Source organism: Procambarus clarkii, chromosome 54, assembly GCF_040958095.1.
Source record: "Procambarus clarkii isolate CNS0578487 chromosome 54, FALCON_Pclarkii_2.0, whole genome shotgun sequence".
Classification (NCBI taxonomy): Eukaryota; Metazoa; Arthropoda; class Malacostraca; order Decapoda; family Cambaridae; genus Procambarus; species Procambarus clarkii.
In genome coordinates, this window is record NC_091203.1 from 17,084,124 (window position 1) to 17,155,494 (window position 71,371).

General features: G+C 46.1%; 3 protein-coding genes across 6 annotated transcripts in view; 2 read left to right on the forward strand and 1 right to left on the reverse strand.

The window, feature by feature from the left end:
* The first annotated feature begins 9,630 nt into the window (after positions 1-9,630).
* Positions 9,631-16,173, forward strand: LOC123771384 (uncharacterized). The gene is made up of 5 exons (XM_045763892.2): positions 9,631-9,758; positions 13,088-13,165; positions 15,132-15,596; positions 15,674-15,864; positions 15,956-16,173. The coding sequence occupies exons 2-5, from the start codon at positions 13,088-13,090 to the stop codon at positions 16,080-16,082; spliced, it is 861 nt and encodes a 286-aa protein (XP_045619848.2). The 5' UTR covers positions 9,631-9,758; the 3' UTR covers positions 16,083-16,173.
* A 19,775-nt stretch (positions 16,174-35,948) lies between these two features.
* On the forward strand, positions 35,949-49,334 carry LOC138352552 (uncharacterized). Of its 2 annotated transcripts, XM_069305042.1 has the most exons (5): positions 35,977-36,073; positions 48,521-48,562; positions 48,641-48,724; positions 48,805-49,098; positions 49,177-49,334. In XM_069305042.1, the coding sequence occupies exons 2-5, from the start codon at positions 48,521-48,523 to the stop codon at positions 49,288-49,290; spliced, it is 534 nt and encodes a 177-aa protein (XP_069161143.1). In that variant the 5' UTR covers positions 35,977-36,073; the 3' UTR covers positions 49,291-49,334. The 2 variants fall into 2 exon arrangements, with proteins under 2 accessions (XP_069161144.1, XP_069161143.1); XM_069305043.1 differs by lacking the exon at positions 48,641-48,724 and having other exon boundaries at positions 35,949-36,073.
* A 20,156-nt stretch (positions 49,335-69,490) lies between these two features.
* Positions 69,491-71,371, reverse strand: part of LOC138352633 (uncharacterized) — a 6,530-nt gene continuing 4,649 nt past the window's right edge. Inside the window, exons 3-4 of one of the 3 annotated variants that reach the window (XM_069305140.1) lie at positions 69,800-69,990; positions 69,491-69,708 (exon numbers count right to left, since the gene is read on the reverse strand). In XM_069305140.1, coding sequence (XP_069161241.1) covers positions 69,582-69,708; positions 69,800-69,990 — 318 coding nt within the window. In that variant the 3' untranslated portion in view covers positions 69,491-69,581. Of the gene's footprint in view, positions 69,709-69,799; positions 69,991-70,067; positions 70,594-71,371 lie in introns of those variants that run through there. The other 2 variants (XR_011222847.1, XR_011222848.1) reach the window with 2 other exon arrangements.

Genomic DNA, 71,371 nt, shown 5'->3' on the forward strand with positions numbered 1-71,371 from the left:
TATACTGAATTCTTTGAGGCTTACAGTCCCCAAGTGGGCATTTGAAGGCATAGACGACGTTGGTCTATTTTTAAAGCGTTCTGCTTTGTGTCTGGAGAGTTTCTCATGAGTAGGTTATCCGTTTTCTTGGTTTTATAGTAAATCGTCAATTGTATCTTCTGATTTTTGTCTGTAGGGATAACGTTTCTATTAACAATTTCTTTCATGACCCTTTCCTCCGTTTTATGAGCTGTGGAAAAGAAGTTCCTGTAAAATAGTCTAATAGGGGGTACAGGTGTTGTGTTAGTTGTCTCTTAAGAGGTTGCATGGCGTTTCACCTTCCTTCTTATGATGTCTTCAACGAAACCATTGGAGAAGCCGTTGTTGACTAGGACCTGCCTTACCCTACAGAGTTCTTCATCGACTTGCTTCCATCCTGAACTGTGGCTGAGAGCACGGTCGACATAAGCGTTAACGACACTCCTCTTGTACCTGTCTGGGCAGTCACTGTTGGCATTGAGGCACATTCCTATGTTTGTTTCCTTAGTGTAGACTGCAGTGTGGAAACCTCCGCTCCTTTCCATGACTGATACATCTAGAAAGGGCAGCTTCCCATCCTTCTCCATCTCGTAAGTGAAACGCAACACAGAATTCCGCTCAAATGCCACTTTTAGCTCCTGCAGATGTCTGACATCATGTACCTGTGTAAAAATGTCGTCAACATACCTGCAGTATATGGCCGGTTTCAAGTTCATGTCGACATGAACTTGAAACTTGGCGGCAGCTTTACAGTCATGTGGATGCATTACATACAGTAAGCAAATTTTGGATTCTTTGATAAGATTCCAGGTAGTATATCATTATGAATGAAATACATACACATTTCTTGGACTCCATTGTTGGTGTTATCTCTGAATTCCAAGATTTTTCACATTCCATTGTATAGTGAAACAAAGTGCTATCATTGGTCTGCTTGATATAATCTACAATCGATGCAATATAATCCACTAACGATGCAATCATTAGTCTGCTTGATATAATCTATGCATCCCTTGACAAAAATGAGTTTCAGATTGGACTCTTCATTGACTTGTGAAAGGTCTTTGATACTGTTAACCATAACTACTTCTTACTTAAACTTCACCATTATGAAATCCGAAGCCTTGCCCTAAACTATTATCGATCCCATCTTAGTGACATACACCAATATGTAGCCATCAATGATATAACATCTCCCACTCTACCATTAACTGTAGGAGTGCCTCAAGGCAGCATCCTAGGATCTCTCCTATTTCTTATATACAGCGATGATCTACCTAATGGCTCTAACATTCTTAAACCTATATTATTTGCTGAAGATTCTACCCTCATCTTCTAAGACCCCAACCCCTACTCATTAAATAATGTTGTATATAATGAATTAAAAAAAAGTCCACTTATGGTTGTATACCAGCAAACTCACACTTAACATAAAAAGGACCTACTACATCTTATTTGGAAGCAAATCAACAAATGCAATTCAGCTCCAGACAGACTATGTTAATAACAGCATTAAAAATTATGGAAAGTTCCTTGACCTATACTTAGACAAGAGATTCACTTCAGCACCCACATACAACATAGAGACCAGTAGGCTCAGAGGGAGCCCAGTAGGCTCAGAGGGAGCCCAGTAGGCTCAGAAATCTGTACACCAGTTGATTGACAGTCGAGAGGCGAGACCAAAAAGACAAAGCTCAACTCCCCGCAAGCACAATTAGGTGAGTACAACACATTACCAAGAAACTTTCCAAAACAGTTTGTATACTCTCTAAAATCAGATATTATGTTCCAAACTCTGCTCTCCTCTCACTATACTACCCGCTAATCTATCCCTACCTTACATATGGTATCTGTGCATGGCGTTCAACCACTGAAAATTACCTCAAGCCCATCATCACCCGGCAAAAATCTGTTATCAGAACATTATTATTATTTTCATCTTTATTTGCAAAATTAATTACAATTTTGCCTAATCTGAGGATTTCAATTAAGTCCTATTAAGTGAGGATAATGCTGGCATTCACTGTCACGCAAGACAGAGGGTCATACACAAGACAATAGGTCTAAACTGGCACATATATATATCATGGTTACAATCATTGCTTTAATGTATGAATATGTAAAAACAACTTTCTATTGTGTACTGCCACACAAGGGCAGGAATGGGATCATAAGTGATGCAGCTTGGAAGTAATTTAAATAAAATTGTTCTTCATTCTTTAAAATGGACAAGCAAATTTTGGATAAATTGTTAGGATGTCGTCCAGAACACCAGAGTTAATGAAATAGTTACACAGTTGGTGATACAATAGGCCAGGTCTAAAATCTTTTATGGTTTCATATTCAACAATATAGTGTTCTAGTGAATGCATTAGAGATTTATCACAGCGTTTACAATCTGAATATTCTGGTAGTGGCTCAGCTTCACTAACCTGCCAGATGTGTCTATAGCCAAGGCGAATTCGCGCAATGACAACACCACATTGCCTGGTCCGGTTACTGTGCTGACCATACAAATACCTATTATTACAAAACTTGTCATAGCTTTTAATACTGCAGCTTTCAGGTCTCTGGGCATTTCTTAGTTCTTCTAAATCTGAATTAATTTCTTTAATTTGTATGTTTCTAATAATTGCATTAGAACCTGTCGGAAGGTGCTGCTGTGGTGAGTGATACTTCCCAGTCGACTGGTGCCCCGTTGCCGGTCTCTGATGCCAGCCTGGATGTGGGTGTCGGGGTGGTAGTTAGTGCATCCCCAGCTCCCGCACCTCAGCTATCTCTGCCTACCTCGTCTCCAGTCGAATCTCCATTGTGTCTCCTGTGGAGTGTGGTCTCGCGCCCCAGGACGTCAAGGCTGCGCCCCGGCCTGTATGGTCTCCGGCAGCTGTGTCTTCGGCCCGTGTCGACGTGCACGCTGTGATGTCTCCTGCGGTGAGTGGTCCTGTTCCCTTTGATGACGAGGATGCAATGTTGTGTGATCGTGCACTTTGTGGAGTTGTCCGGCCAACCAGAGATTCTGTTGCGGTGACTCCTGGCGGGGATAATAGTTCCGACGACCTGCGACCTGTGCCCAAGTATTCGCGACGATCTTTGAGTCTGTCTTCGCCTCGTGGTGAGGCCTGGGCCGACGTCCGGGATTTTTGGGACTCCGGAAGTTCGTCTTCTGTGGATGATGATGTGGGCGACGTTGTTGGAGTGCCTGCGGCTCCTGTGGGCCGTGTTGCAGCGGTGTTGGGTCCTGTGTTGGGATTGTCGCCTGGCCATGGTCCTGTATCTTCTCTGGCTGCCTCTGCATCCCCGCGTTGGGAGGTTGTGGCACAGGACGAGGTTGCGGTAGAGGGTGGGGTCTTGGTGCTCGTTCTTAAGAAAGATTCTGTTCCGGCAACCCCCGTGCCTCTAGCGTCCATGTCTGTGCCTTCCGCGCATCTGCTCCTGGTGGTGCCGACTGCTGCGTGGCTTCCTTCTGCTCAGCTGTTCTTTGTTACTCCGCCCCCTGTGGTGTCGGCCCCTGCACCATCGCCCTCTGTGATTGTGTCCCCTGCACCATCGCCCTCTGTGATTGTGTCCCCTGCGACTCTGCCCACTATGTTGCCGCCCTGTGTATCTCCGGTTCCTTTGCTTCAGTCCATCACGTAGTCACGTTTACACATCTACGGAATTGAGGGCTCGGGGGATGCCTATAGGAAAAAGTAACCGCGGCATCTATATCCGGATAAATATGAGAATGATTAAATGCGTGTTGTTCTTGTTTTGTGTTGCTTTATTTCTTTATTTGTTTTGATGTGCTGTGAGCTAGGGGTTATTTTTTCATTTGTTTTTTTGCCTGTTTCTTGTTGGGTTATAGTGCTCTGGTGTTTTTTCTTTACTGACTGTATTTCATTGTTACCTATATGCATGTTACCAATTTGTGTTTTGTACGACTTTTGTTTGTGTGTTTTCCTCTTCTAACGTTTGTTCCTGTGTTTCTTGCCTTGACAATGTGATTGATGATGTTGATGTTTTTCTATTGTTGTATTTGTTTCCCAAATAAAAAGAAAGAAAGTGGCAGCTCATGGTGTTCCCTTTGAGTTCCCTGACTCCCTTCTCCAGTGTCACTTTACCCAGTATGGGCGGGGCTTGAGTGTCCGGATGAATGCTGAATGAATTAGAGAGAATGGATATAGGTGGGCAATTATTACAATGGATACAGGGCTATCTTACCAACCGGAAGTCCTCTGCACTGTTGCAAGGCTACAAAAGTAAAACCAAATTAATGCATCTAGGCACCCCATAAGGAGGAGTACTAAGTCCTACCTTGTTTAATGTTCTAATGAATGCCTTACTAAAATCAATCTCAATCAGGCCGGCAAACATCAGTATCAGGTATGCAGATGACATCCTCGTACATACTAAAACACACCGCGAAATGCAAGCATTCTTAAATTGTATCATACAGCTTGTGAGAGCCTTGGTCTTGTAATCAACGCTGCTAAAACTAAGGTATTTAACAGACAAATTGGCAACGGCAAAAGTGGACCACGAAAACTTAAGATAGATAACATACCATTAGCAAATGTCACTTTTTTCAAATACCTTGATGTCTCTGTCCCTTGAACCTCAACTGCAGTCAATAAGTTACATCTACAATGTGGAGACAGACTCAGGGCTCTCAGAACTGTAGTGGGGTATTGCCCTAAATACGGTGTTAATATTAGAATTGCAAAAATGATGTACTTAGCATATATAAGGTCTCTGATAGACTATCATGCACCAGCTTTGGTCCTGCAAACTGGCAAAAGAATTGGTAGACTGGAAAAAATGCAAAATGAAGCACTCAGAATTATACTTGGCTGTCCTATAACTACCAAAGTTCTCAATATGCGGAAAGAATTAAATATACTTAGCATTCGAGATAGAATATTTTAAATCAATCTTATGATGGGACTAAAGCTTCTGCGTGATAGCAAAAACAATATTGTGTCAGTTGAACTGTTAGAACACATACGAAATGGAACCAGCGAGTCTAAATGGATTCAAAGAACATCCACTCATATTCAAATGATGGGACTGCACGATGTATGTACAGATGAAAATGAACAGCACTTCCTTCCACCCTGGCAGATAGTACCTTTTGACATCCTGACGCCTGCATACCCCACCAAGAAACACAATAAAATGTGTTTCACACAAAAAAAATCACAAACAACCCTCATGCTCAGCTTGCTGCTAAATTAAGCACCATAGAACACATTCACAATATACAAACTGAAAACAAGATAATACAGACTATATACACTGACGAATCACTCAATATAGCTACAGGGCGGGCAGGAAGTGCTGTTTTTGTTCATCAACCCGATGGCAGCACAATTCAAAGGAATATACGAATTAGTAACTGGGCATCCACAATGCAAGCTGAGTTGGTAGCACTCGAAATCATTGACACCACTGAAGTAGACAGCTTAATTCTTTCAGACTCCTTTTCCTCACTACTAGCAATAAACAGTTTGCAATCAAGTACTAACGTGCTTGTCTCAGAAGCCAGACATAGATATATAAGCATACCTAGCATGAGGGTAAATATACAAATGTTGTGGACTCCTTCTCACATTGGCCTGTAGGAACATGATAAAATTGACGTCCTCGCTAAGGCTGCAGTAAATAAAGACAGTATTGAACGAAATCTTGAGTTATCAAATAGGTCCCTTAAAAGTGTTATTAGACGAGAACTCCTGGACGGATTTGAAGAAAGTAGGACAGTGCAAACTGGAATCAGCAGGTCAACTGTTTATCACAATGAAATGTGTGAAGTAAAACATGTGTCTGGGGCAAGTAACAAAGTCAGTAGACTAACAGATGTTATCACAGCTCGAATAAGACTTGGCTACAAGTATCTCTGGTAGTTCGGCTTGTATAGGGATCTAGATGAAGTAAGTGTTAAGTGTGTGGATGAAGTCAGGGACACACACTGGAACACTATATCTCGGATGGTAGTAAAATTGAGCCATTAAGAGATAAATCAAACCTTACAATGTATGATATGGCAATCTATTTTATTACCAAGGATAAATTACTTGAAATCCTTGCGCTGTGTCCATATTTGGCTCCCAGTAGATAAATGACATGAGATTAAGAAACTCAGCATTGTGAAGACGAATAATAAACAGCAGATCCCCTATGACTGTAATATCTCCATTGATCAAACAATTATGTATTAGCAATATGATTAACTATAACATTAACGTATAATGACTTACTGTAAATATATAGCTCTTGAAATAAAACATTCTCTGTAACTAGATGACATGTAACTGAAAGGTGTGAAGGATAGATGACATTTTTTATGTAATAATCTAAGATGAGGTCTGAAAAAGAACTTTTGTGCCCTCTGTAATGCTTTTGTGCTACCGCTCACAGGATGAGTATGGGGTGCACAATAAACTAGCCGCCTCCGGAGGCAACAATAAAAATCAAAATCCTCCGGGCGGTGGAAGGGTATCCCAAATAAGACCCGCACTGTGGCGATGCGATTGAAGGACCCCCATCCTTTCGTCTCTCCTGTTTCTGGGCTTCATGGTACGAGTATTCCATGCGGGTCAGACCTGGACTCTTTTCCGGTGAGGACTATTGGGCCACCAGGCTGCGGGTTGTGGTGCAAGCCGGGTTGGCCCTCTGAACCTCTTCCGGAAGGAGGAATTTCCCCCGTTTGCAGTGCCCGTCTAGATGTGGTTGGGGGTGTGAGTATCGGGGTGGTAGTTAGTGCGACCCCAGCACCCCCCATTTCAGCCACACCTGCCTGCCCCGTCTCCAGTCAAGTCTCCAGCTGTGTCTCGTGTGGTGTGTGGTGTAGTGCCTCCAGTCATCGAATCTGTGCCCCGGCCTGCACTGTCTCCGGAAGATGTGTCTTCGGTCCGTGTTGACGTGCACGTGGTGTTGTCTCCTGCGGTGTGTGGTCCTGTTACCCGGGTTGCTGAGGCTGTGATGTTGAATGATAGCGCAAAGCGTGGAGTTGTGCGGCCAACAGGAGGTTCTGATGCGGTGCCTCTTAGCGGGGGTGAGAGTTCTGACAACCTACGACCTGTGTCCAAGCGATCGAGGCTAGCTTCGAGTCTGTCTCTGCCTCGTGGTGAGGCCTGGGCCAACGCCAGGGATTTTGAGGACTCCGGGAGATCGTGTTCTGTGGATGATGATTTGGGCTACGATGTTGGGGTGCCTGTGGCTCCTGTGGGCCGTATTGTGGCGATGATGGGACCTGTGGTGAGATTGTCAAAAGGGTCCTGTGTCTTCTCCGGCTGCCTCTGCATCCCCGGTTGCTGGTTTCCTGGGTTGAATGGTTGTGGCACCGGCCGCGGTTGCGGGAGAGGGGACTTGGTGATTGTTCTTAAGAAAGATTCGGTTCCGGCGGCCTCCATGCCTCTGGATTCCATGTCTGCGTCCTACCTGCGTCTGCCCTCGGTGATGCCGACCACTGTGCGGCTGTCCTCTGCTCAGCCGCCTTGTGTTACTCAGGCCCTGTAGTGTCGGCCCCTGCGCCATCGCCCTCTGCGATTTTGTCCCCTACGGCTCTCCCCGTTGTGCTGCCGCCCTGTGTCCGGCCAGCTCCTGTGCTCCAGCCCTTTGTAGTTGCGCCGCCGAGCTCTGTGCGGCCTCTTCCAGTGACTTACGCCCCAATGGTAGTGATCGCCGAGCTGGATGTTCCTGACTTCATGTATCGAGCGCGGGGATCGCGTTGTCACGTTAACTCGTCTGCGGAGGTGTGTGCTCGGTGGGATGCCTACAGGAAGAAGTACCCTCCTCGTCTATGTCCGGATTAATATAAGATGATTAACTGTGTGTGTGGTTCTTGCTCTGTGTTGCTTATGTTTTGATGTGCTGTGAGACACGGTTATTTTTTCATGTGTTTCGTGCCTGGTTCTTGTTGGTTTATAGTGCTCTGGTGCTTTTTCTTTTCCGACTGTTTAAAAGTTTACCTATGTTTATGTTTCCATTTTGTGTATTATACGACTTTTGTTTGTGTGTTTGTTTTACTGTTCTTGAGTTTTGTTCATGTGTTTCTTGCCTTGTTAATGGGAATAATGATGTTGATGTTTTTCTGTTACGTTGTATTTGTGTTTACCAAATAAAATGAAAAAATCTTTGTCAGATTTTCTTACAATGTACCTGTTAACATTTTTTGAAATTTGTGCAAGAAATTATCTTCTGTAATTAGATGGCTTTAAAAGAATGTAATAACATCAATACTATGTTTGTTCATAAACCCAATGTACCTTCTTGTATATATTTAAATTAAAATAAAATAAATGTATGCGAATAGTTATGCTTCCAGATTTTACATTTAGACAAATCCAAATAAGCAGATATTACAAACTCCCAGAGGTACTTGTAGACGAGACTAAACCTAGTAGTACTAACATCTAGAAGTCTGCTAACCTTATTGGATGACCCATAGACGTACTGTTCTTCCTACGTAATAGAATGATGAAAGATGGAGTAACTGGTGTGAATTTCACTTTGCTTCAAATCTACGAGATTTTGTTGATGCTCCCGGAATATTTCTGCCCTCAGGCTGATAAAAGTCAGTCCAAGACGGTAATCAATTCTCTCTTTACGAGCAAAGGTTTTGGCTAATTCATCAGTTTAATCATTCATTCGGAGACCAATATTGGGAAGGAATCCACAGCAGACAAACTCTGACTCATTCATTGATTATTTAATTATATATGTGTCTAGCTTCAGACACAAGCAGGTCACAGTTATGCCGTGGGGAGCTGAGGGCATTCATGGATGACAAGGAGTCACCTACAACTAGCATATCAGCTTTGGATTCATATACGCTTTCGAGTGCAAGGATTATAGCGACCAATTCTGTTTGAAGAGTGGAGGCCCAGTTATTTACACGCCAGGTGTGAGAGTGGGTTTGGTGACTCGATGAGATCACTTTACTCAGAGAACGGGATGACCTAATTACAAATTTCTCCCTTACTTTGCTTGCAACATCTTTTCTAAGAATTCATATCTTACAGGTTAAAATTCAGTCAGACTTCACCAAAATGCACAGGTGAGCATTTTATGTATGAATATATGCACGTACGTATCATATGGTTAAGAAAATAACATATGTTACATACCTGTTCACGCAAGACGGTGCGCCAGTACTTTATATTTGTGCATGATATGTGTCGGTGGGTTATTGCATAACATTAAACTAGGTCACGAACGAAAAAGTTTGAAGAAGCGCCGTCCAGAAGGACTGAGGTCAGTCTCGCGAGACTGGTTATTTGATTTGTCTCACCTCATTATGGACTAATATATGTTTAATATTTGTATTTATATAGGAGGTTAAACTCAGTAAAATCACTGGAAACATTGTGATTATTGAAGTACAGTGAAGTACAAACTGCAAACTATATAATATAGACGGACAACTAAATTAATATTTATTATAATTAAAAACAGATAATCTTAACAATTACTCAAGATGGTCAATGATTTAATGTAATTGAGAACGGTATGAAATAGTATCACATTCTCCTGTAGTAGCCGCGCCCGTCAATAGATGGCGCTAATAGGTTGGCAGAGCGTTGGGTTGGGTGATACATGAACATACATTTTATAGGGAGCTTTCCTATCCTTGTTTCAGAGTCTGTCGTTAGTGTGTCTGTTTGTAGTGAGTGGGGAAGGCAACAAGGCGGGCAGCGTTCTTGTGCTTGACATTCTAGTCATTGCTTCTTTTATTGGCAACACTCTTTCTATATTATAAGGTTTGTGCGTGTTGTAGTAATAAGTTCATGTATTTATTTATATACTAGAAGGTACATTGGGTTAGAGAGAATACATAGCCTAGTATTTACAGTTTTGTAAAGCCACTAGGACGCGCAGCGTTTCGGGCAGGTCCTCAATCTAACGTATAATTTTAAATAAATTCTAGCAGAATTAATAAAATTACAGATACATTGCAAGAAAAAAGAGATGAGAATAGTAAGTATATTTAAAGCACATTGGTATATTAAAGCTCTGGTTGACTACATTGACATCTTGAATGGTAATTTAAACAAGATTAACAGACACCGTACAGCAGATTGATAGCACATACAAGACAGCAATGATCACAATGGTAAAGATGTTTGGATTGTGTATATAAAGATCGGGAGATTGGGTAGCAATAGATACAGTGCAATTTTAAAGCAACAAGGTAAAAAAAAAACTATGCAGTTGAGACAAGGTACTTTTTAGTTTTGTTTTTGAATGACGCAGAGATTGGACGGCTTCTAAATTCATTAGGTTGAGTTCCATCGACTGGGTCACATTATTTGCATAGTGTTTACGCAGATTAAGTTTGACTCTGGGGATATTAAAGAAATTTTTTTCTGGTGTGGAAATGTGTTATTACATCTGTCCAGGGAGAGTTTTAGAGCAGGATTTGCGTTTAAGAACAGGGTTTTGTAAATGTAATTGGCACAAGAAAATTTGTAGAGTGAGATTGTTTAGCATGTTAAGGGAGCTAAACAAGGGGGTTGAGTGTTGTCTAAAAGCAGAATTTATTATTCTGATGGCAGATTTTTGTTGGGTGATGATGGACTTGAGGTGGTGTGCGCAGTGGTTGAACCCCATGCACAGATACCATAATTAAGATAGGGATAGATTAGTGCATAATATAGAGATGAGAGCAAAGTTAGGTACATATCTGATTTTGGAGAGTATCCCAACTGTTTTAGACTCTTAATTATGTGTTGTATGTGGGTGTTGAAGTAGTCTCTTGTCTAGGAATAGGCCAAGACACTTTGCATCATTTTTATTGCTAATGCTTACATTATCTATCTGAAGCTGAATTGCATTCGTAGATTTGCATCCAAATAAAATGTAGTGGGGTCTTTTCTTTAAGTGTTAGTTTATTGGTTGACATCCATAAGTAGACTTTTTATTAGTTCATTATTATCATTTAGTGTCTGGGTTGGGGTTAGAGTACATGAGGGTAGTATCATCAGCAAACGAAATAGGTTTCAGAATGCTAGAGACATTAGGCAGATCATTGATGTATATAAGAAATAGGGGAGGTCCCAAGATGCTGCCCTGTGGCACTCCAACGGTTATTGGTAGAGTGGCAGAAGTTTTATTATTGATGGTTACACATTGAAGACTGTCACTAAGATAGGATTGGATATAGTCCAGTGCATGGCCTCGGATTCCATGATGGCATTTACGTAAGAGGTAACTGTGATAGAGTCAAAGGCCTTTATCAGGTCAATGATTAGTCCAATCGGAAACTCATTTTTGTCAAGGGCTGAGTAAATTATATTCAGACTAATAATTGCATCCTTGGTACTTTTTTTTGGGGGGGGGGGGAGCGGAAGCCAAACTGACAAGGGCTAAGAGTGTCAAATTTTAAGAGATAGGAGTAGAGCTGTTTGTAGATCATTTTTTTCAAATATTTTTGATAGGATGGGTAGGTTTGATATTGGTCTATAATTGTTTGTCTGCCGGATTACATCCTTTATGAACTGGCGTTACTCTTGCTTCTTTAAGGATATCAGGGAAGGTATGGCACTCGAAGGATTTGTTGAACAGCAGAGCTATAAGTGTCAGAAGGATTTGGGAGGCTCTTGTATACAATGGATGGGATTTCACTGATGTTCCCAGCTGTGGTTTTTAATGTGTATGATGGACACGTCTGTCGGGCTGACTGGTGAAAGAGGAGAGTTTGGATAGCTGCCCGAGATGTATTGATATGTCTGTGGGATCTTGATGGCAAGGTTAGCACCAACCAATGAAAAGAAGCTATTAAATTAATTTGCCACTTCTAAATCGGTTGACGGTGTAAAGCTATCCTTAGTGTTATCTGGTTGGGGGAGCGTTTGTTCCTAGGATATTAGAGATGGTATAATATGTGCTTTTCCTAATGCCTTTTGCTTTTTTTTCAATCTAGTCTCATAATATGAAAGTTTGGCTTTTCATATGATACTGATAAGCACTGATGAATACCTTTTAACTACTTCCTTTTGTAACTAGGCCAATACTGAAATTTTTCATATGTATTTAGACTTGATTATGCCACTTGTGAGCCACGGATTGTTTTTTCTTTTGTCGGTTACCTCTTTGGAAAGGAGGGGACAGGGAGTGTTGTAGAGGCTTAGTTTTGGAGAGAAAGAGGTTAGTTAATAAGTTCATATCCTGTTTATTACTGAAATCAGATTCCCAGTTAATATTGTGAATAACATTACAGAGATTGCCTAAAGCTGATTCACTGTGTAGCCTGAATGAGTTTCTTGCTTTCTGGAGGTATTGTATCCCTGTTTGCTATGAGGAAGGTAGGATAGTTGTCGGTTGTTCTTTCATAATTACCCCAGATGTAAGGGGAGCTGTTAAATTAGTCCATAAGTGATCAAAGGTAGTGGCAGATATGAGTGACTCGAGTGGGCTTGGCAATTGTGGAGATTAGCATACAAGAGTGCATGCTGTTACAGAAATAGTCGACGAGTGTTATTTTGAAGACCTAGGTCAATATTGAAATCGCCTCCTAGAATGATGTGATTTTTGTTGAGATTGTCATTTATAAGATTCCTTACGTTGTCTGAGAATGAAGCTATGTTGGTATTAGGAAATCTATAGATGGCACAGATAGTCATGGAGGTTTTAGGGGATTTACTAGAGAACTTGGCAAAGGTATATTCAAAATAGTGGTCTCTTTTCACCAATGACACTATTGCAGATGAAGGTATCTTTGTAAAATATTGCTGTGCCACCTCCTTTTTTATTAGGCCTGCAGTTATGAATGGCTTTATAACCAGCTAAGTTGAAGTTGGGTATAGGCTTTACTTAGCAAAGTTTCTGTTAAAATGATGAATAATAATTTATTACCTAGTGCTGTGAATAGTGCATTTGTGTTGATTTAGTGTTTCAGTAAAGTTAATGTTTATTACTAGCTTGCGTATTTCACTTTTTCCGAAACAAATTTGTGTAGCTAGTTAATCTTGTGAAGGTAGAAGTAAATACATATGCATATTTTTTCATAGTTTTCCTGTAAATTTCAGTCAGTACATGTAACACTGGTCTCCCACCTCTGATTTTGAATAGTAACGGTTATTAATTTCAGATGTGTTCGTATTCCTTGGTATTGCTGCTATGGACGACCCTGGTGTCCCGGGTGTTGGTTGGTGCACAAATTTCCACAGTAAGTAAATATTGGGTTAGATAAATGTTCCAGAAAGTGTTGGCAAAAATTGTACCTTTCTAATCGCTTATAAATCTCGAGGAATGTTAACAATTTAAACACTTCTCGACTACTTCTGAAATTGCGTGCCTTAATTTCGGCTTGCCAAGACTAGTTATGCTAAAGGTTTGCCTTGAATTAAAATGGTAAGAATTTTTGTTTAGGAATCTGGCAATTTCAGATCTCGCTAAGCCATAACCCTGAACGATCAAAATTTCGATCGTTGGTATAACTAGTGTCGCAAAGATACCTGGTGGTAGTATCCACACACTACTCGATCGCGAATACTGATCATTCATGAGGTTTTACAAAAGTGCCTGTTAATAAGCCTAGGTATTCGGCTACTTTGACTTTCCTCCATGTATGTGTCAATTATTTGGTGAGGCATCCCCCTAGAGGCCAGAGCTTGTCTTAGACTTCTGTACATTAAAGTCTTTAGTTTGAATAGTGTTGAAACTATTGAAAATATAAAATGTAAATATATTCATATATATATATATATGAGCGCTAATATTAATCTTCAACGTCGATAATATTGGGTGTTCAAATTTCATCGCTGAACTCTAAATTACTGCCTGAAATTGGCCCTGCTCTATACTTCCGGGGAACGTTAATTTTGCAGTAATTTGCAGCTAACAAAGCAGAAGGAAAAAAATTCACCGATCCTAACTTCCGAATGTACAAAGCTAATTTTCTCCCTAGTTAACATTAAAATATAAACTCTCCTAAGCACACCACGCCCCCTCCCTTCCTTAGGAACTTCTTTTTTTTTTTTTTTTTTTTTTTGGGGGGGGGGGGGGGGGGGGTTACAATTTCAATTGGTTGACAACCATTAAGGGACCCCCACGATGTAAAATAGGATCGGCATCTCTTAAAACTTGGTCGCATATTGTTTTCAGAGGACCCTACCATGGCACACAGTTAACGTGGTTAGGTAAAGAAAATTGGTGAAATGGTATGGTTTAGACACCTGGGCACAACTACATACCTAATCTCTATAAAAATGGAAATGTTCGTTTGTTCAAAATCGCTGATCTCTGAAAGCTCTGCACCGATTGCTTTGAAATTTTGACAACGTTGCATTCGAATAGGAGCGTGGTTTTATATACCTTCTATATAGATGGCACTCCTGTGACAGGTAAAAACATGCGTTTTTGAAGAACGGCGCCATCTGTTGCACATAATGGCAACATACATGCTATACTGAATGTCAAATTCCACATCAATATTTCAGATTGCATTGATAAATATTATTTTCATAGATTTCGATTTTTATTTTATTGAATTATTTTGTGATATTGTTTTGGAATTGAGATGTTTACCATACCGTTCATTTCATGAGTAGTTTTTTTTTCATTTTCCTTTCATTTTTTTTAACTTTTTCTTATTTCAGTGATGAACATAGTGATCTGATGTTCCCATCAGAGAATTGGGAACATCAGACCGTTTGGTAAGGCAAAGGACAAGGGAGTGGGGAATAATGGTAGGGATGATGAGGGGACGGAGGAGTTTGGTATGGTGAGTACGAGGGGATGGGGGAAAAGAGAATGGTGGGAAGGACAATGGGACTGGGGTGTGGGGCATAGTGGGGAGGACGAGGGGATGGTGGAGTGGGGAATGGTTGGGAGGCCGAAGGGATGGGTGAGGTGAAAATGGTGTGGAAGACTGGGAAGGTTGCTGTCGCTCGGCAATGCACAAGTTTGAGCCACAGCAACGCGTGGCCGGCTACTGCTAGTATTCAATAAATGTGAAACCTAGTAAAATAATTCTTATAAATTTAGAAAAGACTGCATAATTTTTTTTTCCCTAGAAAGTGCCTCGTAAATTTTATTATTTGGCTTATAAATTTTACGAATTTATAGGAAACTTGCTCCAGCTCACTCCTATGCATCATCTGGACTACTATATCCATTCCCCAACCCAACAGCCTGGCTCTGGTTATGGCAGTCAGACCCGAGGACAGGGAGGTGCCAGCTCTCAGGGGTCATCGGGTCAACAGGTCAGCGGTTCAGTTGTAGGTGGCGGCCCGGGCGTCGGCAGCGGTCCACTTCTTGGTGCTGGATTAGGTCTTGGCAGCGGTCAAGGAATAGGGATTAACCTCGGCCAAGCCAATCAAGCTGGCAGTTCTAGTCAGAGAGTCGGCAGCGGTGACAGGGCTGCACAGGTCAGCAGCGGACCTCGAGCTACTTCTGGCAGCAGCGGTCCGGCCTCTTACGCTGGTGCAAGGTATGGCAGTCCTCAAGTGAGCAGAGTGGATGCACTATTTAACCCCACTGTCACCCAGCTCATCACCATCGACCGCTTCGTCACCCTCACTGATCAGGCTTTCCAGAGTGTGGCTGTCACCCTCACTTCTCTCACCGTCCAGACTGTCACCACTGGAACACGCGCGGTGAGTACTTGGTATGTATTGTGATAAACGATGGTCTGGACGCTGAGCTTAGACTAGTTAAGTGTTGTCTTGCACAGGTGGCACAGACGCCGGTGGATGACCGCGTGGCCCTCCAGACAACGGTGGTTGTCAGACCTTCAACACTAACGGTCACGTACGTGCAGTCAGACTTCAGGATTGTGATTGAAAGGTCTCTAGACTACGTGACCATCGCCCACACCTCTTACGTCATCATTCAGACTACCTACACTACTACTGCTACCCAAGTGTAAGTTCGATTCTAAGATTACAGTATTGTAGTGGAACTGTCAGCCTCCTGATTACTTGTAATGGCTAATTAATAAATTTACTCCCCACAGGCTGTCGTACACGACAACGTTGGTGAGAACAAACATCAATACTAAGAGCACAGTGTTCACGGACTACCGCACAGTCACCGACACAGTCCTCGTCCCCGGAGCCCGCTACGGTTATAGACAGCTCTAGCACCTTCATCCATGCTGAGATTTTAAAGAAAGTAATATTAAACGTTTAACATCATCGGTCTGTATAAGCTATTAAACTTGACATAAGCATTGGGTGTTGTTTTAATAGCCGACTTGGAGTACATAATAAATAATTGCATGCACATTTACTTATTGAGAAATCTAAGCGGTTGTGAAGATAGAGTAATCCTTAATATCTGTATTCTTGAGGTTGCGAGAGTGCGGTGTTACACTAAAGATGACATTCTGGGAGGAATGTCTAGTAAACCAGCTACTGACTATCTGGTGCCTTAGAGATAGTCAGTGTTCCAACGGAGCACATCTCCTGAGACTTAAAAACGTAACGGCATAGGAAAATGCCAAAGGAGAACATAGGCTGCTGTTAGTGTGACTTATACAACGTTTCTTTTATTTTTGTATTTTTATTAAAGTAACCTTATGACGTACTTGTTGGCCTAGCCACGGTCTCTTAAGAAAAGTAGGTTGACTGTCCCTGGTATGCAAATCTAAGAGGATACCTTCATGACTAACTCTGTAACTGGTAAATAGAAAAACAACTTGATCAGCAAGGAAAACTATAATGGTAATTAAATCTCTTAATATTTATCTACAAACGTGTTCTACTTTCTGCTGTTCTTTGGCTGCATACCTCTGCACTTAATCCATACAGTCACAAGATCTACATTTGGGGACAACTTAACATTGTGAGTGGCTCGGGTGTACCGAACAGGGAGTGGCTGCGTCACTTCCTACTGTCACGGTGCACTATTTAAATGCAACACAGGTTCAATAACATTGCAGGGAGACCCGTGCATTCCCATTGGGTACATGCATCTGGGAGTTGACCCTTCCCTGCAGAAGTGGAACCCTGGGAAATACTAAATTTGCTGGAATGTAACAAAAACAAATAAATTTCTGTGTAGGTAAAAATTAAATATTTGGGGATTCACATCGCTATTGGTCCCTGGTATAGGTTTAGGCAGAGATCGACCATCCCTCGCGATCACTTGTACCCTAGATAGAATTCTTGGTGAATCGGATACTTTTGATGTTGTTCCCCGCTCAGCTCGTTGATGCCGTGAGGGGAGGCTTAGTGGGCGGCTGCCGGAGTGTGATGCTCCTTGGGACAGTCCTGTCCTTTTCAAGCCTTGTGCTCCTGCTGCCGTCCTCTCCAATTATGCTGAGCACCTTTTCCATTTCCTTCTGTTTCGTTTTTCTCTCCCCTCTTCTCCTATCTGCTTGCCGTTTACTGCCGACCTTTTGCTTGTTCTGGTTCTTCCCTTGGACTACTACTATTTTGATGCCCGGGTGCTTGAGGAGGCATACTCTTGCACCCGTAGAACTGTAGTACCCGACATAGAGAGAGAGGGGAACCTTTTATTGTCAATCCCCCTTTCGTCACTGAACCCGATCTCGACGGACTGTCGGTTCTTAAGGTGGCGTTTGTGGGGCGTATACTCACGACACACCCCTAGGAGGCCCCGGCATGATCGGCGATAGCTTCTTGTTAGGTGTCCTGCCTCTAATTGTGGCTCCATGGTGGGTGTGGGGGCACAATCGTGAATGAATATTCTTTTTCGTAGCGATGATAACCCCTGTTTCGACCGTTTCTGCTTTACCTTCTCAGGCTCGTGGGGTGGGCGACCTAGCCCCCGAGTCGGTCCATGTTGGAAGACCGGGTTCTGTAGCCTCTGCTGCATTGGGCCCCGATCTTGCTTCTCCTTTGGCCTCTCTGACTCCTTCCCTTGGCTCACCTCCCTCCTCTGTGGATGGGTCGAGCCCCGAGACCCCAGTGGTGACTACCTCGTCCTCTGGCGCGGCTCCATCTCTAGTTGTAACTACTGTGCCTTGTAACCCCTCTCTCTCTCTCTCTGGGGGTTCTCACTGCCGTCCTCGTCACGGACGCCCTCGCTCGATTCCTTCCCGTTCTGCTATCTATCAAGCCTTGTTTGGTCCTGCTTCGTGAACCAAATATTTTCATCTCCTCCCTCTTGATTCTGCGCCTCCTGACGATTTCTCCCTCCATCGACATCTCGTTGATTCCGTGGATGCCTCGGTTACTTTCAACCCCACTCGTCTCGGTACACGTGTCATTGCTGCTCCTTCTCAGCATGCTGCTTCCCGCTTGGCTTCCTTATCCTTCCTTGGCGAGACTCCTGTTCGGGTCTTGAAGAACGCTCAGTTGAATGCCAGTGTTGGCACTATTCTGCTCCCGCGCCATTTTGCGACCGGTGTTCGGGACCTGCGTGACTACCACGACGATATTCGACATATACTTGCTGCCCAGGGCCATTCTATTCTCCAGGTGGACACGTTTACTCGTCCCCCCTCGTGGTAGTCGCCGTCAACCCCTCCGGGTTGTGAAGAATTACCTTTGATGGTCGGACCCTTCCACCCTCTGTCATTCTTGCTGGTGCCAGGTGCTCTGTCCAGGAGTGCATTCCCTCTCCTCGGCTCTGTAACAAGTGCTGGAGGTTTGGGCATGGTGCCCTCTGCTGCTCCGGGACTGTCTCTGTCCTTTGTGTGGTGGCGAAGGTCACTCTAAGTCGGAGTGCACTTCTCCCCAGGCTCGTCGCCTCAACTGCGGTGAGGCCCATCCTACCTTCTCACGTGCATGTGTCAATTACAAGCTTGAGGCTGCCGTCCTCGACTTGAAGCACCGGGAGCGTTTATCTTTCACTGAGGCGAGACGCCAGGTTCGCCGGCTCCTGCCTTATAATATCTCTTATGCTCGTGTGTTGCGCTCTTCCTCTCCTTGTCCTTCCCACCTTCCTCAGACTCTCAACCGTTTCCGGGCCTTGGACCGTGATACGCCCACTGCCCCCTCTGTTCCTTTGGGTTCTCTCCCGAAGGATCCCCCTCCTGGTCCTCTGTCTGGGGTTCCCCTTCTTTCTACCCGGTCTGTCGTGTCTCCTGTGTCTTCTTCCTCGTCTCCCTCCGTTCCTCCTTCCCATCCTTCCCCTCCGTCTCTTAACTCTCCCTGCCACCTGTCGGTGCGGGCTGATGTCCATCGCTCTCCAACCGGCCGTCATGTGTGCTCTCGTTCAGCTTCTGTTGAGACGCTAGAATCCATTGCCCAGTACGTGGTTGCTGGGACACCTGTCTCTTTAAGTCAGAAGCGTAAGCCTGGCTCCATTCCTTCCTCCTCCCCGGCGGGTAAGAAGGTTTCGCTTTCTTCCTCGGCCCCTACTTCTGCCTCTCTCGCTCCTTCCCCTCCCATTTCGGTGGTTGCGCCCCCTGTTCCTGCTATGGAGGTTTTTTTAGCCCCCGCTTCCCTGTCGGTTGCTGCCCTTGCTGAGGTGCGCTCCCCTCTTTCTACCCCCCCCCCTCATACTGCTGCTGTCCTTGACTGCTCCTCTCCATTGTCTCCTCTTCCTCCTCCTCTCCATTGTCTCCTCCTCTTCCTCCGGACCCCGCCCGCCCACCTCTGATCTGTTCTCCCGTTTCCTTCCCTCCGTCTTTGTTCAGTTTACCCATGCCCCCTAACCCTGACTTTGATGACCCTGATCCCGACCTTGATATTCTTTAACGTGCTCTGTTGCTTTTTCGCCTTTGTTTCTTCCTTGTTCTCTGTTTTTGTTCTTTCTCTTCTCGTCGTTGTCCATTCTTTAATGGAACGTTCGAGGTTATTACGCCAATTTCCTTGAACTCCAACTTCTGATTTCGCGGTTTTTGCCCTTTTGTGTCCGTCTCCAGGAGCCAATGCTTGGTGCTCGTCCTGGTCGTTTTCGTGGCTATTCCTTAATCTCTCTTCCCCCCCCCCCCAGCCGTTGCTGGGGCTTCTAATTCTTCTGCTCTCTTGATTCGTGCTGATGTTCCCTTTGTTCATTTACTTTTTCCTTCGCCTCTCCATTGTTCTGCTGCTCGTATCTTTGTGGGAAATGGTACACAGTTTGTTCCATTTATCTCCCCCCGAGTGTCCCGCTTTCTCTTCCTGAATTGAAACACCACCTCGACTTCTTGCCGGAGCCTGTGCTCCTGCTGGGTGATTTCAATTGTTGTCATTGTCTTTGGGGTGACGCCCTGACGAATACCCGGGGTCGCCTTCTTGAGCCGTTTCTCCTCTCTTCTTCCCTGTCTCTTCTGAATTCTGGTGAGCCCACTCATTTGGACTCTCGGACTCGCACCCTTTCTTGTATTGATCTTCCTCTCTGCTCTTCTTCTCTTTACTTAGATTTCTCGTGGCAGGTTCTTGATGACCTCCATGGAAGAGATCATTTCCCCATCCTTGTTTCCTTTTTCTCTTTTCGCCCTTCCCACTCTTTCCCTAGGTGGCAGTTTGCTAAGGCGGACTGGACCCTATTTACCCTCAGTGTTGCTCTCTCTGACCTCTGCCTTCTGCCTCTCTCTCGCGCTCTCCTCCTTTTTCATGACACTATCTTCAACGCTGCCCTCCGCTCTATCCCTCGCTCTTCCTCTCGGGGTCCACGGAAGTGCGTTCCCTGGTGGAATGCAGACTGTGATCGGGCTGTCCGCTGTAAGCGTGCAGCCTGGAAGAGGCACCGCCGTAGGCAGACGACCGATTGCTTTCTTTTCTTTCGGAAAGCGAGTGCGGTGGCCCGTAGGGCCAACCGTACAGCTAAACGTGAATGTTGGGCATCTTATGTCTCAACAATTACGTCCAAAACTCCTCTGGCCCAGATCTGGAAGTGTATCCGCAAGATAGCGGGTAAATTCGTTCCCGATGTTTCACCGGTCCATCACCTCCATGATACTCTTGTGGCGGACCCATTGCAGGTCGCTTCCGTGCTGGGTTCCCACTTTTCTTCTGTTAGCTCTGGTCTTCATCTTCCCCAATCTTTCCTTCTTCGTAATTCTGTCCGTGAGTCTCGTCCTTTAGATTTCTGCACTCGTCTTCAGCTTCCCTATAATGATCCCTTCACTCTCTCTGAACTTCGTTCTGCCCTGGCCCTCTGCGGTTCTACGGCGGCGGGATCCGATGGTATTCATTATGAGATGCTTCGCCATCTCCCTCCGTGCACGTCTCAGTATTTACCGAGTCTGTATAATCGGATCTGGGAGTCGTCGTCAGTCTTTGAGGACTGGCTCGATGCCGTTGTCCTCCCTGTTCGCAAACCGGGGTCTCTGGGTACTTCCCCTAAGGACTTTCGCCCTATTGCACTCACAAGTTGTGTCTGCAAACTCTTTGAACGTATGGTTAACGTTCGTCTGATGTGGTGCCTGGAACACCATCACCTCCTCTCCCCTTCTCAATTTGGTTTCCGCAAGTGCCGCAGCACGACAGATGTCCTGGTGAACTTGGAAGTCTATATTCGTACTGCGTTTGCTGCGAAGACCTCCGTTGTTGCCGTCCTTTCTGACCTGGAAATTGCTTACGACACCTCTTGGCTATATCATATTCTAACTCAACTTCATTCTTTTGGCCTTCGTGGTCATCTCCCTCTCTTTCTCCGAAGCTTCCTCTCTCGTCGTTCCTTTCGGGTGCGCCTTGGTACCGCTCTCTCTGCCTCTTTTTAGCAATACGAAGGTGTGCCCCAGGGTAGTGTTCTGAGCACTACTCTTTTTCTAGTTGCCCTCAATGGTCTTCTTTCCTCTCTTCCTTCTGGTGTCTTCTCCGCTCTCTGTCGATGATCTTACCCTTTGCTGTCAGGGTGATGATTCGCCTCTCCTTCAACTTGCAATTGATGCCGTGTCGTCTTGGCCCACCAATCATGGTTTCAAGTTCTCTACTTCTAAGACTTGTGCCATGACTTTTACGCGTAAACGGGTCGTTCTTCGTCCCTCTTTGTCACTTTATGGTCATTCCCTTGAATACAAAGATTCTGCGAAGCTTTTGGGGTTATTCCTTGACACTCGTTTGTCTTGGTCTCCCCATATCTCTTACCTCCGTGTTGAGTGCTCTAAGGCCCTTACCCTCCTTCGGGTCTTGTCCCATACTTCTTGGGGGGCAGATAGGCGCACTCTCCTTGCTTTACATTCCTCTCTCGTCCTGTCTAAGCTCGATTATGGTTGCCCTGCTTACTCGTCTGCTTCTCCTTCTACTCTTCGCCGTCATGATGCTTTGCACCATATTGGGTTGCGCCTCAGTTCTGGTGCCTTTCGTTCGACTCCCATCCTTAGCTTGTATGTTGTGACTGGCTTCCTGTCTCTCCAGGACCGCCGTGATCGCTACTGTCTTCGCTATCTTGCGCGGTCCTTGCAACATCCTTCCTCTCGCCTCTGTCGTGCTTTAACTTTTACCCCTCCTGCGGTTCCTGTTCCTCTTCACCACCTCCCTCTTTCTGTCCGGTTATCTCGCCTACAGGATTCTCTTTCCGTTCGTATTTCTGATGTTTCTCCTCGTGTTGTTCCTTCTTTGCCCCCGTGGAAAGTCCCTCTTCCGCGGTTTTGTACATCCTTGACATGTATCACTAAAGCTTTTACCCCTCTTACTGTTCTAAAACGCCTTTTCCTCGAGCACTTTTCTTCTCACTCCCGCTCCGTTTCTGTCTTTTTTCGATGGGTCTAAGTCTGCGGATGGTGTTGGCTACTCTGTTGTTTTTCCTGATCGCACTTATATGTGTCGCTTACCTCCAGAGACCAGCATCTTTACAGCGGAGCTTTATGCTATTCCCTATGCTCTTCGTCTCCTGCTTTCTCGTTGTCAGTCTTCCTTTGTAGTTGTTGTTGACTCTCGTAGTGCCTTCATGGCTCTCGGGTCCTTTAATCCGGTTCATCCAGTAGTTGTCGAGATCCAGCATTGGCTGTTTCTTGGTCACAGTCAATTTAAGTCGGTTGAGTTTTGTTGGGTTCCCAGCCATATTGGTGTGTCTTTAAATGAGCGTGCGGATGCTGCAGCCAAGGAAGCTGTCCGCTCTTGTCCCATCTCTCGTAAAGGTATTCCGTATTCCGACTTTTACCCGGTTATCCATTCCTCCGTCCTTACCCGTTGGCAGGCTTCTTGGTTGTCTGTTATTGGTAACAAACTACGTACTCTTAAATGTTGTGTTTCCTCCTGGCCGTCCTCCTATCACCGTAACCGGCGATGGGAAACAGCTCTGGCGAGGTTGCATATTGGCCAAACTCGCTTAACCCATGGTCACTTGATGGAGCGCCTGCCTGCTCCTTATTGTCCTAGTTGCATTGTCCCTCTTACGGTCGTGCATGTCCTTCTTGAATGTCCTGACTGCCAGGACAAGCGTGAGTCTTGCTTTCCAGTCGCCCCTCGCGGTCACCTCTCTGTCACTAGAATTCTTGGTTACTTGGATACTTTTGATATCGTTCGCCTTATGCGTTTTTGTTCTCGTATTGGCATCCTTGGTGATATTTAGCGCCCTCTGATTATTTTGCGTATTTGATGGTGCTACATAGCCTTCCCGGTTTGGTGCCTTCTTTTGATAATTACTTACTTACTTACTCATTCCATCATCCTTGCCCAGGGCTGTTGGTCTTCTGTTGTTGGTAACAAATTGCGTACTCTTAAGTGTTGTCCCTCCCCCCCCCCCCCCATGGCCTTCCTCCTGCCCCTGTAACCGGCGGTGCGAAATTTCTCCAGTGTGGTTGCGTCTTGGTGATATTCGCTTAACTCTCGATCATTTAATGGAGTGCCGCCCAGCTCCTTATTGTCCAAATTGCGTTGTCCCTCTTAGCATCGTGCATATCCTTGTTGAATGTCCCGATTTCCAAGAGGAGCGTAAGTCTTTCTTTCTGACCGCCCCTCGTGGTCACCTGTTCTTCAATAGAATTCTTGATGAATCGGATACTTTTGATATCGTTCGCTTTGTGCGTTTCTGTTCTCGTATTGGCATCCTTGGTGATATTTAGCGCCCCTGATTATTCTGCACATTTGATGGTGCTACATAGCCTTCCCGGTTTGGTGCCTTCTTTTTGATAATTACTTGGATACAGAGAATGGCTTCAGCTCATGTTTGGTGTTACATAGCTTTCCTGGCCCGGTGCCTTTAATAATTACTTCCCCTCATGGTTTATTTGAGTGGTTTAAAAAGGGGCTTGTATCGTGCTGCTACTTTATTTCGTCAGAGAAGTCTTGTATGATTATAGATTTCGTAAGTCTTATAAATTCAGTGTCTCCCACTGCTGGGAATCTGAACCGGAATCAAAGTAATGCTCTGCCAGGTGTAGGACTCCTAGCGGCAGGGGGAAGTTTTAGACCTCCATAAAGAGCGGCAGGGACGCCTCCCAACCGCTCATCATTGATTCCCAGACGTTTTTTTTTTTTTTTTATTTCCCTAATCGTGAACAGACACACTCGATATTTAACAAGCTATGGTATACAACTTTGGCGGAAAATTCAGCACAAGTGCCGCTCTGAATTACAAAGGAGGCTAGATACGACTGTTAGCCGGAGCACTAGGCCTATGACATTATTCAGTACCTAAGAGTATTTTGGGTATTGTTAAGTTACTTTGATTATTGTACCAGACAAAATGATGTATTGGTGACAATGTGATCGACTGCTTAGTTTGTAAGCAGTTGCTTCCTGGTTTGGTGCCTTTTGATAATTACTTGTTAGCAATCGACCACAGATACATTAAATATGTCGGTATTAAGCGTGTTTTTAAAATTACCTAGATTAGCATGGAAGAAAATAAGTTGTATCGGCATATTGAATAGGCTTCGAATGTTAAATGGCATTTAGGTCTTTGATGTAAATGAATGGACCAAGTACGTTAGCGTTCCACAGGTTAATGTCAATTAGCAAAGTGGGAGAAGTAGCATCGTTCGAACATAGTGCTGCCTGTCCGAGGTTAGATTGCAAATACAGAAGGGTGTGACCCTACTCCATAGTGTTGGAGTGTGACAAAAAGTGTGCTGGTCAGGAGCCTTGCATAGGTTAACTAAGTTGACTTTGTTAACGAATTGACTTAGTTACTGTAACGCTTGATAGTCGCACCCCACCCATCTAATGTAATTCTTGTGGTGGCAGAAGCTCTAGTGAGGAATAAAGTCCGTTTCTTCACCTATACAATTGGTGCTGGAAATTATGGCATTGAGCCAAGAAATGTGGTATTCTGTTGCCTCTTATTTGGTTACTCAGATCATTCTGGGAAAGAATGTTGGTGTGTTCAATGCATCAACTGTGGTGATGCCCAATTTGTTGTTTTTGTCTCCATTAAAAGTGAAGATGCCATCCTTCATCTTTGACATTACCATGCCATAGACCCCAACGCGTTAACAAGCTTCTCTTATTTCCCCCATATCATCCTACAGTCCGTGTGACCCCCCCTTTGTCTTTCCTTACTCATTGATTTCATTTCGCCAGTCTACTCTGGAGTTGACCACTAGGAGTGGGGGAAATTGGAGGTTCAGAGCAGCCCACCTGAACCAATCGGCTCTAATTAGCCGATTGGCAGATTCACCAGTGTGCGCTCACTGCGCCAAGGCACCGTCCATCGAGGGGGAGCCAAAGACTAAGCATGGAGAAAACTAACCAAAAAAAAGCAAAGACTAACCATTGCCGGAGATATGGAACCCGATATTTTGTCTGTACGACTCTGGAGACTAGTCGCCCTCTCAGATCCTAAAATAGATAAGTATTAAGAAGCACGTAACTAGAAATTGAACTTCACAGCAATGCACCCGTTCCCACCATTGAGCCCAACAAGGGTAGGCATAAGCTCACAAGGATCTTCGGGGCTAACGGATAGTATACGTGGGCGATTATATAAGGGCCTTAAGAGTAGCCCAAGGACCGATTGGAATAACAACCCTACAATGCTAGGTTTATGCTATGTCTGAACTAGACGACTGATTCTTGAGGGCCACGCAACCTCCCATTTTACCTATCCCCCACCCAGGTGCTGCAACCACTGAGTAGGCTTAACCAAATAAAGGGACTGAAGTGAATACATGGGTCTGTGCACAGCAAACACACGGTAGGCACTTCGCTTGTGTACCGCCACAGCAGGCACATTAGAGGACAGTAAGAGCCACTCACCTACCCAGGCGGAACACAAACCCCCCGCCCCCTCCCTCAATATCAAGGAGTAACCGAGAAGTAGTGTAAATGTGAAGTCTTTGTATTTACGTCTTCAGTTAGGAGATTGTATTGTTTTATCTGTAGCTATGGGAGATTATTTTCTGTCCAAAATTGTAGGCCAGTCGCTTGAGGCCTAGTGTCACCTAATTTGACACTCAGGTGACAGTCCGGGATGAACATAGGCTGGTCATGGTCGCCAGAATTCAATCGGTACCGGTGTGCTGGGGTCACATTCAGACGCCACACGATTTCTTGCACTGTCCGTCCCAATACCTATGTAAATATTGAAAAAAGGATTAAAGCATCTTATAAAAAAACACCAATATTCATTTGTCTCTGGAGGATTAACTGAAACACCCTGCCTTTTAAACTACGACCATAATCCCATGAAACATTCTGAACTTCTCCCTCTCATAAGTATGAGGGTGGAGGAGATTCAATTCAAGTGTTTATTATATTCTGTGTGAATATCATTTATAGTAATTGAATGAGGACATTATAATTATTACTAATAATATATATTTTAGTGATATGGAGAGAAACGGGGATGGAGAGGGTGAAGGAATAGGTAGAGGGAGTAGGACCAAGTTGAGTGGGTGAAGTGAGGGCCAGGCAAAGGTAGTGGGAAATGGTGAGGAAAGGAGAAAGAGGAGTACGGGTGGGGAGGGACCAAGGAGATGGGGATGAAGGGGAAGAAGTAAGTAATTATAATAAGAAGGCGCCAAGTCGGGGAGACTATGTAAGACCATGAATGGTGCAGGATATTCAAAAGTCGCTTTATATCACTAAGGATGCCAATACTAGAACAAAAGTTCATAAGGCGATCGATATCATGGATATGTAATTCTCCAAGGATTTTATCGAGGGAAAAATGACCCCGAGGGACAGTCGGGAAGCAAGACACTTGCACATCCTTCAAGTCTGGATATTCAACAAGGATATGGACGACCGTAAGACGGACAATGCTGTTCGAACAATAAGGAGCAGGGCGGCACTCCAGTAAGCACCCGTGAGTTAAACGGGAATGGTCAATAGGTAACCTCGCCAGAGCTGTTTCCCATCGCCGGTTATGGTGGTAGGAGGAAGGCCAAGTGGGCACGGTAACCTTAAGAGCACGCAGTTTGTTACCAGTAACAGACGACCAACGACCCTGCGAATGTGCATGGATTGAGGAATGAAAGACTGGGAAGAAGCCGGAATAAAGAACGCCTTTGCTGAAAATAGGACAAGTGTGGGTAGCCTCCTTAGCGGCAGCATCTGCACGCTTTTTTAAAGAAACATCTATATGGCTGAGAGCCCTGCAAAACTCGACTGCCTTAAATCTGCTGGAGATGAGAAACAACCAATGTTGAATTTCGACTTCCACAAGATCGATAGGATTAAATTACTCCAGAGCCATGAGGGAACTGCGATAGTCACCTACGACGACCATGATCATACAAAATTGCATAAAGTTCTGTCGTGAAGATACTAGTCTCCAGGAGTCTCATATAGGTCTGTTCAGGAAATACAACAGAATAGCCTACACCGTTATCTTCCTTCTTGAAGTTATCTTGAGATGATTTTGGGGCTTTTAGTGTCCCCGCGGCCCGGTCCTCGACCAGGCCTCCACCCCCAGGAAGCAGCCCATGACAGCTGACTAACACCCAGGTACCTATTTTGCTGCTAGGTAACAGGAGCGTAGGGTGAAAGAAACTCTGCCCATTGTTTCTCGCCAGCGCCTGGGATCGACCCCGGGACCACGGGATCACAAGTACAGCGTGCTGTCCGCTCGGCCGACCGGCTCCCGAGTCAGTCGGCCGGTTTACCGTCGGTAAACTTAGTGGGAGTGTGAAGAAAATGTTCAAGAATAAGGAGTTTCAGAACAGTAGGAAGAGTAGAATCCTTTGCTATATAGATCAAGGTTTAGCAAAACTCTCAAAGTAGGACCCTCCATGGGGGGCAAGGAAGTAACGACACGAAGAGAAATATTGGCAATAGGAACAGAGAAAGAATCTTGTATGTATAACGTAAAAATATATGTTTTCAAGTCGTATGGAAAATAGAAACAAGAACAAAATAACGTTTTAAGTAAGTAATGTGAGACAATAAAAGGAGCTAACCATTACTGACTCAGGGCTTGATCTCCGGACTGTGAGGTCGCAGAGAACGCTCCCACAGCTGGGCTTCTGCGGCTCCTAGCTATACTTTCCTACTCACTGATCTTATATTGTATACACACTAAGGGTCTGATTAACAGAAGAAAAACACATGTGTTTTGTTTGTTTTGTGTGTGTGTATTTACTATTTGTGCCTGCAGAAATATTGCAGTTAGGTTCGGTTGGGCAAGCGAGACAACCGGGCAAGAAAAGGAAGTTAGTGAAAGTGAACAGCTCTACAGGAGGGTTATCGATCAAAGCACGACGTAAGCGAGAGTGAGGGTGTTGTAGGGACCACTCAATGTAGCGAAGACAATAGCGAACACGACGATCCTGTAGAGACAGGACAAAAGCCTCAGGGTAGAGGACGAACAAAAGGAACCAGAGCTGAGGCGTAACCCAGTATGGTGCAGAGCATCAAGACAACGATGAGTGGAAGGTGAGGCAGACGAGTAAGTGGAACAGACAATCGAGTTTCGACAGCACGAGAGAGGAATATAAAGAGAGGAGTGTGCGTCCATCAGCGCCACCATTTGGTCACCACTTGGTCAGGGAGACATCTCCCGTCACGCAGGGTGCAGTTGCGCCTCCATAGATCTCCAGTATCATCTTTTGATACTGGTAATGGCTCGAAAGGGCCACCACTTACGGGCTATTCATGCCCGTGCCACCTCTTGGGTGGCTTAATCTTCATCATCATCAACCATCAGCGCCCCAGGAAGTATGAAACAATACCTTAAGTAAATTTATGGCCTTAATGCATTGAACTCGGAGGTAAGAAATATGGGACGACTAAGACAAACAAGTGTTGAAGATTAATCCCAAAAGTTTAGCAGAATCTTTATACCGAAGAGGAATGCCATAGAGCGACAAAGGGGGACGAAGGCCTGTTTCTGAGTAAAAGTCATAGAACAAATCTTAGTTGTATAAAACTTGAAGCCATGATTGATGGCCCAGGACGACACGGCATCAATTGCAAATTGAAGTTGTCGTTGTAGGAAAAGTGAGTCTTCACCGCGACAGCAGAGGGTAAGATCGTCAACATAAAGCTGAGAAAACTCCAGAAGGAAGGGAAGCAAGAAGACCACTGAGTGCTACCAGGAATAAGAGTAATGCTAAGAACACTACCATGGGGTACACCTTAGTATTCCCGAAAAAGGCAGAGAGTGGTACTAAGCCTCAGTCTAAAGGAACGGCTAGAGAGGAAGCTTTGTAGGAAGAGAGGGAGATTACCACGAAGGCAAACAGGACGGAGTTAGGACAGAAAATGGTATCTCCAGGTGGTGTCATATGCCTTTTCCAGGTCAAAAAGGGCAGCAGCAACAACAGAGGTTTTAGCAGCAAAGGCAGTAGGAATAGACCTTCAAGTTTACGAGGACATCAGTCGTGCTTCAACTAGAGAACCTGGTTTCCAAACAGGAAGAACTACCTCAAGCCAGTGCGTGGGGACTGACGACGACTCATATATACGGTTATAAATATTGTGTAAATAGTAAAATGTGCATAGAGAAAGATGGCGAAGCATCCCATAAGTAATGTCATCTGAGCCCGCTGCCGTAGAACCGCATATGGCAAAGACAGACTGGAGTCATGTGTTACTCCGAGAGAGTGAAAAAAGTCATTTTAGGAGAGCTGGAGATGCGTGCGAAAATCTAAGGACAAGATTCAAGAAGGGGCTTGCGAGCAAGAAAAGAGGGAGGAAAATGAGAACCGGAGCTAACAGTCGATAAGTATGAACCCAGTTCGAATGCAACCGACACCGGATCAGACACAACAGGACCACGGAAGTGAAGGACTGGCGTGATATCTGGAACAAACGTACCCCCTACAAACGGATTTTCTTCCAGATCTGAGGGAGAGGAGTGTCAACTGTAATAGTGCAGACAAGTAGGCATACGGCTGTAAATATAGGCTTTGAGGCCTACAATGCTCTTTCTCAAAATGTGAGTGTAGACCTAGTGTGGTGAATATGTGAATTTAAGCCCACGGTGTTATTTCTCAATATGTGAGTGGGGGCCTCGATCGGAACGAACTGCAGCAGCATGCAGGTTTTATAGAAATAATATTTGCACAAAGACTGTCAGTGTCAGGTTAAACAACTGGATGACCTCCACACAAGCAGAACTAGCAGCATCATAACTAGCTACCAGTACATTAAAAAAACATTGGAGGAGAAATAATATTTTGTGATTCAAAGTCTGCTCTTCAAGCAATCGAAAATTTCTCCTGGAAGATCGACAGCAAGAACCTCATACTACCAATTATAAATGATCTAATTGCTGCACAGAGTAAAGGGTCTCGAATCTCTTTTATATGGATACCTTCACACATAAATATAACCCATCATAATGAGACAGACATTGCAGCCAAATTAGCGTGCAACAACGATGAAGTTGAATTAGATCTAGGTATCCCCATCTCTACTGTCAAAATTGTATTGGTTCAAACACTCAGGTCTGATAGGAAAGAAATTACTGACTCCCAACGACCTGAAAGTACTAGTATTAAAAGCTATGATTTGTTCAGATCAGAAACCTATATCTATGGGCAGTACAAAATATCCACCAGATTGTGCGATACAGTGGTTGCAAGGATCAGATTGGGTTACTGTTACCTGTGGCAGGTGGCTATAGGTGATGGATCTCCCAATTCTGAGCACTCCAGGTGCAAACTCTGTGAGCAGGAACTGCGGCTTGATATCCCACACTACATCACCGAATGCCCAGTTATTAGACCTTTCAGACCAGTTGGTATGAGGTACCTGGAGCTTTGCAATTACTTTATTCACTCTCGTATTCTTGAGGATATCCTCATATTGCACCCAAAATTTGCCAGTGCAGGCTACTAAACATATGACCCTGTATGACTAACCATCCTGCAATATGGGGACTTTTTTACCACTGCTACCTTATTCACTCTTGTGCTGATGATATCCTCAAAATACATCCACAGTCTGCCAGTGCAGACTGCCTATCACATGCCTCGGAATGACTAACCATCCTGTGTGATGGGGATTTTTTAGCATCACGTAGTTAGCTTTTTTGACACACTGTACACCACTTCATATAGTCTAGGGTACCTGCACAAATGCAGATGTACCTCATGTATTAATAAAAAAAAAGATGGCAAATATATACATTTTGCGCTACGGTATTACAATTACTCATAATTAAATATTGTAAGACTTAAGGTAAAATTCAAAGCAAAACTAATATTTTGCTATTAATCAGTAAAGCGATAAAAAGGCTGCAAAAAATAATATTTTAATATAATTATTAAATAATAATAATAATAATAATAATTTTTATTTAGGCAAAGGTACATACATAAAGAGATTTTACAAAGTTTGTTGGCTTTATAGATAGAGCTAGTACATACAATGCCTAAAGCCACTATTACGCAAAGCGTTTCGGGCAGGAAAAAAAACACTACTGACTAAAGCTTAAAACTAATGGGTAAAAAGAAAAAAATGCGTTGAGTACAAATAAAAATAGAGGTAAAAGAGGGGGGAACATTGTTGAAAAAAACAGCACAAATACAATTACAAATTATTACAGAAAATTACATTAAAACAGCGTTGATTTGAAAAAAAAAATAAAAAAAAAACATACATGGGTTGACAATAGAAGGGTAAGGTAGGTTACAGGGAATTTATTAGGTATAGCTTCGTTTTTAACTTAAACTGGTTGGGAGAGGTACTGTCTTTAACTTGGTTGGGAAGGTCATTCCACATTCTGGGCCCCTTGATTTGTAGAGCATTTCTGGTTTGATTAAGTCGTACTCTAGGAATATCAAAACTGTATTTATTTCTGGTGTGGTGCTCATGGGTTCTGTTACAACCTTCTATGAAGCTTTTGAGATCAGGATTGGCATTACAGTTTAGCGTTTTGTATATGTATAATACACATGAGAGAATGTGCAGTGACTTAATGTCTAACATATTCAGGGATTTGAGTAGGGGTACCGAGTGATGTCTGGGGCCGGAATTGGATATTGTCCTAATAGCAGCTTTGTGTTGAGTAATTAGAGGACGTAAGTGATTTTGGGTAGTAGAGCCCCAAGCACAAATACCATAGTTGAGATATGGATAGATAAGGGAGTAATAGAGAGTCACCAGGGCAGGGCGTGGTACATAATATCTGATCTTAGAAAGAATGCCCACCGTTTTTGAAACTTTTTTTGATATGTTTAGAATGTGTCCCTGGAAATTCAGCTTGTGGTCAATGAGAATGCCAAGGAATTTGCCATCTAATTTGTTACAAATTTGGGTATTGTTTATTTTGAGATTTATTTGATTAGAGGATTTATTGCCAAACAGAATATAGAAAGTTTTGTTAATGTTAAGGGTGAGTTTGTTGGCAGTTAGCCACAGATGGACTTTATTTAGCTCAGTATTTACTGTGGCATTTAGAGCAAGGGGATCAGGACTGGAGTAAATGAAGGTTGTGTCGTCAGCAAATAGGATTGGTTTGAGGTGTTGGGAGGCATTTGGAAGGTCATTAATGTAGATGAGAAAGAGGAGAGGGCCAAGTATGCTGCCCTGGGGAACACCAATGTTGATGGGTAGGGTGGGAGAAATTGTATTATTCACAGAAACACATTGGAGCCTGTCAGTAAGGTAGGATTTGAGGTATTGTAGGGAGTGTCCTCTGACACCATAATGATGTAATTTAAGAAGAAGGTTTTGGTGGTTGACAGTATCGAAAGCTTTACGCAGGTCCACAAATAACCCAACAGGGAACTCATTTTTATCAAGAGCTGTATGAATCGAGTTAAGCATACTAATAAGTGCATCGTTAGTGCTTTTTTTGGGCCTGAAGCCATATTGGCAAGGGCTAAGTATATTGAGTTTGGCTAGATATGAGTAAAGCTGCTTATAGATTAGTTTTTCAAAATTTTTTGACAAGTTTGGCAGGATTGATATAGGTCTGTAGTTGTTAACATCTGTGAGATCACCACATTTGTGGACAGGCGTTACTTTCGCTTTTTTTAGAATATCTGGAAAGGTTTGGAGTTCAAGTGACTTGTTGAAGAGCAAAGCAATAGCAGGGGCTAAAGATCTGGAGGCTTTTTTGTAGATTAAAGTTGGTATCTCCTCAAGGGCACCAGACTTGGTTTTAAGGGAAAGGATTATCTCATTGACGTCAATGGAATTAATAGGCTTTAGGTACAGAGACTGGGGATAGTTCCCTGTAAGATAGTCCTTAATGTCAGTACTGGAAGATGGAATATCATTAGCAAGGGATGAACCAATGGAAGAGAAGAACCTATTGAACTCAATAGCAGAATCAGAGGCTGAAAGCTGACCATCGTTATTAGACAGGAGAGTCGGTTTGTTATTTAAAGACTTCTTTGATCCCAATATTTGTGAAATTGTTCTCCATGTTTGTTTAATGTTGTTCTTTATTTGGGTAAATTTATCTTCGTAGTATTTAGTTTTGGCTCGTCTAATTATCTTAGATAGCAATAATGAGTAATTCTTTGAGAATTCTTTGGAGACAATTCCTAACCTATACTTTTTCTCAAGGTCATGTTTTTTATTAATAGATTTAAGTATTCCCTTTGTAAGCCAGGGCTTGTTAAGCCTTTTGGTTGTGACTTGTTTTGTAAGCATAGGACAGTGGGTATTATAAAGGCTAAGAGTTTTTTGAAGAAAAGATTGAACTGCTAGGTTGATGTCCTCTATGTTACCTAACTCGGACTCCCAGTTGACATTATCAGTAGCAGTTATAAAATTGTCTATAGCAGTTTCATTGTGTAGTCTAAAACGTATCTCTCTTGACTCAAGAGGTGGTTTGCTGATGTTAGTTAAGAGAAATGTGGGGTAATGGTCTGTAGTGCTATCGGTGATTATACCTGAAGTAAGCGGAGAGGTTATATTTGTCCAGATGTGATCTAGAGTCGTGGCAGTGCTATCAGTGATTCTAGTAGGTCTAGTGATAAAGGGTATGAGGAAGCAGGAATTCATACAGTTGAGGAAGCTAACAGCAGTAGGGTGTTCTGGCTCGCAGAGGTCAATATTAAAGTCCCCTGCGATAATTAGGTGGTTTTTGTTCAGTCTGTTATCAAGTATTAGATTTCTAAGGTTTGAGTTGAATTCGGACACATCAGTGTTAGGAATTCTATAAACTGCACCCACAGACAGGATAGACTCGGCACCCTTGACTCTGAAGCTGGCGAAGATATACTCCCCATAGCAGTCTCTAGTTCTAATTTCTTTTAAGCATGTTAGTTCTTGGTGGTAGTAAAGAGCAGTGCCACCACCTCTCTGAAGTTGACGACAGTTGTGGATTGCTGAGTAGTTAGGCATGTTAAAGAGTTGAGTAGTATCATCTTTCAACGATGTTTCAGTAAGTATAATAAAAGAGAATTTGTTGTCAATAGCTTCAATCAAGGCACTAACATCATCGAAGTGTTTACCTAGGGATCTAACGTTCAAATTGATTACAGAGATATTGTGATTATGAGTTAATACATTGTTTACATCATGTGCTGCAAAATATCTGCAATTTAGATCATTAAAGTGATTATTGTCATAGATAGTGGATAAGAGGTTAAGTTCTGGGTCTATACTTGACTGCATAAAAAAAGCTGATTGCAGGAAAAACAAGAAAAACAAAAAGAAAAAATGTACACAATACTGTACCAAACAAACACAAAAGGGGCTTACAGGGGTACAATGGAGTAAGGGAGTATGGCTAGGCTAGGAAACCTAGGGAATGAATGAGATTAAAGAAAAAAACATATAAACATGGACTATACAAAACACAAGATATAGATATACAAAACAAAAAAATAAACAAGACTAAGCAATACAAAAAAATTTGAGCAAAAATGAAAAATGAGGTAGATTGCTTACAGGTACTCTCAGGTACACTGTAAGTAACAAATAGACAGAAAATATATATCAATATAGAAAAGAATGTCACAATACAATAAGATAAGCAATTACATGAACAGATGAAAAACAAATCTGCTGTAAAATAGGAATTATAGCAAAACACAATATAATAATATAACAATACAATAAGAGCTTACAAAGTATTGAGTCTGCTAAATTAGAGAATAATTATGGCAAGACACAACAATAAATGCAAGTAAACAAAGAATTGAAACAATTAGAGGTAGAATTAAGGTCACTAGATAGCCATGGAGGATTCACAAGTTAGGCGGAGAGAACAAAAAATCAGTAGAGACTGTCAAGATGAATATATAAAAAAATTTGACAAATGATAATTGTAAAGTAAAATAATCTTAAAGATAATAAATTTTATTAAGCTTAGTTTTAACTTATAATTAGTATGAACTTAATTAAAAGAACAAAAATGAGATCAATAATTGATTTCAATAAATGACATAGATCAATACAAATAAATTTAAAATATAAATGGAATAGGGTAAGATTAGATTTAAGAGTAAAATTTTACAATGAAACTGAGGTAGATGCTTGCATAAGTGCATGGAGACTTGATGGATTATTTAGGAAATTATATGAATAAGAGAACATCAGGTAAATGGTAAGGCAGAGACAGCACCTTAGACAAAGTTAGATTAAGTTAGGTTAGGCTCAGGCACTGAAAGAGTTATTTTAAGTACTGGCATTGGTCGGGTTCAGGTTTTCAGATATACCACAATCACTTAAGAATTGTAAGGAATTATTGGACATGATAAAAATAAATAAATATTGAGTCTCCGTGAGTCTTCACACCATTTTGTTCCACTGGGAGCGTAGCTGACGGTTCAGTCAATAGATGGCGCTGTCATGGTGGTCTTGGCAGCTTTTGTGGGGAACTGTGTACCTTTCCCCTAAAGTGTTTGGTGTTGAGTCAACGAGGTGCCCGGCCCGCCTTCAACCACAGTCAGTCCACTGTTGTCTGTGTGGTACCTTCTCTCATATTTTAAGTGTTGTTAAAGGTTAGTTTTAAATCAATTGTACATCTGGCCAATTATTTAAGTATATTGTTTACTGAAATAGAAATCCTACTTGGAATTAATTGCTGATTCTATGATGTTAAGTTAGTAATATTTTATTAATGTACTTATTAAGGTAATATAGTAGATTGTTATAAGTATTTTCTTGGTGATTCTAATCTATAGTAAAAATTAAAGTGCTTAAAATGTAATGCATTTTTTAAAATGTAAATTTCTTGAACAGTTAAAAGCCTAGGTCTAGCAAATGTTTATTTTGTAACTTACTTTAACCCTAGTAACATGCTTTCTTTTCACAAATTCCTAAAATTCAATCACTTGTGCAAAACGTAGAACTATGGATTTAAAATGCTTTGCATCGCAGTTAGTTATTAGAGAAATGTAACCTTAAACTTTAATGCAAAGTCTCTACTCCAATAGCAGACTAAATATTCATAATTTCTACAGAGATATTCTGCATTCTTTACTAAATTACTGCCTATATACTTAAATTATCCTTAGTCTTAAGAAAATAATTTGATTAGATTTGCTGAAATTCATTTTGGTTGCCTATAACCTCCAATGAGGACCTAATAAGACGGGCATCTTAATGTCTATTAAACAGATTTTAATTGGCAGTTTCTCTTAACTATATTACTGCACGTTCATAATTTGAGCAATATTTGCAGATCATAGAGTATAATATAAACGCCCTGAAGCACATAGTATTCGACTTGACTAATTTTTAACTATTTGTCTCGCTTTATATTAACTATTAACTAACTTTCTACCATTTGAATAATTTAATTAAAACGATTAAAGGCTGAAGCTGATTACTCTTTTAACATTGCTATTTGATTTAAATATCCCAAATATTTACTATTATGAATAGACTTCTGACGAAACTGCCAGAAATAGTAAGTTGAACTTCCTACTCTATCGGTTAATATCAAATCTAATTTTTAAACTTTGATAATCTTCACTTTAAGGACTCCTATACTTCCTCCTTCCCAACAATCTTTTAATATATTGACAGGCTTCATAAACCTTAAGTTTCCCATAAAATTTTCACAAATTCTTAGTCTTGCATTGTTTGAACTAGTGAGGAAATATTCGGTGCAGTAACTTCAGTTCTGTTTAGATTTCAGAGTATATCTGAATGCTCTGATCATGGTACCCCCTCCCCATCCTGCCTGTTGTCGAGAGGGGGCTTGGTAGGCGGCTGCCGGAGGGTAATGCTCCATGGGTCGGTCCCATCCTTTTGAAGCCTTGTGCTCCTGCTGCTGTCTTCTCCAATTGTGTCGAATCTTTTACTTTTCCTACCCCCGCTCAGCTCGTTGCGGCCGTGAGGAAAGGGGGGGGGGCTTAGTGGTCGCCTGCTGGAGTGTGATACTCCTTGGGACAGTCCTCTGTCCTTTTGTAGCCTTGTGCTCCTGCTGCTGTCCTCTCCAATTGTGCTGAACACCTTTTCCTTTTGTTTCGTTTTTTTCCCCCCTTTTCTCCTATCTGCTTGCCGTTTCCTGCCGACCTTTTGTTTTTGTTATTCCTTTGGACTTTTATTTTGACATCCGGGTGCTTGGGGAGGCTTACTCTTGCACCCGTAGAACTGTAGTACCCAACGTCGAGAGCGAGGGGAATTTTTTATTGTCGCTCCCCCTTTCGTCACTGAACCTGATCTCGACGGACTGTCGGTTCTTAAGGTGGCGTTTGTGGGGCGCATACTCACGACGCACCCCTGGGAGGCCCCAGCATGATCGGCGATAGCTTCTTGTTGGGTGTCTGCATCTAATTGTGGCTCCATGATGGGTGTGGGGGCACATTCGTGAATGAATATTACTTTTCGTAGCGATGAAAAATCCAGTTTCAACTGTTTCTGCTCTACCTTCTCAGGCTCGTGCGGTGGGCGACAAAGCCCCAGAGTCCGTCCGTGTTGGAAGACCGGGCTCTATACCTCCACTGCATTAGGCCCCAACCTTGCTCCTCCTTTAACCTCTGACTCCTCCCCTCCCTTCTCTGTGGTTGGGTCGAGTCCCAGGCCCCCAGTGGTGACTACCTCGTCCCCTGGCGCAGCTTCGTCTGTCATTGTGACTACTGCGCTTTTTACCCCCGTGACCTCTGGGGGTTCTCGCCGCCGATCCCACCACGGCTGCACTCGCACGATCCCTTCCCGTAATGGTACTTTCGACGTCTTGTTTGGTCCTGCTACGCGAGCTAAATACTTTGATCTCCACCATCTGGATTCTACTCCTCCTGACGACTTCTCCCTCCATAAACACCTTGTTGATTCAGTAGATGCCTTTTACTTTTAACTCTACCAGTTACAGTACGTGTGTCGTCGCTGCAACTTCTCGGGATGCAGCTACTCGCTTAGCAGCTTTGTCCTGCATTGGCGAGACCCCTGTCTGGGTCTCCAAGAACGTTCGGTTAAATGCCAGTGTTGGCACTGTTGTCGTCCCACACTATGTATCAACTGGTGTTCGGGACCTCAAAGATTGCCAGGAGGATATTAAACATATCCTAAACGCCCAAGGCCATTCTGTCCTCTAGGTGGACACGTTTACTCGACCCCCTCGTGGTCATCGCCGTCAGCCCCTTCGAGTTATAAAAATCATCTTTGATAGTAGGGCCCTTCCACCCTCTGTTATTCTTGCTGGTGCCAGATGCTCCGTTCAAGAGTACATTCCCTCTCTTAGACTATGCAATAAGTGTTGGAAGTTCGGGCACGGTGTCCTCAAATGCACCAGTACTGTGTATCTGTGCCCCTTGTGTGGGGACGATAGTCATTCTAAGTCAGAGTGCGCTTCTCTCCAGGCTCGCTGCCTCAATTGCGGTAAAGGGCCCCCCCTACTTTCTCACGTTCGTGTATGCACTACAAACTCGAGGAAGCCGTCCTGAACTTGAAGCACCGTGATCGTCTGTCTTTTTCCTGAAGCGAGACGCAAAGTTCGTCGTCTCGCCCCTTTCGCGGGCGCCTCGACCTACGCTCGCGTGTTGCGTTCGACCTTTCTTCGTCCTTCCCGTCTTCCTCAGTCTCGCAACCATTTCCAGGCCTTAAACCCGGCCACACCCACCACCGCCTCCCCTATTCCTTTACCTCCTGTCCCAGATGGTCTCCCTCCCGGTTCTCCATCTGGGATTTCCCCCCCTTCCAACCCAGTCCGCCATGTCTCCTTTGTCTTCCCCATCTCCCCCACTTTCTTCCCGACCCTCCCCCCCCCCTCCTCCAGTCTCTTGATCCGCCACGCCACCTGTCGGTCCAGGCTGATATCCATCATCCTCCCAGCGACCTTCGTGTTTGCTCTCGTTCCTCTTCTCCTGCTGAGACCATTGAGTCTGTCGCCCGGTACGTTGTTACTGGAACGCCTGTCTCAGTCAGAAACGTAAGCCTGGATCTTCTCCTTCTTCCTCTCCGGCAGGTAAGATGGTTTCGCTTTCTTCCTCACCCCCTCCCTCTGACTGTCACTACATCCCCCTCCCATTTCCGTAGTTGAACCCCCTGTCTCTGATATGGAGGTTTCTTCCGCCCCCGATTCCCTCTGTTGCTGCCCTTCGTGAGGTGCACTCCCTGCTTTCTGCCCCCCCCCCCTCCTCAAACTGTCCTTGCCTGCCCCTCTGTTGTCTCCTCATCCTCTGGACCTCGTCAGTCCGCCTCTGGTCTGTTCTCTCGCTCCCTTCCCTCTCTCCTTACTAAGCTTACCCATGGCCCCCTAACCCTGATTTTTGCGACCCTGCTCCTGATCCAGACCCTGCTCCTGAGGTTTTTTAATACTGTTCCTCTTTACCTTTATTTCTAGTTCTCTGTTGGTGTCCCTTCTCTTTGATAATGTCTATTCCTCGGTGGAATATTCGTAGATTTTATGCCAACTTCCATGAACTCCAACTTCTCATTACACAGTTTACACCACTTTGTGTTTGTCTCCAGGAACCCATGCTTGGTGCTCGTCCTCGTCACTTTCGTGGTTATTCCTTTCATTCTGCCCCCCCCCCCTCAGCTCTTGCTGGGGCCCATAACTCTTGCTCTCTTAATTCGTTCTGATATTCCCTTCGTCCCCCTACTTCTTCCGTCCCCTATCCATTGCTCTGCTGCTCGTGTTTTTGTAAGTAAATGGTATACAGTTTGTTCCATTTATCTCTCTCCAAATGTCCCTCTTTCCCTTCCTGATCTTAAGCACCTCCTGGACTCCTTGCCAGAGCCGGTGCTCCTTTTGGGTGATTTAAACTGTCTACATCCCTCTAGGGTGATGTTCTGACAAACACCCGAGGCTGTCTTCTCGAACCGTTCGTCCTCGCTTCATCTCTATCTCTTCTGAATTCTGGTGAGCCCACTCGTGGAGACTCTCTAACTCGCACCCTTTCCTGTCTTGATCTTTCTCTGCTCGTCGTCCCTCTACTTAGATTTCGGGTGGCTGGTTCTTGATGACCTCCACAAGTGATCATTTTCCCATCCTCGTTTCCTTTTTCTCTTTACACCCTTCCCCTTTCCTTCCCTCGGTGGCAGTTTGCCAAGGATGACTGGTGTCTATTCACCCTCCGTGCTACTCTCTGACCTCTCCTCTTCCTCGCGCCCTCCTCCTTTTTTGACACTGTCTTCAACGCTGCCCTCAGCTCTATCCCTCGCTCTTCCTCCCGGGTCACACTGAAGTGTGTTCCCTAGTGGAATGCGGACTGTGCTGGGGCTGTCGGCTGTAAGCGTGCAGCCTGGAAACAAACCCACCGCCGGCAGACAGCCGTTTCTTTCATTCTGTTTCGGAAGGAAACTGCGGTGGCCCGTAGGACCATCCGTACTGCTAAATGAGAGAGTTGGAAATCTTGTGTCTCCACCATTACGTCCGCTACTCCTCTACCGCAGATTTGGAAGAAGATCCGCAAGATTGCGGGCAAGTTCGTTCCAGATGTCTCGCCGGTTCTCCACCTCTGTTAGACTCTTGTGGGGGGGATCCAGTGCAGGTCGCTGCCGAACTGGGTTCCCACTTTTCTTCTGCTAGCTCTGGTTCTCGTCTTCCTCAATCCTTCCTTTTCCGTAAGCCTGTTCTTGAATCTTCTTCTCTAGATTTCCACACTCGTCTCTGCCTTCCCTATAACGATCCTTTCTCTTTCTGAACTTCAGTCTGCCCTGACCCTCTGCGGATCTACGGCAGCGGGCTCGGATGACGTTCATTATGAGAAGCTTCGCCATCTCCCTCAGTGCATGTTTCAGTATTTACTGATTCTGTGTAACCAGGTCTGGCAGTCGTTGTCCATCCCTGAGGACTGGCTCTATGCCATTGTACTCCCTATTCGGAAACCAGGGTCTCTCGGTACGTCCCTTAAGGACTTCTGCTCTATTGCTCTAAAGAGTTGTGTTTGCAAGCTGTTTGAGCGTATGGTAAATGTCCGTCTGATGTGGTTCTTGGAACACCATCACCACTTTTCTCCTTCTCAATTTGATTTTCGCAAGTGCCGCAGCACGACTAATGTCCTGGTGAACTTGGAGGTCTATATTCGTACCGCTTTTACTGCGAAGACCTCCGTTGTTGCTGTCCTTTTTGACCTGGAAAAGGCTTATGACACGACTTGGAGATGCCATATTCTGTCGCAACTTCGTTCTGTTGGCCTTCGTGGTAATGTCCCTCTCTTCCTTCAAATCTTTCTCTCTCCTCGTACCTTTCGAGTCAGGCTTGATGCCACTCTCTCTGCCTCTTTTCGGCAATACGAAGGTGTGCCCCAGGCTAGTGTTCTGAACACTACTTTTTCTGGTTGCCCTCAATGGTCTTCTTTCCTCTCTTCCTTCAGGTGTCTTCTCCGCTCTCTATGTTGATGATCTTACCCTTTGCTGTCGAGGTGATGATTCGCCTCTCCTTCAATGGCGGTTTAACTTGCGATTGATGCCGTGTCATCTTGGGACACCAATCGTGGCTTAAAGTTCTCTACTACTAAGACTTGTGCCATGATTTTTACTCGGAAGCGGATCGTTCTTCGTCCCTCTGTGACTTTATGGTCATCCCCTTGAGTACAAAGATTCCGCGAAGCTTTTGGGGTTATTCTTTGACACTCGTTTGTCTCGGTCGCCCCATGTCTCTTGCCTCCGCGTGGAATGCTCTATGGCCCTTAACCTCTTAAGGCTATTTACCTACTTAAGCCTACTTAAAGGTTTTGTCCCATACTTCTTGGGGAGCGGATAGGCGCACGCTCCTCTATTTGCGTTCCTCTCTCGTCCTGTCTAAGCTTGATTATGGTTGCCCTGCATACTCTTCTGCTTCTCCTTCTACTCTTCGCCATCTTGATCCTTTGCACCATACTGGGTTGCGCCTCGGCTCTGGTGCTTCTCGTTCCACTCCTACCCTCAGTTTGTACGCTGACACTGACTTTGTCTCTCCAGGATCGCCGCTATTGCTACGGTCTTCGCTATCTAGTGCGATCCTTACAGCATCCTCACACTCGCCTCTATTGTGCTTTGATTTTTACCCCTCCTATAGTTCCTGTTCCTCTTCACCACCTTCCTCTTTCTGTCCGTTTGTCTCGCTTACAAGATTCTCTTTCGGTTCGTCTTGCTAATGCTTCGCCTCGTATTGTTCCCTCCTTGCCCCCGTGGAGGGTCCCGCCTTCCCAAATTTTGTACTTCTCTAACCCGCATCACTAAAGCTTTTACCACCCATACAGTTCTGAACGCCTCTTGAGCACTTTTCTTCCCACGCCGTTCCCATCTTCACCGACGGGTCAAAGTCTGCTGACGGTGTGGGCTACTCGGTTGTTTTTCCTGACGACACTTATAAGTGTCGCCTTCCTCCTGAGGCTAGCATCTTCACAGCAGAACTCTATGCTATTCTCTATGCTCTTCGTCTCATGCTTTCCTGGGGGCAGTCCTCCTTCATGGTAGTAGTTGACTCTCGTATTGCCCTCATGGCTTTTAAGGTCCTTTAATCCAGTCCACACTGTGGTCATAGATTCAACATTGGCCGTTTCTTATCTCCAGTAAATTTAAGTCGGAAGCATTTTGCTGGATTCTCAGCCATGTTGGTCTCTCTTTAAATGAGCGTGCGGATACTGCCGCTAAGGAAGCTATTCGCACTTGTCCCATCTCCCATAAAGGCGTTTCTTATTCAGACTTTTACCCAGTTATTCATGCCTCCATCCTTGACCGTTGGCAGCATTGTTAGTCTTCTGTTCTTGGTAATAAACTGCGTACTCTTAAGAGTCGTGTGTCCCAGTGGCCTTCCTCCTGCCACCGTAACCGACAGTGGGAAACGGCTCTGGCTAGGTTACGTATTGGCCATACCCGTTTACCTCACGGTCACTTAATGAAGCGCCGCCCTGCTCCTTATTGTCCAAATTGCATTGTCCCTCTTACGGTAGTACATATCCATGTTGAATGACCTGACTTCCAGGATGAGCGTATGTCTTGTTTTATAACTGTCCCCCGCGGTCGCTTGTCCCTCGATAGAATTCTTGGCGACTCTGATACTTTTGATATCGTTCACCTTATGCATTTTTTTTTCTCGTATTGGCATTCTTAGTGATATTTAGCGCCTTCTGATTATCCCGCACATTTGATGGTGCTACATAGCCTTCCCGGTTTGATGCCTTCTATTGATAATTACATGCTTTTACTTTTCCTAGTTTAATTTTTTCTTCCCTTCCCCCCCCCCTCTCTTCTATTCTTTCCAATTCACATCCTGTCGGCCTTTTGCCAGTCTTGATTATTCTTTTGGACCTCTTTATGTTTAGACGCCAGGTGTTTGAACAGGCATACTCTCACCCGTACAACTATCGGTACCACAATGTCGGGAGCAAGGGGACACGTTTATTATCGATTATTCTTTCATCACTGAACCCCCAATCTCTACGGACTGACGGTTCTTAAGGTGGCGTTTGTGAACGGTATACTCGCGACGCACCCCTAGGAGGCACCGGCAAAATATCTCTTGGGGTGTCTTATCCTCTGACTCCATGGTGGGAAGGGGGGGGGGACATTGGTGAAAAGTCTTCATTCTTGTTTTCATGCCGATGACTACTGTTCCTCTTATGACTTTTCGGGCTCGTGGGGTGGGCGACCAACCCCCCGAGTAGAGCCCTGTTTAAAGACGGGGCTCTGTAACCCATGCTACACTGTGAGACCTGACCTTGCTGCTCCTCCTGATGCCTATGCTTCCCTCCCTCCTGTGGTTGGTTTCATCCCTAAGCCCCCTCTGGTATCTACCCCGTCCCCTGGCCCGGCTTGGTCTCTCAATATAACTACTACACCTTTTAATACTTGGAGGTTCTCGACGCCGTCTCACCGTGGTCGCACTCACACGATCCCTTCTCATACTAATGCATACCACCGTTGTTTGGTCCTACTTCATGGGCTAAATAATGATGCCTCCAGTTGGGTTCTGCACCTCCAAGATTTCTCCCTCTATAAAAACTTTGTTGATTAAGTTGATGCCTGTTAAATTAACCCCACTGGTTTTGGTACAAATGTCTTCGCTGCTTCTCGGGATACAGCTACCCGCTTAGCCGCATTGTCCTGCGATGGAGACTACTCTTTGGATCTCCATAAAACTGTTAAGTGCCAGTGTTGACACTGTTCTCCTCCCGCATCATGCTGCAACTGGTGTTTGGGATCTGACTGCCATGAGGCATCCTAGAGGACCAAGATCATTCTGTTCTCCAGGTGGAAGTTTTCACTAGATCCCCTCGCGGCTGTCACCGTCTGCCGCTTCGGGTTGTGAAGATTTCTTGTTATGGTCGTACACTGTGTTCCTCATTCTACCTCTAGGGACACGCAGAAGTGTGTTCCTTAGTGAAATGTCGAATGTGCTCGGGCTGTCTGCTGTAACCGTTCAGCTTGGACACTGCCGCCGGCAGATTCTTTTATTTCGGAAGGAGTGCAGTGGACCATCTGTACGGTTAAGTGTTGGCAGTCTTGCGTTGCCACCATTATGTCCGAAAATCACCTGTTGCAGATCTTGAAGCGCATTCACAAGATAGTGGGTAACTTCGTTCACTATGTCTAGCCGGTTCTTCACCTCCGTGGTACTCCTGTGTTGGACCCGGTGCAGGTTGCGGCCGAACTGGGTTCCCACTTTTCATGTTGGCTCTGGTTCTCATCTTCGTCCTTCCTTCTTAATCCTGTTCTTGAATCTCGTCTTTTAGATTTCCGTACCCATCTCGGCCTTCCCTATAACGATCCATTCTCTCTGAACTTCAATCTGCTCTGGCCCTCTGTGGTTCTACGGCAGCGGGCTCTGATGGCATTCATTAAATGCTTTGCAATCTCCCTTTGTGCACGTCTAGGTATGAGTCTGTATAACCGGGTCTGGGAGTCGTCGTCAGTCCGAAGACTGGTTCGATGCTGATGTCCTCTCTGTTCGGAAACCAGGGTTTCTCGTGACATGCCCTCAGGGCTTCTGACCTATTGCCCTCAAGAATTGTCTGCAAACTCTTGAACGTATGGTTAACGTTAATTTTATGTGGTTCTTAGAACACTACACCACCTCCCCTTCTCAATTTGGCTTTTCGTAAATGCCTCGGCACAACAGATGTGCTGGTGAACTTGCTCTATATTCAGGTTTTGCTGCGATGACCTCCGTTGTTGCCGTATTTTTAGACCTGGAAAAGGCTTATGTCCAGGCGGTGTCTTATCATATTCTCTCCCAACTTCGTTCTCTTGTCCTTCGTGGTAATCTCCCTCTCTTCCTCCAAAGCTTCCTCTCTCGTCGTGCCTTTAGTGAGGCTTGGGGCCACACTCTTCCTCTTTTTCGGCAATGCAAGGGTGTTACGGCCCTCTCGGGACGCAACGGGGTCCTTACTCTGATGTTGTTAGAGGAAGTTATATCCGACCCCAAGCCAGCAGTGGCTTTCAAGGGATGCGATCCGTGACGCAAGTAACTTAAAGGGGAAGGGAAATAAAGGCAAAAACTTAATATAATATAATGTCCGTCACCAATAAATAATATATAAAACGGTTACACAAGGGGGGGGTATTAACACTATACAAGGGGATTAATCCATAATCGTTGTCTTCTGCTGAAGACGCTGGTGCCACAACTCTCGGTGCTGAGTCCTTGGTGCTTCTTCGTGGCCACACAACGAAATATCCAAAGAAGTTGAGCCTACCCTGGCCACAGGTCAGCCAAAACACAGGTCCACTGGGGGCACCGTCGTGGAGGCCGTCAACCACACGTCCATCTGGTCTGCTGGCAGGTTCTGAGCCTCCAAGGCTGGTACAGCCACTCCACGAACGATATAAGGGGTATGCCCTAGACAGGAGTCTCGTGTGATATCACAAATCACCCTTCTGTCCTCAATACCCCAGTGGATGATCGTCTCCAACAGTCGGTCCCGGGTAAATCCTTTTACTGCCACTCCACTGGCAAGAACACACCACAGTGTTCTTCCGGGGGGGACGACGTCACAACAGCTGCAGCAAGGTTCAAGGTATGGAGACTGGCTGCCTCGGGTAGACTGACTCCACTTCCATCACAGCAGTCCCAGGTCGGCTCTGTAAGCAGACACGTCATCAATAACTGGGACACTAAAACACCTCACTTACAGGCTCGGGCACAAACACCTGACGTATCCAGTCCATAGATGGCGCTGTCGTCGGAGCACCACCTCACCAGAGGTCAGCAGCGGCTGTGTTGAGCGCTGAACCAGACTGGAAACTGGCCCTCGTAGCTAGTACACGGCATCCTCACCAGGTGTCGTCGTCGTTTGGCGGGGTTTTTCGGGAGCTGACTCACAGATGGCGTGGTCGTTACTACTCCGTGCTCGGACGCTGGATCCGGGTTCGTAACAAAGGGTGTGCCCCAAGTTAGTGTTCTGAGCACTATAAATTTTTTTTTTATACTTGCCTTCAGTGGTCTTCTTTCCTCTTCCTTCTTGCGTCTTCTTGGCTTTGTCGACGAACTTGCCCTCTGTTGTCGGGGGTGATCATTCGCCTCTTTGTGTACAGGAATTCCGTTAAGCTTTTGGGGTTAATCTTTGAAACTCGATTGTCTTGGTCACCCCATAACTTTTACCCGAGTTGAATGCTCTAAGGCCCTTAACATCCTAAAGGGTTTTGTGCCGTACTTCGGGAGCAGATAAGCGCACGCTCCTCTTTACATTCCTTTCTCGTACTGTCAAAACTAATTATGGTTACCCTGCTTACTCTTCTGCCTCTTCTAATTTTCAACCATGATGCTTTGCACCATAATGGTTTGTACCTCTGCTCTGGTGCCTTTCGTTAGACTCCCGCCCCCAGCTTGTATATTGAAAATGGCTTCCTATCTCTTCAGGACCGCTGTGATCACTTGTCTTCGATATCATGTGTGGTCCTTGCAACATCCTTACCCTCGCCTCTGTCGTTCTTTGACTCTTATCCCGCCTGTAGCTCCTGTTCCTCTTCACTGCCTCTTTCTGTCCGGTTGTCTTAAAAGATTCTCTTTAAATTCGTATTACCGATGCTTCTCCTCGTATTGTTCTGTCCTTTCCCTTTGGAGGGTCCCCCTTCCGAAATTTTGTTTATCCCTTGCCCGTATTACTAAAGCTCTTACGCCTCCTGCAGTTCTCGAACACCTTTTCATTGAACACACTTCTTCCCACTCCCACTCCATTTCCATTTTCAGCGATGGGTCTAAGTCTGCAGACGGTGTTGGCTACTGTTTTCCTGACCACACTTGTGTCGCCTACCTCCGGAGACTAGCATCTTCACTGCAGAACTTTATGCTATTCTCTCTGCTTTTAGAGTCTGGCTTTGTCATTGTCAATCTTCCTTGTGATTGTTGACTCTGGTAGTGCCCTCATGGCTCTTGGATCCTTTAATCCTGTCCATCCAGTGGTCGTACAGATTCAGCATTGGCTGTTTCTTATACACAGTAAATTTAAGTAGGATGGGTTTCGCTAGGTTCCCAGCCATATTGGTGTTGCTTGAGCGTGTGGTCGCTTGTGTGCAGCTTCCCTGGCTGCAGCCAGGGAAGCTGTCTGCTCTGGTCCCATCTCCCATAAAGGTATTCCTTATTTAGACTTTAAGCCAGTTATTCATTCCTCCATCCTTAACGTTGGCAGGATCATCCTACCACCATGACTGGTGGTGGGAAAACGACTCTGCGAGGTTGTGTATTGGCCATACGCACTTAGCTCACGGTTGTTTAATGGGGCACTACTCTGCTCCTTGTTGTCCAAATTGTATTGTCCCTCTTATGGTTATGCATGTCCTTATTGAATGTCTTGGCTTCCAGGACGAGCGTATCTTACGTTCTGACCATCCCTCGCGGTCGCTTGTCCCTGTATTAGAGTTCCTGGCGAATCTAAAACTTTTGATGTTGTTCGCCTTGTGCGTTTCAGTTCTCGAATTGGCATCCTTTGTGATATTTAGCACCTTCTGATTATTCTGCACATTTGATGGTGCTGCATAGCCTTCCCGGTTTGGTGCCTTTTGATAATTCTTTGATCGTGGTAGCTAATAACTCTTCTGACTTCTAATTACACACTGCCTTTTCTTCCATACAGATGGCGATATTTGCTCTACTCTTCCTCGGTTGTATCGCCCAGGTAATTACCATTTTTACACTATACTCTTGCAAATATTAAACGCAATTTTGAAAGAAGCTAAAAATTGCACTCTAACAGATCCAGGGTCAGGCGTACCAACCTTACGGCACCCACGCGCCCCTGCCAGTCGTCACCCCCACAACCTCCACCGTCACCACTGAGGTTGGTAACCATGGTACTACCCTTCTCAACCAACCTGTTATTTATACTTCACTAATTGGTAATGGTGTATAATATTCCAGACTACCTTGACCCACACTCTGCGGGAGACTACAACCTCTGACGTCTGGGTTACTGAGCAGACGGCGATTACCCTGACAGTCACCCAGACAACCACCCAATGGGAGTTTGTTCCCCAGCAGCCACAGACGGTGACCTCTGTGATAAGGGTCACCTCCACACCGGTAGTGTTAGTGACGGCTACAGTGGGGGTCTACCCAGTGAGCACAATGGTCTCCGTCTACAGTCAGTTTGTTACCACAACAGATACTGTTAAATACTGGCAGACCATCACCCATGTGGCTGTCACTCACGAGGTAACTATGTAGTCTTGAACTTGTGGAAGTGTTCATTAACTTTATTACACAAACGTCAATAATGTTTGTATTTTGCAGATCCAGACGGTCCCTGTGGTATCTACACAAGAACTCGTGCAGGATATAGTAACTACCGTCACCCAAATAGTAACTACTACGGTTACTTCCACCACCGCCAGATACTATGCTTAATTTATTGTACTTGTCTTGCCTGAAATAAAAACTTGATAAAACGATCAATTTTAATTACAATTTTAATGATCTAATATTTATCGTGCAACAATGGAAAGAAATCTTGAGCAGTTCTTTGTATACCATAGTTGCGCTGAAGACGTTTACTACGGAATGCTCCCTGGTTACACGGGTCTCTACGCAAGAAGGAACTATTTATGGTGAAAACGCTATCTTGTTTTATATTTCATTAGTAGACCTGTGACTTTTTTCTAAATATGCTTGTTAGTATATAAACTACCCCTTTGCATAGCGGAAGTGATTAACAATGAAATTGCATTAAAAACTTATTTCTGCTGCCTGCTATAGGTCTTTATAAAAAGAATCTACCAGTGAACGTTCTGGGTAGCCCAGGTGACGTCTTGGACGAACGTGACTTGGGCACAGTATCGAAAAGTTTTCGACACGGGCAGAAATACAAAGCCACGTTCCCAATTTTTTTTTTTTTATCCACAGGTGTAGACTCGTTGCACACGAAATTAAAGAGTAATGAATATTTTGCATACTCTTATAACCCCCATAATTGCATTGTCACACGCAAATTAGGCTGCAAAGACAGTTAAATTAACCTAGGTATCGCCCGTATATTGTAAAGACATTGTTGGTCCGAATATTCGGGTCCAACAAATTACTCTTATGGCCTGTAAGTATATTATAAAGGCTGTTTCGGATGGGAACATATGTTGATAGGCGGCACAAAACTTCCACCAGACTGACACTTTGCCAAGATCAGGTTAGGATAGTTACCTTTGGGTACAGGCGACTGATCTCGCCATCCTGAGCACTCCAGGGGGTAACACTAAGCAGGAACCAGGTCACAATCTCATACACATCATTGATTGCCCATTTACTAGATCATTAACACCCACTGGCATGAGGCTCCTGGAAGTTTGCATTTATTTTATTAAATATATAAATATTATTGAAGATATCTTTAATACATCTGGAGCTTGCCAGTGCAGACTACTTGTCACATGATTTTTATTATTGCTGCAAGGCGTCTAATTTGTTTACTGACTCCATGCTCTAGGTGAGCAGTAGTGCAAAAAACGGTAAGGGCTCAAAAGGTCTTGATGAAATACTTAGGTCCGATGAACAAATGTAAGTTAAATGCAGTATAATTGTCGGCTAGTTCGATTTCAATAGGAATATACATTTAATCATACCTTAATGGTAGCTCTTTTTCACTAACGCTACCCTGGGGCACACCTTCGTATTGCTGAAAAGGGAGAGAGCGGTACCAAGCCTCACCCGAAAGGAACGAAGAGAGGAAGCTGCGGAGAAAGAGAGAGAGATGACCACGAAGGTCAAAAGAATGAAGCTGGGATCGAATATGATCACACCATGTGGTGTCTTAAGCCTTTTCCAGGTCAAAAAGGACAGCAACAACGGAGGTCCTCGCAGCAAAAGCAGTACGAATATAGACCTTAAGTTCACCAGGACATCTGTTGTGCTGCGGCACTTGCGGAAACCAAATAGAGAAGGGGTGAGGAGGTGATGATGTTCTATGAACCACATCAGACGAACGTTAACCATATGTTCAAAGAGTTTGCAGACACAACTTGTGAGGGCAATGGGCGAAAGTCCTTAGGAGTTGTCACCAGACACCCTGGTTTGCGAACAGGGAGGACAACGGGATCGAGCCAGTCTGCAGGGACCGACGACGACTCCCAGATCCGATTATACAGACTCGGTAAATACCGAGACGTGCACGAAGGGAGATGGTGAAGCATCTCAAAATGAATGCCATCGGAGCCCGCTGCCGTAGAACCGCAGAGGGCCAGGGCAGAACGAAGTTCAGAGAGGGAGAGAAGGGACCGTTATAGGGAAGGCGAAGACTAGTCGAGAAATCGATAGTACGAGATTCAAGGACAGGTTTACGAAGAAGTAAAGATTGGGGAAGATGGAGACCAGAGCTAACAGAAGAAAAGTGGGAACCCAGTTCGGTAGCGACCTGCAACGGGTCCGCCACAAGAGTACCATGGAGGTGAAGGACCGGTGAAACATCGGGACCGAACTTACCCGCTATCTTACGGATACGCTTCCAGATCTGTGGCAGAAGAGTTTCGGACGCAATGGTGGAGACATAAGATGCCCGTCATTCACGTTTAGCGGTACGGATGGCCCTACAGGTCACCGCACTCGCTTTCCAAAAGAAAAGAATCAGCCGACGGTGGTGCCTCTTCCAGGCTGCACGCTTACAGTGGACAGTCCGAGCACAGTTTGCGTTCCACCAGGACACGCACTTCCGTGGACCACGAGAGGAAGAGCGAGGAATAGAGCGGAGGGCAGCATCGGGGACAGTGTCATGAAAAAGGAGGAGAGGCAGAAGGGAGAGGTCAGGGAGAGCAGCACTGAGGGTAAATAGGTTCCAGTCCACTTTAGCAAACTGCCGCCTAGGGAAGGAGAGGGAAGGGCGAAAAGAGAAAAAGGAAACAAGGATGGGGAAATGGTCACTGCCATGGAGGTCATCAAGAACCTGCCACATGAAATCTCAGTAAAGAGAAGAAGAGGAAAGAGAGAGATCAAGACAGTAAAGGGTGCGAGTCCGAGAGTCCAAATGAGTGGGCTCACCAGAATTCCGAGGAGACAGGGAAGAAGAGAAGATAAACGGCTCAAGAGAGCGACCTCGCGTATTCGTCAGAACATCACCCCAAAGACAATGACGACAATTGAAATCACCCAGCAGGAGCACAGGCTCCGGCAAGGAGTTCAGTAGGTGTTTCAGATCATGAAGAGAAAGCGGGACACTCGGGGAAGGGGGGGGGATATAAATGGAACAACCCGTGTACCATTTCCTCACAAAGATACGAGCAGCAGAACAATGGAGAGGCAAAGGAAAAAGTAAGGGGACAAAGGGAACATCAGAGCTAATCAAGAGAGAGCAGAAGAATTAGGAGGGGGGAGGGGGAGAGAAAAAAATAGCCACGAAAGCGACAAGGAGGAGGAGCACCAAGCATCGGCTCCTGCAGACAGACACAAAGGGACGAAAACCCCGAAATCAGGAGTTGGATTTCGAGGAAATTGGCGTAATAACCTCGAACGTTCCATTGAAGAATAGACATCGACGAGAAGAGAAAGAACAACAGAGAACAAGTAAGAAACAAAGGCGAAAGATCAACATAGCACCTTAAAAAAGATCAGGGTCAGCAAAGTCAGGGTTAGGGGGCATGGATAAACTGATCAAAGATGGAGGGAAGGAAGCAGGAGAACAGACCAGAGGTGGGCAGGCGGGGTGTGGAGAGGGAGGAAGAGGAGGAGACAACAGAGAGGAGCATTCAAGGACAGCAGCAGGAAGAGGGGGGAGTAGAAAGAGTGGAGCGCACCTCAGCAAGGGCAGCAACCGTGAGGGAAGCTGGGGCCAAAGAAATCTCCATAGCAGGAACAGGGGGCGCAACCACTGAAACGGGAGGGGAAGGAGCAAGAGAGCCAGTAGTAGGAGCCGAGGAAGAAAGCGAAGCCATCTTACCTGCCGGGGAGGAGGAAGGAGAGGAGCCAGGCTTATGCTTCTGACTTGAAGAAACCGGCGTCACAGCAACTACGTACCGGGCAACGAATTCCAGCGTCTCAACAGAAGCTGAACGAGAGCACACTCGACGGCCGTTAGGAGAGCGATGGACATCAGCCTGCACCGACAGGCGGCGGGGAGAGTCAATAGATGGAGGAGAAGGATGGGAAGGATGATCGGAGGGCGACGAGGAATACACAGGAGACATGACAGACCGGGTAGAAAGAAGGGGAACCCCAGACAGAGGACCAGGAGGGGGACTGTAATAAAGTAATGGTGGGCTTGCTATAGGGGGTTCTAATATAAAATGGATGTAGGGGCAGTAGTTAGCATTAAGGGTTATCAAATATGGGAAATCTCAAAGGCCCGGCCCCCACTATATAGAAATATATAGAAGTAAATTTGTAGTGGCTTATTACAGCAATAGTCAGCCTAGAGGTTGATCATGGATCTCCTACACAGGAAAAATGGATACTCCTTTACTAACTTACTTATATATTAACCCCTTAACAACCCCCATATACATTCACACCAATAACAATAATAATAATTACTTTACCACACTATCTTACGTTAACAGCCTTGGTCCACTTAAGCAGGATACAAGGTTTACATTCAGAACAAGCTAGGGTAAAGTACTACTAGTGAAGAGCTAGAAGCTTGAGTCAGCTTAGGGTAGGGAGACCACGTGGTTCCACTTGAACCCCTTTTAGAATAACTTGTAATACACACACTAGGATCACCTAATTCATACAAAGTATAATACTCTACACATTAGAATATGCCTATGCCAGACAATGAGATCGTTACACAGTATACTTAGCTGGGTATTAGCCCACAGAAATAAAGAAACGAGAAGAGGGAGAGGAGGATCCGTTCACCACAGTGCCAGCCAGAGAAGAACGCTTCCAGCGACCAGCTCAGGCCTCCCGCATTGTGGTGGTGCCGGGAGGAGCCTAATTGATCGTGCAGCTAAACACATTAAAAATCTTTCCCTATGCAACATTGTTACTTTACTCGTTCTCAGGGTAGTTAATCTTATAACAATGTTATACTTAAACCACAACAAGCTCAAGAGTCTGAATGCTTGTGAGCAACAAGATTCGTCCTACGTTTGGCAGGGAAGATACGAACAAAAACATGTTGACTTGCGTCATGCTAATCTAACGTAGCTTATTTAGTTCACTTTGACTTCTGGTTTCCACTTGAGGAACCCAGGGTCGTAACAGGGACCCTTCGTGACAGAACTCAAAGGAACAGAGGAGGAGGCAGTGGGCATATCAGGGTCCAAGGCCCGGAAACGGTTGTGAGTCTGAGGAAGGTGGGAAGGACGAGGAGAGGAAGAGCGTAACACGCAACCATAAGAGACATTAGCATAAGTTAGGAGCCGGCGAACCTGGTGCCTCGCCTCGGGAAAAGATAAACGCTCCCGGTGCTTCAAGTTGAGGACGGCTGCCTCAAGCTTGTAATGGATACAGACACGGGAGAAGGTAGGATGGGCCTCACTGCAGTTCAGGCAACGAGCCTGGGGAGAAGTGCACTCCGACGTAGAGTGACCTTCACCCCCACACAAAGGACAGACAGTCCCAGAGCAGCGGAGCGCACCATGCCCAAACCTCCAGTTCTTGTTACAAAGCCGAGGAGAAGGAATATACTCCTGGACAGAGCACCTGGCACCAGCATGAATGACAGAGGATGGACGGGTCCTACCATCAAAGGTGATCTTCATAACACGAAGGGTTTGACGACGACAACCACGAGTAAACGAGTCTACCTGGAGGATAGAATGGCCTTGGGCATCAAGGATATGCCGAATGTCATCGTGGCAGTCCTGCAGATGCCGAGCATTGGTCGCAACATGGGGTGGGAGGAGAATAGTGCCAACACTGGCATTCAACCGAGCATTCTTGGAGACCCGAACAGGGATCTCGCCAAGGCAGGATGAGGCAGCCAAGCGGGAAGCTGCATCCTGAGGAGCAACAGCAACGACACGTGTACCGAGAAAAATGGGGTTGAAGGTAACAGACGCATCCACGGAATCAACAAGATGCCGATGGAGGGAGAAATCGTCAGGAGGCGCAGAATCAAGAGGGAGGAGATCAAAGTATTTGGCCAATGAAGCGGGACCAAACAAGGCCTGATAAGCATCAGTACGGAAAGGAATCGAGCGAGTGCCGCGGACAGTGGCGACGAGAACCCCCAGAGAGAGAGATAGTGGGGTCAAAAGGCGCAGTAGTCACAAAGAGAGACTTAGCCGCTCCAGGGGACAAAGTGGTCACCACTGAGGGCTGGAGGCTCGACCCAACCACAGAGGGAGGGGAGCTGGGGAAAGAAGACAGGATGGTCAAAGGAGGAGCAAGGTCGGGGCCCAACGCAGCGGAGGCTACAGAGCCTGGTCTTCCAATACAGGCCGACTCGGGGGCTTGGTCGCCCACCCCACGAGCCTGAGAGGGTTCAGAAACATTCATCGACATAGACGAAGAGAAAAATTTATCCACGAATGTGCCTCCATACCCACCATGGAGCCACAATTAGAGGCAGGACACCCAACAGGAAGCTATCGCCGATCATGCCGGGGCCCCCTAGGGGTGCGTCGTGTGTATACGCACCACAAACGCTAACTTAAGAACTGTCAGTCCGTCGAGATCGGGTTCAGCGACGAAAGGGGGATTGACAATAAAAGGTTCCCCTCGCTCTCGACGTTGGGTACTACAGTTCTACGGATGCAAGAGTATGCCTCATCAAGCACCCGGGCGTCAAAATATTAATAGTCCAAAGGAATAACCAAAATAAGCAAAAGGTCGGCAGGAAACGACAAGTAGATAGGAGAAGAGGGGGGAGAAAAAGAAACAGAAGGAAGAGAAAAAGACGTTCAGCATAATTAGAGAGGACAGCAGCAGGAGCACAAAGCCACAAAAGGACAAAGGACTGTCCCAAGGAGCATCACACTCCCGCAGCCGCCCACTAAGCCCCACTTACGGCGTCAACGGGCTGAACAGGGAGGGGGGACGAAAGCCAAAAGAATGAAGGTGGGACAAAATATGATACTGCCAGGTAGTGTCTTGAGCCTTCTCCAGGTCAAAAAGGATGGCAACAATGGAGGTCTTTGCAGCAAAAGCAGTACGAATATAGATCAAGTTCACCAGGACATCTGGTGTGCTTTCCGTGCCCAAGTAATTATCAAAAGGCACCAAACCGGGAAGGCTATCTAGCACCATCAAATGTGCTGAATAATCAGAGGGTGCTAAATATCGTCAATGAAGCCGATATGAGGACAAACGTACTAGGCAAACAATATCAAAAGTAAGTAATTATCAAAAGAAGGCACCAAACCAGGAAGGCTATGTAGCACCATCAAATGCGCAGAATAATCAGAGGGCGCTAAATATCACCAAGGATGCCAATACGAGAACAAAAACACATAAGGCGAACGATATCAAAAGTATCCGAGTCACCAAGAATTCTATTGAGGGACAGGTGACCGCGAGGGGCAGTCGGAAAGCAAGACACACGTTCGTCCTGGAAGTCAGGACATTCAAGAAGGGTATGCACGACCGTAAGAGGGACAATGCAACTAGGACATTAAGGAGCAGAGCGGCGCTCCATCAAGTGACCATGGGTTAAGCGAGTATGGCCAATATGCAACCTCGCCAGAGCTGTTTCCCATCGCCGGTTACGGTGATAGGAGGACGGCCAGGAGGAAACACAAACATTTAAGAGTACGTAGTTTGTTACTAATAACAGACAACCAAGAAGCCTGCCAATGGGTAAGGACAGAGGAAAGGATAACCGGGTAAAAGTCGGAATACGGAATACCTTTACAAGAGATGGGACAAGAGCAGACAGCTTCCTTGGCGGCAGCATCCGCACGCTCATTTAATAACACACCAATATGGCTGAGAACCCAACAAAACTCAACCGACTTAAATTTACTGTGAACAAGAAACAGCCAATGCTGGATCTCGACAACTACTGGATGAACCAGATTAAAGGACCCGAGAGCCATGAGGGCACTACGAGAGTCAACAACAACTACAAAGGAAGACTGACAACGAGAAAGCAGGAGACGAAGAGCATAGAGAATAGCATAAAGCTCCGCTGTAAAGATGCTAGTCTCCGGAGGTAAGCGACACATATAAGTGCGATCAGGAAAAACAACAGAGTAGCCAACACCGTCTGCAGACTTAGACCCATCGGTGAAGACAGAAACGGAGCGGGAGTGAGAAGAAAAGTGCTCAAGGAAAAGGCGTTTTAGAACCGAAAGAAGGGTAAAAGCTTTAGTGATATGGGTCAAGGATGTACAAAACCGCGGAAGAGGGACTCTCCACGGGGGCAAAGAAGGAACAACACGAGGAGAAACATTAGAAATACGAACGGAAAGAGAGTCCTGTAGGCGAGATAACCGGACAGAAAGAGGGAGGTGGTGAAGAGGAACAGGAACCGCAGGAGGGGTAAAAGTTAAAGCACGACAGAGGCGAGAGGGAGGATGTTGTAAGGACCGCGCAAGATAGCGAAGACACTAGCGATCACGGCGGTCTTGGAGAGACAGGAAGCCAATGTCAACATACAAGCTAAGGACGGGAGTCGAACGAAAGGCACCAGAACTGAGGCGCAACCCAGTATGGTGCAAAGCATCAAGACGGCGAAGAGTAGAAGGAGAAGCACACGAGTAAGCAGGGCAAACATAATCGAGCTTAGACAGGACTAGAGAGGAATGTAAAGCAAGGAGAGTGCGCCTATCTGCCCCCCAAGAAGTATGGGACAAGACCCGAAGGAGGGTAAGGGCCTTAGCGCACTCAACACGGAGATAAGAGATATGGGGAGACCAAGACAAACGAGTGTCAAGGAATAACCCCAAAAGCTTCGCGGAATCTTTGTATTCAAGGGGATGACCATAAAGTGACAACGAGGGACGAAGAACGACCCGTTTCTGCGTAAAAGTCATGGCACAAGTCTTAAAAGTAGAGAACTTGAAACCATGATTGGTGGCCCAAGACGACACGGCATCAATTGCAAGTTGAAGGAGAGGCGAATCATCACCCTGATAGCAAAGGGTAAGATCATCGACAGAGAGCGGAGAAGACACCAGAAGGAAGAGAGGAAAGAAGACCATTGAGGGCAACTAGAAAAAGAGTAGTGCTCAGAACACTACCCTGGGGCACACCTTCGTATTGCTAAAAAGAGGCAGAGAGCGCGGTACCAAAGCGCACCCGAAAGGAACGACGAGAGAGGAAGCTGCGGAGAAAGAGAGGGAGATGACCACGAAGGCCAAAAGAATGAAGTTGAGATAGAGTATGATATCGCCAAGAGGTGTCGTAAGCAATTTCCAGGTCAGAAAGGACGGCAACAACGGAGGTCTTCGCAGCAAACGCAGTACGAATATAGACTTCCAAGTTCACCAGGACATCTGTCGTGCTGCGGCACTTGCGGAAACCAAATTGAGAAGGGGAGAGGAGGTGATGGTGTTCCAGGCACCACATCAGACGAACGTTAACCATACGTTCAAAGAGTTTGCAGACACAACTTGTGAGAGCAATAGGGCGAAAGTCCTTAGGGGAATATGTGAAGGTGTTTCCCCCCTTATAATTCTCCCACGCCTGCAGTAAGAGTCATGTCTACTTTTCCCAAGCGTTCTCTACGTAGCAGGCTACAATTTGATATATGGGAGAGAGTGGAGTGTTCTCGGTGAGCCGAGAAATTTGTGAAATAGTAATATTTTGGCCTGTGGTACAGGCCCTTTAGGGAGCCAAGATGGCGCTTGCCTCCCTGATTTCCCGCCAAAACCGTGTGACGTCAGTGGCACCGGATTGGTCACCGACAGCAATGTGGCACCGGGAGCCAATGAAAACCTCCCGTGGCGAAAGTGACGTCACGAAGGAAGGGGGTCCGGCCAGCGCGCCGAGCTGGCGCCAGTCAGTCAGACACGACACGTCACAGAGGTCGGACGTGCGACGATTGGTCCTGTCAGTTTGACAGTTGTTTCCCGCTCCCGTGGATTTACGCGTCACCCGAAGTCTGCCAGTACTCTGAGAGGTCTTCCCTAGTTCATGTGTTGAACCAGAGAGGGAATTGACGGTTATTTGAGCAACAAGTGCTCCAGTCAGGTACTGTGCAAGAAGCAGTGAAGCCGTGCAGTGACGTATGTGACGTCTGTGGCAGTTCACCAGTTCGTGACAGCGTAGTGGCTGACAGAGCCACTGGGTAACTGAGGAAGGAGAGGACTATTTGGGGAATCCGGACGACTGTTGCTGAGACGTAGGCGGCAGCCGTTGCTGGGAGAAGACGACGGCCAGGAGACCGACTCCAACCCTTCAAGAAGTCAAGAAGGAGGACGGACCTGCAGAGAAGAGGGCACGGAGACGACGCGCTAAACGGTGGGACGACGAGAGGCTCTGGTAGGACACGACGACGTGTCGTGTGGGGGCATTCCCGACACGAGGACCAGGAGCTACATCTCGACTCTCATCGGAGGATAGGTTGAAGTAGGTGTTTCTAGTTCCCTCCCCATTTCCCTTTAGTTAGCTATATTATTCGGCTATATTATCTAGCCTGAGGATTTTATATGTCGTGAGCAAGTCTCACCAATGTCACAGTGAGGCACCAGTTTGCCGTGTAGTACTATCAAGTAAGTAAGTAAGTAATTATCAAAAGAAGGCACCAAACCGGGAAGGCTATGTAGCACCATCAAATACGCAAAATAATCAGAGGGCGCTAAATATCACCAAGGATGCCAATACGAGAACAAAAACGCATAAGGCGAACGATATCAAAAGTATCCGAGTCACCAAGAATTCTATCGAGGGACAGGTGACCGCGAGGGGCGGTCGGAAAGCAAGACACACGCTCGTCCTGGAAGTCAGGACATTCAAGAAGGACATGCACGACCGTAAGAGGGACAATGCAACTAGGACAATAAGGAGCAGGGCGGCGCTCCATCAAGTGACCATGGGTTAAGCGAGTATGGCCAATACGCAACCTCGCTAGAGCTGTTTCCCACCGCCGGTTACGGTGGAAGGAGGACGGCCACGAGGAAACACAACATTTAAGAGTACGTAGCTTGTTACCAGTAACAGACAACCAAGAAGCCTGCCAACGGGTAAGGACTGAGGAATGGATAACAGGGTAAAAGTCGGAATACGGAATGCCTTTACGAGAGATGGGACAAGAGCGGACAGCTTCCTTAGCGGCAGCATCCGCACGCTCATTTAAAGACACGCCAATATGGCTGGGAACCCAACAAAACTCAACCGACTTAAATTTACTGTGAACGAGAAACAGCCAATGCTGGATCTCGACAACTACCGGATGAACTGGATTAAAGCACCCGAGAGCCATGAGGGCACTACGAGAGTCAACAACAACCACAAAGGAAGACTGACAACGAGAAAGCAGGAGACGAAGAGCATAGAGAATAGCATAAAGTTCCGCTGTAAAGATGCTAGTCTCCGGAGGCAAGCGACACATATAAGTGCGATCAGGAAAAACAACAGAGTAGCCAACACCGTCCGCTGACTTAGACCCATCGGTGAAGACAGAAACGGAGCGGGAGTGAGAAGAAAAGTGCTCGAGGAAAAGGCGTTTTAGAACTGTAGGAGGGGTAAAAGCTTTAGTGATACGAGTCAAGGATGTACAAAACCGCGGAAGAGGGACCCTCCACGGGGGCAAAGAAGGAACAACACGAGGAGAAACATCAGAAATACGAACGGAAAGAGAATCCTGCAGGCGAGATAACCGGACAGAAAGAGGGAGGTGGTGAAGAGGAACAGGAACCGCAGGAGGGGTAAAAGTTAAAGCACGACAGAGACGAGTGGAAGGATGTTGCAAGGACCGCGCAAGATAGCGAAGACAGTAGCGATCACGGCGGTCCTGGAGAGACAGGAAGCCAGTGTCAACATACAAGCTAAGGACGGGAGTCGAACGAAAGGCACCAGAACTGAGGCGCAACCCAGTATGGTGCAAAGCATCAAGACGGCGAAGAGTAGAAGGAGAAGCAGACGAGTAAGCAGGGCAACCATAATCGAGCTTAGACAGGACGAGAGAGGAATGTAAAGCAAGGAGAGTGCGCCTATCTGCCCCCCAAGAAGTATGGGACAAGACCCGAAGGAGGGTAAGGGACTTAGAGCACTCAACACGGAGGTAAGAGATATGGGGAGACCAAGACAAACGAGTGTCAAGGAATAACCCCAAAAGCTTCGCGGAATCTTTGTATTCAAGGGGATGACCATAAAGTGACAAAGAGGGACGAAGAACAACCCGTTTCCGCGTAAAAGTCATGGCACAAGTCTTAGAAGTAGAGAACTTGAAGCCATGACCTGTGGCCCAAGACGACACGGCATCAATCGCAAGTTGAAGCCGGCGTTGAAGGAGAGGCGAATCATCACCCTGACAACAAAGGGTAAGATCATCGACATAGAGAGCGGAGAAGATACCAGAAGGAAGAGAGGAAAGAAGACCATTGAGGGCAACCAGAAAAAGAGTAGTGCTCAGAACACTACCCTGGGGCACACCTTCGTATTGCTGAAAAGAGGGAGAGAGAGCGGTACCAAGGCGCACCCGAAAGGAACGACGAGAGAGGAAGCTGCGGAGAAAGAGAGGGAGATGACCACGAAGGCCAAAAGAATGAAGTTGAGATAGGATATGATAACGCCAAGTGGTGTCGTAAGCCTTTTCTAGGTCAAAAAGGACGGCAACAACGGAGGTCTTCGCAGCAAAAGCAGTACGTATATAGACCTCCAAGTTCACCAGGACATCTGTCGTGCTGCGGCACTTGCGGAAACCAAATTGAGAAGGGGAGAGGAGGTGATGGTGTTCCAGGAACCACATCAGACGAACGTTAACCATACGTTCAAAGAGTTTGCAGACACAACTTGTGAGAGCAATAGGGCGAAAGTCCTTAGGGGAAGTACCCAGAGACCCTGGTTTGCGAACAGGGAGGACAACGGCATCGAGCCAGTCCTCAGGGACTGACGACGACTCCCAGATCCGATTATACAGACTCAGTAAATACTGAGACGTGCTCGGAGGGAGATGGCGAAGCATCTCATAATGAATACCATCGGAGCCCGCCGCCGTCGAACCGCAGAGGGCCAGGGCAGAACGAAGTTCAGAGAGAGAGAAGGGATCATTATAGGGAAGCTGAAGATGAGTGCAGAAATCTAAAGGACGAGACTCAAGGACAGGTTTACGAAGAAGGAAAGATTGGGGAAGATGAAGACCAGAGCTAACAGAAGAAAAGTGGGAACCCAGTTCGGAAGCGACCTGCAACGGGTCCGCCACAAGAGTATCATGGAGGTAAAGGACCGGTGAAACATCGGGAACGAACTTACCCGCTATCTTGCGGATACGCTTCCAGATCTGGGCCAGAGGGGTTTCGGACGTAATTGTCGAGACATAAGATGCCCAACATTCACGTTTAGCCGTACGGATGGCCCTACGGGCCACCGCACTCGCTTTCCGAAAGAAAAGAAAAGAATCGGTCGTCTGCCTACGGCGGTGCTTCTTCCAGGCTGCACGCTTACAGCGGACAGCCCGAGCACAGTCCGCATTCCACCAGGGAACGCACTTCCGTGGACCCCGAGAGGAAGAGCGAGGAATAGAGCGGAGGGCAGCGTCGAAGACAGTGTCATGAAAAAGGAGGAGAGCGCGAGAGAGGGGCATAAGGGAGAGGTCAGAGAGAGTAGCACTGAGGGAAAATAGGGTCCAGTCCGCCTTAGCAAACTGCCACCTAGGGAAAGAGAGGGAAGGGCGAAAAGAGAAAAAGGAAACAAGGATGGGGAAATGATCACTTCCATGGAGGTCATCAAGAACCTGCCATGTGAAATCTAAGTAAAGAGAAGAAGAGCAGAGAGAAAGATCAAGACAAGAAAGGGTGCGAGTTCGAGAGTCCAAATGAGTGGGCTCACCAGAATTCAGAAGAGACAGGGAAGAAGAGAGGAGAAACGGCTCAAGGAGGCGACCCCGGGTATTCGTCAGAACGTCACCCCAAAGAGAATGACGACAATTGAAGTCACCCAGCAGGAGCACAGGCTCCGGCAAGGAGTCTAGGAGGTGTTTCAAATCAGGAAGAGAGAGCGGGACACTCGGGGGGAGATAAATGGAACAAACTGTGTACCATTTCCCCACAAAGATACGAGCAGCAGAACAATGGAGAGGCGAAGGAAAAAGTAAAGGAACAAAGGGAACATCAGCCCGAATCAAGAGAGCAGAAGAATTAGAAGCCCCAGCAATGGCTGGGGGGGGGGGAGAGAAAGGAATAGCCACGAAAACGACCAGGACGAGCACCAAGCATCGGCTCCTGGAGACAGACACAAAGGGGCGAAAACCGCGAAACCAGAAGTTGGAGTTCGAGGAAATTGGCGTAATAACCTCGAACGTTCCATTGAAGAATGGACAACGACGAGAAGAGAAAGGACAAAAACAGAGAACAAGGAAGAAACAAAGGCGAAAGACCAACAGAGCACGTTAAAGAATATCAGGGTCGGGATCAGGGTCAGCAAAGTCAGGGTTAGGGGGCATGGGTAAACTGAGCAAAGACGGAGGGAAGGAAACGGGAGAACAGATCAGAGGTGGGCGGGCAGGGTCCGGAGGAGGAGGAGGAGGAGGAGGAGGAGGAGGAGGAGGAGGAGTAGGAGACAACGGAGAGGAGCAGTCAAGGACAGCAGCAGGAAGAGGGGGAGTAGAAAGAGAGGAGCGCACCCCAGCAAGAGCAGCAACCGAAAGGGAAGCAGGGGCCAAAGAAACCTCCATAGCAGGAACAGGGGGCGCAAGCACTGAAACGGGAGTGGAAGGAGCAACAGAGCCAGAAGGAGGAGCTGAGGAAGAAAGCGAAGCCTTCTTACCCGCCGGGGAAGAGGAAGGAGAGGAGCCAGGCTTACGCTTCTGACTTAAAGAGACCGGTGTCCCAGCAACTACGTACCGGGCAACGGATTCCAGTGTCTCAACAGGAGAAGCCGAACGAGAGCACACACGACGGCCGTTAGGAGAGCGATGGACATCCGCCCGCACCGACAGGCGGCGGGGAGAGCCGATAGATGGAGGAAGAGGATGGGAAGGAGGATCGGAGGGGGACGAGGAAGGAGACACAGAAGACACGACAGACCGGGTAGAAGGAAGGGGAACCCCAGACAGAGGACCAGGAGGAGGATCCTTCGGGAGAGAACCCAAAGGGACAGAGGAGGGGGCAGTGGGCGCATCAGGGTCCAAGGCCTGGAAACGGTTGTGAGTCTGAGGAAGGCGGGAAGGACGAGGAGAGGAAGAGCGCAACACGCGAGCATAAGAGATATTAGCATAAGGCGGGAGCCGGCGAACCTGGCGCCTCGCCTCAGGAAAAGATAAACGCTCCCGGTGCTTCAAGTTGAGGACGGCTGCCTCAAGCTTGTAATGGACACAAGCACGGGAGAAGGTAGGATGGGCCTCACCGCAGTTGAGGCAACGAGCCTGGGGAGAAGCGCACTCCGACTTAGAGTGACCTTCGCCACCACACAAAGGACAGAGAGAGACAGTCCCGGAGCAGCGGAGGGCACCATGCCCAAACCTCCAGCACTTGTTGCAGAGCCGAGGAGAAGGAATGTACTCCTGGACAGAGCACCTGGCACCAGCAAGAATGACAGAGGGTGGAAGGGTCCTACCATCAAAGGTAATCTTCACAACCCGGAGGGGTTGACGGCGACTACCACGAGGGGGACGAGTAAACGTGTCCACCTGGAGAATAGAATGGCCCTGGGCAGCGAGGATATGTCGAATATCGTCGTGGCAGTCGCGTAGGTCCCGAACACCGGTCGCAACATGGGGCGGGAGCAAAATAGTGCCAACACTGGCATTCAACTGAACGTTCTTCGAGACCCGAACGGGGGTCTCGCCATGGCAGGATAAGGCAGCCAAGCGGGAAGCAGCATCCTGAGAAGGAGCAGCAACGACACGCGTACCGAGACGAGTGGGGTTAAAAGTAATGGAGGCATCCACGGAATCAATGAGATGTCGATGAAGGGAGAAATCGTCAGGTGGCGCAGAATCAAGAGGGAGGAGATCAAAATATTTGGCCCACGAAGCGGGACCAAACAAGGCTTGATAGGTAGCAGAACTGGAAGGAATCGAGCGAGGGCGGCCGTGACGAGAACGGCGGTGAGAACCCCCAGAGAGGGGTTAAAAGGCGCAGTAGTTACAACTAGAGAAGGAGCCGCGCCAGGGGACGAGGTAGTCACCACTGGGGGCTTGGGGCTCGACCCAACCACAGAGGAGGGAGGGGAGCCAGGGGAAGGAGTCAGAGAGGCCAAAGGAGGAGCAAGGTCGGGGCCCAATGCAGCGGAGGCTACAGAGCCCGGTCTTCCAATACGGACCGACTCGGGGGCTTGGTCGCCCACCCCACGAGCCTGAAAAGGTAAGCCAGAAGCAGCCGAAACAGGGGTTATCATCTTGACGAAATTACGAATTCACTCACGAATGTGCCCCCACACCCACCATGGAGCCACAATTAGAGGCAGGACACCCAACAAGAAGCTATCGCCGATCTTGTCGGGGCCTCCTAGGGGTGCGTCGTGAGTATACGCCCCACAAACGCCACCTTAAGAAACCGACAGTCCGTCGAGATCGGGTTCAGTGACGAAGTGGGGATTGACAATAAAAGGTTCCCCTCGCTCTCGACGTCGGGTACTGCAGTTCTACGGGTGCAAGAGTATGCCTCCTCAAGCACCCGGGCGTCAAAGTAGAAGTAGTCCAAGGGAAGAACCAGAACGAGCAAAAGGTCGGCAGGAAACGGCAAGCAGATAGGAGAAGAGGGGGGAGAAAAACGAAACAGAAGGAAAAGGAAAAGATGCCCAGCAGAATTGGAGAGGACGGCAGCAGGAGCACAAGGCTAGAAAAGGACAGAGGACTGTCCCAAGGAGCATCACACTCCGGCAGCCGCCCACTAAGCCCCCAGACGGCGACAACGAGCTGAGCGGGGAGGGGGGTAGTACTATCAAGAGCACTTGTAATACTTATGTTGATTATTGGTGTGTACAGGCACCAGGAACAAGTGATAAATTTACTGTGTTGTGTATATCTTTCTAGAGATTTTGATGTGAACATATAGTGATAAATTATATATAATATTATGCCAGTATTTGGAAGTTAGGCTATGTGCCCAGAAACTATTTATTTTACCATTTACTGATGTCTAATCTATATGCATTATTATGTCTGTGTTCGTGCAGTGATTAATCATTTGTGAGTACAGTGAATTATTGCGTTATCGCCCACGAGAGAAAGTACTGAAAACTCCAGTGTTAATATTTCATAATATATGGTTGAATGAAGAACAGTGTAAGACCATTACAGTGAGTCATTGTAGCATTGATTGTAGAAACGACTGTTTGAGCCTGAGTACAGTGTAACTAAGAAATACGTGCTATTTGTGCCAATATCGAGTGTGCGAGTTTCTAGTAATATTGGAGAATTTAAGGAAACAGCGCGCGTGAATCTGAAAACAAGCAATAAGCTTTCGCGCGGGGGCCATGCGATCAGCTGTTCTTGACACTTGATGAGGAGGGGAGGTGTTGCCACTTAGTGAGCGCATACTATTCGTGGGAACTACCGGCCGCTGCCAGGATCAGTCGATTTATTTATTATTGTTTGGCCTTGTGACATCTTTCATACATTTTAAGTAAAATACAAAATTACCTTTGTGTTTTTATCATCTCCTCCATTGATCTTGTGGCTATTGTATACTGGAAAGCATAGAGTGATAACAGTAAGTACCTGCCTGACTCCTGATCTATTGTGACCTTGCCAAGGCTACCACTAATTCCACCAGTCCACTGAGGTGTTACTGGCCACCTAAAACACCAGTTGGCGACCTTGTGGTTTACCCTAGAGCCCGATTGTTGGGGAGGGCACACGACAGTCTAGTGAACGAGTCGTGTTCCCACTCTTTCTTAATCAGAGGCCGTCGAGATTGACTGGGAGAGACTCCTGGCGTGCAGTGGCGCCGTGAGGATCGAGTGAAGACCCGCAGGGCTACGGTGAGTGACCTTGAGCATAACTATTGCTCACCCCAGAGTAAGAATAGAGAAGTGGAAACCCCAACATTAATGTTGGGGTTTCAAGTTGAGGACGGCTGCCTCAAGCTTGTAATTGACAGATGCACGTGAGAAGGTGGGATGGGCCTCACCGCAGTGGAGGCGACGAGCCTGGGGAGAAGTGCACTCTGACTTAGAGTAACCTTCGCCACCACACAAAGGACAGAGAGACACAGTCCCGGAGCAGCAGAGGGCACCATGCCCAAACCTCCAGCACTTGTTACAGAGCCGAGGAGAGGGAATGCACTCCTGGACAGAGCACCTGGCACCAGCAAGAATGACAGAGGGTGGAAGGGTCCTACCATCAAAGGTAATTCTTCACAACCCGGAGGGGTTGACGGCGACTACCACGAGGGGGGACGAGTAAACGTGTCCACCTGGAGAATAGAATGGCCCTGGGCAGCAAGGATATGTCGAATATCGTCGTGGTAGTCACGCAGGTCCCGAACACCAGTCGCAACATGGGGCGGGTGCAGAATAGTGCCAACACTGGCATTCAACTGAGCGTTCTTCAAGACCCGAACAGGGGTCTCGCCAAGGAAGGATAAGGCAGCCAAGCGGGAAGCAGCATGCTGAGAAGGAGCAGTAACGACACGTGTACCGAGACGAGTGGGGTTGAAAGTAACCGAGGCATCCACGGAATCAACGAGATGTCGATGGAGGGAGAAATCGTCAGGAGGCGCAGAATCAAGAGGGAGGAGATCAAAATATTTGGCCCACGAAGCAGGACCAAACAAGGCTTGATAGATAGCAGAACGGTTAGGAATCGAGTGAGGGCGGCCGTGACGAGGACGGCAGTGAGAACCCCCAGAGAGAGAGAGAGAGAGGGGTTACAAGGCGCAGTAGTTACAACTAGAGATGGAGCCGCGCCAGGGGACGAGGTAGTCACCACTGGGGTCTCGGGGCTCGACCCATCCACAGAGGAGGGAGGGGAGCCAAGGGAAGGAGTCAGAGAGGCCAAAGGAGAAGCAAGGTCGGGGCCCAATGCAGCAGAGGCTACAGAACCCAGTCTTCCAACATGGACCGACTCGGGGGTTTGGTCGCCCACCCCACGAGCCTGAGAAGGTAAAGCAGAAACAGTCGAAACAAGGGTTATCATCGCTACGAAAAGGAATATTCATTCACCAATGTGCCCCCACACCCACCATGGAGCCACAATTAGAGGCAAGACACCCAACAAGAAGATATCGCCGATCATGCCGGGGCCTCCTAGGGGTGCGTCGTGAGTATACGCCCCACAAACGCCACCTTAAGAACCGACAGTCCGTCGAGATCGGGTTCAGTGACGAAAGGGGGATTGACAATAAAAGGTTCCCCTCGCTCTTTATGTCGGGTACTACAGTTCTACGGATGCAAGAGTATGCCTCCTCAAGCACCCAGGCATCAAAATAGAAGTAGTCCAAGGGAAGAACCAGAACAAGCAAAAGGTCGGCAGGAAACAGCAAGCAGATAGAAGAAGGGAGAGAAAAACGAAACAGAAGGAAAAGGAAAAGGTGCTCAGCATAATTGGAGAGGACGGCAGCAGGAGCAAAAGGCTAGAAAAGGACAGAGGACTGTCCCAAGGAGCATCACACTCCGGCAGCCGCCCACTAAGCCTCCCCTCACGGCATCAACGAGCTGAGCGGGGAGGGGGGAACATCAAAAGTATCCGATTCACCAAGAATTCTATCTAGGGTACAAGTGATCGCGAGGGATGGTCGATCTCTGCCTAAACCTATACCAGGGACCAATAGCGATGTGAATCCCCAAATATTTAATTTTTACCTACACAGAAATTTATTTGTTTTTGTTACATTCTAGCAAATTTTGAGTATTTCCCAGGGTTCCACTTCTGCAGGGAAGGGTCAACTCCCAGATACATGTACCCAATGGGAATGCACGGGTCTCCCTGCAATGTTATTGAACCTGTGTTGCATTTAAATAGTGCACCGTGACAGTAGGAAGTGACGCAGCCACTCCCTGTTCGGTACACCCGAGCCGCTCACAATGTTAAGTTGTCCCCAAATGTGGATCTCGTGACTGTATGGATTAAGTGCAGAGGTATGCAGCCAAAGAACAGCAGAAAGTAGAACACGTTTGTAGATAAATATTAAGAGATTTAATTACCATTATAGTTTTCCTTGCTGATCAAGTTGTTTTTCTATTTACCAGTTACAGAGTTAGTCATGAAGGCATCCTCTTAGATTTGCATACCAGGGGCAGTCAACCTACTTCTCTTAAGAGATCGTGGCTAGGCCAACAAGTATGTCATAAGGTTACTTTAATAAAAATACATAAAAATAAAAATAAAAGTACGTTGTATAAGTCAAACAGCAGTCTCTGTTCTCCTTTGGCATTTTCCTATGCCGTTACGTTTTTAAGTCTCAGGAGATGTGCTTCGTTGGAACACCGACTATCTTTAAGGAACCAAATGGTCAGTAGCTGGTTTACTAGACATTCCTCCCAGAATGTCATTTTAGTGTAACACCGCTCTCTCGCAATCTCAAGAATACAGGTATTAAGGATTACTCTACCTTCACAACCGCTTAGATTTCTCAATAAGTAAATGTGCATGCAATTATTTATTATGTACTCCAAGTCAGCTATTAAAAGAACACCCAATGCTTATGTCAAGTTTAATAGCTTATACAGACCGATGATGTTAAACGTTTAATATTACTTTCTTTAAAATCTTAGCATGGATGAACGTGCTAGAGCTGTCTATAACCGTAGCGGGCTCCGGGGACGAGGACTGTGTCGGTGACTGTGCGGTAGTCCGTGAACACTGTGCTCTTAGTATTGATGTTTGTTCTCACCAGCGTGGTCGTGTACGACAGCCTGTGGGGAATAAATTTATTAATTAGCGATTACAAGTAATCAGGAGGCTGACAGTTCCACTACAATACTGTAAACTTCGAATCGAACTTACACTTGGGTAGCAGTAGTAGTGTAGGTAGTCTGAATGATGACGTAAGAGGTGTGTGCGATGGTCACGTAGTCTAGAGACCTTTCAGTCACAATCTTGAAGTCCGACTGCACGTACGTGACCGTTAGTGTTGAAGGTCTGACAACTACCGTTGTCTGGAGGGCCACGCGGTCATCCACCGGCGTCTGTGCCACCTGTGCAAGACAACACTTAACTAGTCTAAGCTCAGCGTCCAGACCATCGTTTATCACAATACATACCAAGTACTCACCGCGCGTGTTCCAGTGGCGACAGTCTGGACGGTGAGAGAAGTGAGGGTGACAGCCACACTCTGGAAAGCCTGATCAGTGAGGGTGACGAAGCGGTCGATGGTGATGAGCTGGGTGACAGTGGGGTTAAATAGTGCATCCACTCTGCTCACTTGAGGACTGCCATACCTTGCACCAGCGTAAGAGGCCGGACCGCTGCTGCCAGAGGTAGCTCGAGGTCCGCTGCTGACCTGTGCAGCCCTGTCACCGCTGCTGACTGACTAGAACAGCCAGCTCGATTGGCTTGGCCGAGGTTAATCCCTATTCCTTGACCGCTGCCAAGACCTAATCCAGCACCAAGAAGTGGACCGCTGCCGACGCCCGGGCCGCCACCTACAACTGAACCGCTGCCCTGTTGACCCGATGACCCCTGAGAGCTGGCACCTCCCTGTCCTCGGGTCTGACTGCCATAACCAGAGCCAGACTGATGGGTTGGGGAAGGGATATAGTAGTCCAGATGATGCATAGAAGTGAGCTGGAGCAAGTTTCCTATAAATTCGTAAAATTTATAAGCCAAATATCAAAATTTACGAAGCACTTTCTAGGGAAAAAAAAAACTATGCAGTCTTTTCTAAATGTATAAGAATAATTGTACTAGGTTTCACATTTATTGAATACTAGCAGTACCCAGCCACACGTTGCTGTGGCTCTGAAACTCTTGTGCATTGCCGAGCCACAGCAACCTTCCCAGTCTTCCACACCATTCCCACCTCACCCGTCCCTTCTGCCTCCCAACCATTCCCCACTCCACCATCCCCTCGTCCTTCCCACACCACCATCCCCTCGTCCTTCCCACACCACCATCCCCTTGTCCTCCCCACCATTCTCCTTTCCCCCATCCCCTCGTCCTCACCGTCCCAAGCGCCTCCGTCCCCTCATCCTCCCTACCATTCCCCACTCCCTTGTCTGATGCCTTACCAAACGGTCTGATGTTCCCATCAGAGAATTGGGAACATCAGATCACTATGTTCATCACTGAAATAAGAAAAAGTTAAAAAAAATGAAAGGAAAATTTGAAAAAAAACTATACTCTTGAAATAACCGGTATGGTAAACACAGCTCAATTCCAAATCAATATCACAAAATTCAATAAAAAAATATAAATCTAAATCTATGAAAATATTTATCAATGCAATCTGAAATATTGATGGAGTTTGACATTCAGTATAGCATGTATGTTGCTATTATGTGCAACAGATGGCGTCGTTTTTCAAAAACGCATGTTTTTACCTGCCACAGGGGTGGCATCTATATAGAAGGTATATAA

Coding starts and splice junctions, on each gene's coding strand:
- LOC123771384 (XM_045763892.2), top strand. CDS start 13,088: ATGTGTTCGTATTCCTTGGTATTGCTGCTATGGACGACCCTGGTGTCC. Junction 13,166..15,131: donor TTGGTGCACAAATTTCCACA/GTAAGTAAATAT, acceptor CCAACCCAACAG/CCTGGCTCTGGTTATGGCAG. Junction 15,597..15,673: donor TCACCACTGGAACACGCGCG/GTGAGTACTTGG, acceptor TGTCTTGCACAG/GTGGCACAGACGCCGGTGGA.
- LOC138352552 (XM_069305042.1), top strand. CDS start 48,521: ATGGCGATATTTGCTCTACTCTTCCTCGGTTGTATCGCCCAG. Junction 48,563..48,640: donor TCCTCGGTTGTATCGCCCAG/GTAATTACCATT, acceptor GCACTCTAACAG/ATCCAGGGTCAGGCGTACCA. Junction 48,725..48,804: donor CCTCCACCGTCACCACTGAG/GTTGGTAACCAT, acceptor ATAATATTCCAG/ACTACCTTGACCCACACTCT.